Raw genomic sequence first — 72,089 nt, forward strand, 5'->3', positions numbered from 1 at the left:
GATATCAGGAGCCTGAGTAGGAGGTTGAGCATGACGTTGAGAGCCCACAGGGTGGTGAGGAGCACATCGATATACCTGGTGTGGCAGAGGAGTCTCCTTTATTAGAGACCTCTTTGATAGCCCCAGTTGACACCTTGGTGGAGAAGATAGAGCCTACACACATAGATCCATCTTTTGAGGAGGAGCCACCCATGGATGATATGCCAACAGTTGTTGAGGTATCTGAAGTTGTGACCGAGTTTATAGGCGATAGATACCCATGACAATTCCACCAGTTTCAGGCCGACCTTCTAGCATTAAAAAGGAAGGTCACATTAGTGTGTGAGGCTATTTTGCAGCAGAACAAGGAGATGGAGGACATGAGAGTAGTTTGTGCCAAGTCCATGACCAAATTGACTAACGTTGGGGGGCGGTTGGATTCCCTAATGGTGTAGCTAGAGTGCACGCTGGAGCATGAAATCAGCTCTCTTCAGGTATACATAGACATGGTTGGCAACACTGTTAGGTTACCTTGGCCCATTGGACAAAGAGAGACAGAGCTACCTAGTCAGATTTTATGTATTGACTAGGATAGCGAGATGAGACAACCTGAGTTGCATAGGGTGAAACACCCACATGCTAGGGTTGTTCTATGTGCAGGAGTTCGTAAATTCGATCCCTCTCTTGGGGTTGGGTGGCGAGAGATTCTGAGTTGGTACTCGGTGGAGTGGGCTATGGAGATGGTAGTGGACCCAGGTGGAGCTCAACAAGAGTTTCCAGGCACTAGGGATGCTAGAAGTCCCAATTGGCATTGGGATCTAGGAGGGACCACCTATCATTTCCCAAGTATACCAGTTGACTATGACCTAGAGGGTATAATTGACTTAGCAGCCGAGCGTGCACGTCCGCTAGGAGAGCTTCGGTCAGCACTAGTGGCCAACCAGTGTATGAAAAGGCTTGTTGGGTTGACTTGGTACAACATTTGTACACAGGATCATGGGGTGATAAACACACTCTGGTAGGAGTTTGTCGGAGGAGGTGGTATTGACAAGCTAGCAGATGGCGCCTTGTATGGAGTTGGGGATTCTTCACTTTTTTGTGGGGCACAGAGGACATAGAGGAGCAGTGCAGGAGTAACATCACTACTGACACATAGGGAGATTCACTTCTTGGATCCCTCAGGGAGGATTTGGAGTGAAGATCCATTCACTAGAGGGTATGATGATGCGACGATGAAGATGATGATACCAGTCAGGTGTGGGCCGGTGCATATGGACACAACTTTAGACCATCTCATTCGGGGATGGGTGGGAGCATCTAGCATGGACCATTGGTCTGCAGATGGGCATGGAGACGCATGGGGGAGTGCCTCATGTCATATTGAGTACATACGGGGAGTGACCAATGCAATGACATAGGACAGTACAAGATGGCATAGTTGTAGCCAGGGGTATCCAGTGGTGTACAAGGACAAGTAGTGGCATATAATGGCATGTTGAGGAATGCGGTGTTGCTTGGTGGTGTGCAGTGATGCATGGTGCGGCACAACAGGCTCTTGGAGCATTGCCTCCATGGAGGCATATGGGCAGGGTCATTAGGTGTATCGTTGGATGTAGCTCACCTAGGATCGATGAGGACATTGTTATCCGGAGACACCATGCTTAGCGGAGACAAGGCTTCGAGGGATTTATCAATAGATCTGAGGTGGAGAGAGTATCATCTGTAAGATCACTCTTAATCATACCTTTTGGGACATACTCGCCCATCATCCTCCATTGTTGCTTACAGTCATAGAGTGTTTGGTTATTTCCCCTTGACACTCTCCATTTAGACAACAGGGTATGGGAGGCTCATCTTAGACAGTTAGATGAGACACCGCTTTCCATTAGTCAAGAGGAGACTCTTTGGTTGAGACCCTTGGTAGGAGCATGAGCTGTCAGATACAGGCTTAGGGATGGCATGGTTGGTAGTCGAGGTAGCATATATTCCACCCCTAAGATCACACTTGAGGGATGGTGGATGGTAGAATTCGTCTATAGGAGGGCACCCAGACTCCGAGCAATGTTGAGGTGTATCATCGGGAGTTGGGATAGCGATATTTACGGCGTGGTCTGGCAGGAGAAGGGAAGGTTCACATGCATGAGACCTACTCCTTATACTTGGGTTCCATGCAGGGAATACATACAGGGATCGAAGATGAGGGCCAGATGGGTTATAGCTAGTAACGACGTTACACAATGACATCCTGCGAGGAGTGGGAGTTATGAGCTCCCCGTACATTTGGGGAATCTAGGGATCCAGTTGGTGGTCATATCACTCCACTTTGTGATGAGAAAGGTCATGGCAAAGGATGATCTAGTTCACTTTGGGTTTGAAACATGGGGGATTACTAAAACCTCCACTACATGGCAAGGCAGACTTGTCCTTTTATGGCTCAAACTTGAGATTGGTAGTGGTGATTAGAAAATGATCTAGGACTTCAACCGTAGTCTAGAACCAAGGTTAAAAACCTAAGGGTAAATGGTTAAGAGGTTACAAGGTTAAATTTGGCCTTAAGCGCTTAAAACTTTATTAACGCGCAAAAACCTTTGTTAAACACAAAAACCTTTTTATAAAATGATTTTTGATTAAAATCCGAATAAATCACGTGGGCAGTATTCGGCAAAGCACAGTCATTGGATCATTCGATCAGAGGATATCCACACATATCACTTTAAAACATGCAAGCAGGTTAACCTAAATGGACGCGATTTGGTTATTCAAAAGAAGTTTAACTTCTTTGAGTTTCGGCAGGGAAGCGATAAATGGTTTATCACGTTCCCTTAAGGCAGGAAGTGGTTTTAGAGCAGGAGCACCCGATTCCATTTATCAGTCGACATGTAGCACACCATAGGAGAGAGGAAACCGCTTTATCGGGCGAGTAATCCTCATGCAAGTGGCTCACCCGATATGGGTATTAACCGTTGGATCAGAGATAGTTGATTGAATGACGAAGATTTTCTAGGAAAGATGGCCATCAGATGACGCAACAACCGTTGGATGATGGGACAGATCGACGGTCTAGGATGAACCCGACCGCAAAAGCTCAATAGCTAAATGTCTCTAACTGTCGGGTTATATCGCACATATGTGCGTGTAGCAGTTGTGGTAAAGCTAAACGACTACTTCTGATGGTCAGCCTGGTGGAATGGCTAAAGTTTAGGAAAAATCAGGTGCGATAGCTAAATTTGGTTAAAGATATCAAATAAAAGCAGAGACAGAGTAGTTTATAGGGGATTCCAAATTCCAAAGGGAAACAGGGATTACAGAGGAGTTTTGCAAAGAGTCTAGAGAGATAGAAGCAAAACCTGAGAGTTAGTTTTAACTCAGAGAGAGTGAAACAAACCTTCTGAAGCTAACGGAATGATCCATAGAAGCTGAAGAAGACATCTTCATGGAAAATTCCATCCAAGAAGATTGATTCTGGAGTTCAGAAGCCACCAGAGGTTGGAGGAAATTGCAGGAGCTACCAGAACTCATTCTCAGGGATACAATAGTCAATTCTCACTGTAAAGGACTTTCTGAATCCATTGAGGGGATTTTTAGAAGCATCTGAAGACTTCTAAGGGCCAAGATTCTATAGTGAAGTTTCAGAACAACAAAAGATCAAATGATCAAGTTTGTTTCTGGTGTCTGATGTGTGCTGAAGACAAAAGAAGGAGTTCCAGAGATAGTTAGCAGAATTCTGAGGGAGTTAGTGCCATTCAAAAGCTCAAGATAGCTCAGAACACTGATTAAAGGAATCTAGTCCAAAGAAGCCTAGGTCTGTCTGCAGAGTAAGGACAACTGGGGATAAGATGGTATTCTAAGCCCATTGTTTTAGTTGTAAACCTTTGGAGTTGAGTGTGGAACTTGTAAAAGAAGCATTACCATAATCCCAAAGATCCTAGTCAAGTTGACAAGAGCTCAAGGAGATGTAGTCCATGATATTAGGGTGAACTCCTAGATTATATTGTTGTTATGTGTGGTTGTTTATTTGTTGCATTTACTATTATGTGTGTTTAATATAAGCATAAGAAAATAAGCACTTAAACAGTATAAAGAAGGACATACACCTATCTCAAGTAATTAATTCTGCAATTGTCAACATAAGCTAGATCAAATATTTGTTAAGCTTTGAAGTGGGAGGTTCTTGTAAGTATGACAAGAAGTTTAGACCCCCATTTCAGATCAGGTGGTATTAGAGCAAGATGCTTGATTAACAGAGCAATAGATTGCTTGTTTGACTTGAAATGTGTTCAAATAGTCAAATCCTACTGTTTAGTTGTTGTAAACTGACTATTGTTTGAGTTTGCAAAGGTGAAGGGAAAGCTACTGATAGCTAAGTCCAGGAGAGGACAAGAAGGAAGAAGAACTAAAGGCATTCTCCTTACCACACGGACCCCAAATTAATCCTTGAAGCACAAGAGGTTTGTTTGCAAAAGGCTGCTTGAATAAGAGTTTCTACAATCATTTAATTCTGAAAATTTTCAATAGATTTTGAATTTTGTTGAAGTTATTTTGTTCATTTTTATAATGACAACTTCTACAAGTGATTTTTCAAAAGCCTCCTCCGTCATAAGATTCTTTGATGAATACATGAAGAAAGACTTGTTCATAATGATGGATATGGTGAGAGAAATGAATGAGGATGGAAGGAAGAGCATCATACTTCGAGAGCAATTGATTTCCATGAAGGAAGAGAAGCAGTTGCTTTCTGAAAAATTGCAGGAAGTGGAAAGCCAACTTCATATTGAAAATATGAACCTAGAAAGGATGCATGAGTTGGAGACACAACCCCTTATTCCCAAAGAGACCTTAGTCAAGTATCAGCTTGCAAAAGAGGTAAATAATTATAGTTTCTCTTCAATTTCCTATAAAAATGATTATGTTGGTTCTTTTGAAAAACATACAAGAGGCATAGGGTCCAAGTTGATGCCACAAATGGGCTATGAAGGAAAAGGATTGGGCAAACATGCATAGGGCATTGTTGAGCCAATAATGGTTGAGGAAAGACCTAAGTATTTGGGTCTTAGCTATGGACAATCTTATGGAGAAAGTTCCAAAGTAGCCATGAAGGCAATTGAAATAGTTCCTAGAAGGAGTTTCATGTAAGGTATTCTACCTCAGGGGTGTAAAGATTGTACTCTTGGGGAATGAAATAGTTTGAAACATACTTTGCAGGACGAAGGTGTTCATAAGCAAGCACTTGAGCTAGAGAGTTGTGGAAACTATGAAAGAATTGAAGAGATTGATGGTGTTCCAAAGGGAGCTACTTCTTCATTCAATTCACCTCCTCGTGAAGGTAATAAAGGTGAAAGAGAAAGGTATAAATCTGATTTTAATCATATTCCTTTTGATAATGTAAAGCATGATAAATTTCCACATAAACATGGGACAAGAATTGCATGTTCCTTTCGTGCTTTAGATAATCATAGTGTTTCTAGATGTTGGAAGGGAATGGCCACATACAAGAAACTATTGAAGAAAAAGAACAAGAAGCCAAAGGTCCACTGGACAAGGAAAATCATGCTGTTGAGAAGATGCACATGCGTTGCACTTACTGCCATAAGCAAGGACACATTGTTGAAAAGTGTTGGACTCTGAATCCAACAATGCTTCCACGAAATTTGAAGTGGGTGGAAAGAGAGAATTGCAAGAATGGAAAGAAAGATTCCATAATTGATGTGCTACAGAATGATTCACATGTTGATGTTGATGTGTAGACAAAGGAAGCACCTTTGAAATGGATTGGTAAGAAATGGTTAGAGTTCTTATCCAATTAAGGTTGCATGTCTTTTGATTTGATGCATTTCTTTGCTAATGAGATGCAAGTTGCAGGGTTTTACCGATAAGGTGACTGGAAAGGTTGAGTATGTACACTCACTTTATTGCTACAAACATTATATTCATTTTAGCTTTGAAAGTACAGTGTGCTTAAGAGAAAGTTGAAGGATGGAGTACATGCATAAGCATGATATGCATGAACATAGGGATGTTGATGATTTCCTGATATTTTGAACATGTATATGTAATTAACTTGAAGGGTTGATTGCTTTGTTTTTAAACATGCATGTAATGTAATATTGACTTGGGAAAAGTTGATTTAGTCTTTAAGATTGTAAAAAAGGAGATATTGATGAAGTGTTTCATCCTTGAAAAAGAATCCTTAAGATATTTTGTACATGCTTGAATTGAAGGGTCAATTATTTGTAAAGACATGTTTTTATTGGCTTGTTATCTAGTCAATCATTTGTATACCAGATGTAAAGACATGAAGGTAATTCACAGGATGTGAAATCTGTTTCTTTTGATGAAGCAAGAGTTTAGGCTATCCAGTTGTTGTCTATATTTCTGTTTTTTTTGACAATATGTCAACAGAACATACTTGTAACATGTACAAATGTAAATTTTTGTGAAGAAGATGTAATTTCACATTTGTTTGAGCCACCTTGGATCAATGATCAAGGAAGAGAGGTTCAAACTACCTTCTCTAACCTTCTCAGTAGAAGTTTTGCATGAATTCAAGGAGGATAATTTTAACAGGAGGAAGACAGTTCTTCATAGGAGGACAAACACATTCAGGAAGGAAAGTGTTCAAAGTTTTTGGTTCAGAGGCACTAGCTATGTGAGGCAAGTGTATGGAGGCTGAAAGAAGAGGGTGTCATACTCTCATCTACTATTCAGATCAGTGTATCAGTCTTTTGGGGTCCAAAAGATTCTTAATGGGGAGGAGTGATCAGAAAATGATCCAGGACTTCAACCGCAGTCCAGAACCAAGGTTAAAAAACTTAGGGTAAAAGGTTAAGAGGTTAAAAGGTTAAATTTGGCCTTAAGTGCTTAAACCTTTATTAACGCGCAAAAACCTTTGTTAAACACAATTTTTTTTTTATAAAATGCTTTTTGATTAAAATCCGAATAAAGAATGTGGGAAATATTCAACAAAGCATAGTCGTTGGATCATCCGACCAAAGGAGATCGACGCATATTGCTTCAAAACATGCAAGCAGGTTAACCTAAACGGACATGATGTGGTTATTCAAAAGAAGTTTAACTTCTTTGAGTTCCGAGAGGGAAGCGGTAAATGGTTCATCGCGTGCCCTCAAGGCAGGAAGAGGTTTTAGACTAGGAGCACTCGATTCCATTTATCATTCGACACGTAGCACGTTGTAGGAGAGGGGAAATAGCTTTATCAGGTGGGTAATCCTTGTGCAAGTGGCTCACCCGATATGGTTATTAACCTCTGGATCGGAGATAGTTGATTGAACGACAGAGATTGTCCGGGCAAGTTGGCCATTGGATGATGTGACAACCATTGGATGATGGGATAGATCGATGGTCCAGGATGAACCCGACCGCAAAAGCTCAATTGTTGAATGTCCCTAACTGCTGGGGTTATATCGCACATATGTGCACCCAACAATTGCGGTAAAGCTAAACGACTACTTCTGATGGTTAGCCAGGTGGAATGGATAAAGTTTAGTGAATGTGCTAAGTTTATGAAAATTCAGGTGTGATAGCTAACTTTGCTTAATGATATCAAATAAAAGCAGAGACAGAGTAGTTTACAGGGTATTCAAAATTCCAAAGGAAACAAGGATTACAAAGGAGTTTTGTAGAGAGTCCAAAGAGACAGAAGCAGAACCCTAGAGTTCGTTTTAACTCAGAGAGAGTGAAACAAACCTTCTGAAGCTAATGGAATGATCCATAGAAGCTGAAGAAGACATCTTCATGGAAAATTCCATCCAAGAAGATTGATTATAAAGTTCAGAAGCCACCAGAGGTTGGAGGCAGTTGCAGGAGCTACCAGAGCTCATTCTCAGGGATCCAATAGTCAATTTTGATTGAAAAGGACCTTCTGAATCCATTGAGGGGATTTTCAGAAGCATATGAAGACTTCTAAGGGCCAAGATGCTACAGTGAAGTTTCATAACAATAAAATATCAAATGATCAAGTTTGTTGCTGGTGTCTGATGTGTGCTGAAGACAGAAGAAGGGGTTCCAGAGATAGTTAGCAAAATTATGAGGGAGTTAGTGCCATCCAAAAGCTCAAGATAGCTCAGAGCACTGATTGAAGGAATCTAGTCCAGAGAAGCCTAGATTTGTCTGCAGAGTAAGGACAATCGAGGATAAGATGGTATTCTAAGCCCATTGGTTCAGTTGTAAAACTTTGGAGTTGAGTGTGGAACTTGTAAAAGAAGCATTACCATAATCCCAAAGAGCCTAGTCAAGTTGACAAGAGCTCAAGGAGACGTAGCCCATGATATTAGGGTGAACTCCTAGATTATATTGATGTTATGTATGGTCATTTATTTTCTGCATTTACTGTTATGTGTGTTTAATATCAACATAAGCAAATAAGCAATTAAATAGTATAAAGAAGGACATACACCTATTTCAAGTAATTAATTCTGAAATTGTCAACATAAGCTAGATCAAATATTTGTTAAGCTTTGAAGTGGGAGGTTCTTGTAAGTATGAAAAGAAGTTTAGAGCCCCATTTCAGATCAAGTGGAGGGGTGGATATGGGCATCATGGAGATGCCCGGGCAGGATGAGCTTGACTCTCACAAAAGTTTCGCCACTAGGCCTCAAGAGGGGAGGATACTATCTACGCACGATGGGGATTATGTCATAGTCAGAGCAGCACAACGTCAGCATGGTGGCACCACTCTGGGATTATCAGGGAGCTGGGGCATAACAACTCTTCACAACTCAATAACCTTTTAGAATGTACTGGCTACTATAGGGAGATATCATACAAATCTTCCATTTGGATTTAGTGAGTCACCGATGGAGCAAGGGACTTCTAGTGCTTGCACCGGGAAAGATAATGAGTGGAGCGAGAGGAGCTTCATGTTGGATGGGATGGCCTCAGATCTTGGTATTGAAGGATTCTTTCATATTAGGACAGTGCAAAGGTCAGGCATGATCTAGTGGCACATATAGGATCCTGGCACATTTTGCAGTGATAGTGGGGAGCAACAGTTAGAGAGGATGCTTGCTTAGGCATTTCTTGAGGAAAAACAATTGTTTTTGGTGCCTTGGAGGAGCTTGCCAGATGAGGATGCTACTTGGGAGGGCAAGCACATACTTGAGCATCCAAAGTTGAAGTTGCTTGGGGACAAGCAACATTTGGGAAGGGAGGACTGTAATGTCCCTTCCTAAATTATTTTGGAACAAGATTAATTTCTATATTTTGGAGGTGATGGGTCCCATTCGATTTTTATTATGAGATTAGACTTAGGAGAAGTTATTTTGTTGTGTTTAAATTACACATAGGGGCCACCCACACTAGGGAAAGACACACTTCCTAGTTCGGTTTAAATGAAGGTGGCTAAGTTTTGCATGTAGTGTCACACGGAATCTGTCAAGGGTGCGGACACGACTGACCTTCCTAGAAGTCTAAGACATTCTAATGACAAACAAGACAAAATGGAGTGATCTTTCTCTAAATACACCTTTTACAACATGAAAACTACAAGTGTTTAGGCTTACCTTATTCCAAAACGCTGTTGTTGAAGTCCGTTCTTGACGATCCGGATGAGCTCCTCCTTCAAGTCAATTCCTGCAACCACAAACAATCAAACAATTACCAAGCACTTGCATTTCATATAATAAAACATATATTCAACATGCAGACCAAGGAACACATGAAATAACTCATTAACACAAGCTATTGAGAAAAATAAACCAGTTTGTATTAATAACGAAACAAAGAAACTCTTACAACCTGGCCTTGGTGTTGTGCAAGTTCCTCCCAGGGTCCATCAAGGGTTTTCCTCTACTTCGACAAAGCTCACCCTCTCCCAAGTAGAATCAAGTGAAGACAATTCTCCTCACAAAGGCTCTAATGGAAGACCTAAATCCTGCAGCATTTACCCAAAGAAAATGTATAGCTCCAACCTCCTCTCCTTCTGGCTCAATGCCTTCATTTATAGTGCTGTAAAGAGGTTATTCAGGTCCACTATCAATGGGATCATCCCCCTCTATGGGTGGGATAGCTCCCTTATTGATGGGATAAGTTCCCCCTTAATAGAGATACATGAACCAACTGGAGGCGCATCCATTTCATCAAACCGACCTCTAGAATGTTCTAGAAGTAACCACAAGTAACTTTTTTCAAGATAAAACTCGCGCATTTTGCCTTTTACAGAGGGACGCACCTGTCCCTTAACATACAGAGCGTCTATGGACGCAGATTTTGTGAACATGGTCAGCGTCCCCGCAGGTAAGGCTAGAGAGAACCTGCGACCCCAGAGATAAACATGATTTTTACAAGACTTTCTCTCTTCTTTGAGTTTGAGATGGATAACAGAGGCATGAGACTTGCCTAAGAGGGTAGCATGACTTGTTGATTTGAGCCATACTAACTGTAAGTAGTCAAGGTGACATTTTTTAGTGTAACAGATTGCCCCCTAAAGTGCGAAGCCTGGAATAGAATAGGGTTTTGTAATTCTAGGAAGGGTGAAGCGCTTTATCATTTCAAGGATTGCCTTGTGGATGGCCTGGTTGGAACCTGCAATTTTCAACACAAAATACATGGATAAGATTATATCATCACTGAGGTAGGCATTCCCATACTCAGATTCAAAACTTTAACTAATGGACTAACTATTCTGATACAGGAATGATCTTGCAGTACATTATTTTTATAGACTTTTGTAGACACAGTATGGACGCAGCCATCTGTTTATGATAAGTCTACATAGACAATGAATACAAAACTCCTCGCAGCCTGGATGGTAGAAACTAGATCCAGGGTCTTCACTTCTACTTCCCGAATTGGTACGATTCTAGTCATGTGATTAAATGATTCGATGTCGAACATGGTAGAAACCACTTGATTACCAGTCAATGATGTAAACTGTTAACAAGTGTGAGAGAAACCACCAGTAATGTCAATGGTTCTCAAAGTACCAAGCACAACCCGTGAAATGTGAATAGATGTTTTGATGTCGAACACTTCACGGAATCCTCTGATCGAAAGTCAATGATGTAAACTGACGTCAAAGGCGAGAAACCTGCCATTGATGCATGCAGACTTCAAGGTACTGTCGATTCCTAAGTCATCTTTCTAGATAATGTGTCGATGTCGATAGAAAGCGACCCGTTGCAGGCAAGCCCGCAACACGAAATCATTGTTCAAGTTGAAGAAATGTTGCTGTAAGGACTGACTCAGGGATGGTCAATGGATGACAAGTATTTTGCAGATGAAAGTTTTGCTTGCAGACCTCTTGAACACATAACGACACAACAGATGGTTTGGTGACGAATAACTCAAAGTTGATCCCTGAACCCGGTTAAAGATTTTCAAAGTGATTTAGTCAACTGTGAGGTAAAAGATTTCCCAACCCAGGTGAATGAAAAGTGTCGTGTTCAAGAGCGGTAATAAAGTTTCTTCTGAGGCAAAAGGTGACAAATAGGTTCATTCTTCTCTTTTTTCCCCCACCATTTCTGGCAAGTACCTCTTTATTTTTAACAAGCTTGAGGAGGATAACATATGCTTGATTATAAGCTCATCCTTCGGACGAGTCCAACCTAGTTTAAATGCGAACCCTAGGAAGGAGTGGTTCGTTCCTGTTTGTAATTGAACAGGTCCTTTACTGTAAAAGTTTAACGAGCCCAGTATAGGAGAAACTCGGCGTTTTTCAATTTTAGAGAGTCTGAAAAACTTAAGGAAACTCCACGTTGAACTTTTTCGTATATTTGTGTCCCTCAAGCCCGAAAAAGTATAAAATAATACCTGGGGGAACCGCTTGATCTTGCGACCAAGGAGTACTTTCATAATAGTATCGTTGACCTGAAAAGTAAAAAGCGATCAAAGACACGTCGTTTTATTTCCTTATCGAGTTTGAAACGACAAAAACCCGGCAATCTTTTCCTGATTTTGCGGTCAGAAAAGAGCTAAAAGGGGACCGTCTTTTAATTCCGTTTTAACGAGTGAAAAAGAAACACTCGGCGATCTTTTCATGTTTTAGGAGTCAGAAAAGGGCTTAAAAGATGACTCTGAAATTTTGTTTGTGAAAAATTACAATTTCCCTTGAAATCCCTTCGTCCTGCACAAAAGCGACACATTACTCATACCTGTTTAAAATAGGCAAAAATACATTTGAAAACATCTTTTCATGGTAAAAAATGAACTAATTCATCCAAAAAACCTATAAAAAGACCTTTTACCATGTCATTTTTACCGTTTCACTGTTGAGGTTGAAAAAGGAGCTTTTGACAAGAAACTTCCCGTGGTTGCTGCGGAAAATCTGACCGTCGGAATCGAACGCCGCTTCACCGAGGTATTTTACACATCCCACTCTTCATTTTTATCCGTTTAGTTTTTTGTTTTTTGTCTCTGTTTCATTTTTTGGGGGGGTTTTGGGTTCAAAATGCGCCCCTCGGCGGACGCAGGTGCCCTTCGGGTGAGCCGCGTCCCCCGACTTTTTCTCACACGGGAAAAAGGTCTGGGGACGCAGTCCGCCTTCAGGCGAGCTGCGTCCGGACGCCCTGTGCTAAAAAGCCGGGGTGCGTCTTCCGCAAAGGGCGCATTTCAAAACCCTAACTCTCTCAAAAAACCACCAAATTTTCTCAAATTAATTTCTAATTGACTCTTTTGATGTGCAGGGCCCAAAACATGTTAGACTGGAGAGAGAGAGAGCACGTAGAAGACGATGAAGCTGCGATTAACCACCAACCCTCTCTGGATGCCTTAAGAACATGTGGATTGTACAAATATTGGACCATACCGGGCATGAGGGGCCAGGTAAGATTTTTGGAATGGCTAGTTGAGCGATGGAACGTTCAAGATCAATGCTTTTACATTGGAGGGCACCAGCTCGAGATAGAGCCCTCGGATGTATACTTTCTCACTGGCTTGCCAAACAGAGGTGAGCAACTCAACCTTGCGGGGACCAGGCCGGGTGGCCAATCCCTTGATGATCTCCGCGAGGAGTGGTGCAGACCAGGGACTCGCCATAAAAAAGGCGTGGAGATAAAGCACATCGCTCTGGCGGAACTTAGAGTTATTGCATTTACGGTCACTAGGATTTGTGGCGCGGCCGCCTTGCACATTGCCTCCGGATCCCAAATGCGGATGGCAGTTGACTGTTACCAAGGCACCATCTTCAACTGGTGCGAAGCTGTGTCGGCTCATATGAAGAGCCAACTAACCAAGGCAAAGAACGGACGACTAAAGACTTTTGGATATGGGCCTCTAGTCGTGAGCTTTGCCTTGGAGAGAGTTCCTATGCTGATCCCTCAGCAACTCACTGTTGATGACTTGGGTCCTCGGGAGCCAAAGCTTGTTCGATGGGTTGCGGTGATGGCCCGGCATCCTGACGAGGGTGCTGCAGTGGTTCGATTCTCAGACAGTTACTTCGACTGGCTAGAGGGCCAGCTTTTTGTGATACAAGACTTTCCATATGCCGGAATGGATTTCAGAGGTGATCCGGACATGGTTCTTCCACAGGGAGAACAATGGGATGACAGAGGTACTTTCATTTTCACAAGTTTTCTAATTATGTATTTTTTATTTTTCATATATATCGTCTCAAAGTAACAGTAAAATTTTAAAAATGCAGATGTTGGACCACAGCGTCCAGCCAATCTCCGGCCTTACGACAGACGACATCCAGCTGCACCGGCACCGGCCTTACAGGATGCGACAGCAGAAGTACTAGCCGATTTGGAGCATGATCTAGAGCGTCTCACGGCAGATATACCTGAGACTACTATGGATGATATTCCAATGAGGCTTCAGCGCTTCGTGGTCGCAGTCCCTGGACCGTTTAGGAGATTTCTGCGCAAGATAGCCCGCGCAGTGGTGTCGTACAGAGAGCACCACCAGTGATTGACTAGTCACTTTTGTAGTCACATGTGACATTTTTGACTTTTTGCACTATCATTTTGCCGATCATAAGGTGTGTTAAACCTATGATCGAAGACGATGTATATATTTTTGGACACACTTCTATCTATATCTATATATCACTATTATCGGCTTATCTTGTTTAACATGTATGATGAAATGTCTTTAAATTTACTTGCATGATTATTATAAATGTCTGTCCAACACTTGAGAAGCAATTGCATCTGCTAATGTATTCAAAGACCTTGGAATATGTTGATATTCAATGTAATCAAATTCACGTTCCAAGAGACGCACTCTCAAAAACAACCTTAATAACACAGGATTTCTAATGGCATAAACTCTATTAAGCTGTAATACAACAAGTTCAGAATCTAACCTCACTATCAAACGTCGAATTCCAAATGAAATAGATTCGGATAATAATTCAACCACTGCACTGTATTCTGCAATGTTATTCGTTGTTTGACCGAGGCTTACCCCATGCATAGAAACTAACTCGTCAGAGGGCGAATAGATAACCCAAGCTGCGGAAGAGATATTCCGTGTACTACGACAAGCACCATCAGCAAATCCAATGTATGTTTGGAGAGGCGTCGACATCTACAATATCAAGAGTAAAACCAAGATGAGCCAAAATAATGACGAAAAACCACACTTGCTAAGCTAAGCACACTGACTAAACTAACACACTTGCTAGCTAGAAAGGAAATCTAACCTATCTAAAAATTTCTCCATCCATCATTTTAAGCATAATACCTCTTTAGGTAAAGTCCATTTCTGGGTTTGCCCAAAGAGTCCCCATCAAAATCAACTAACTCATAAGCCCCTTTTGCTAGCTTTCGCTTTACAATGTAGGGCCCATGCCACATGGGAACGAATTTTCCAGCACCTAGCTTATCGTTCGCTTGATCATATAATAGTACTAGGTCTCCTTCCGAAAAACTTCGAGGGGTTACATTTTTATCGTACTGAGCTTTCATTCGTTTCGCGTGAGTCTCGATAGCTAAAGTAGCGTCACGTCGAGTCTCATCTAATTTAGCTAAGTATAACAACCGTTTCTCCTCTTCGGAAGTAGCTGGAAGTAATTCGACAGCCATTTGAAGTGATGGGATTTCGCACTCAATAGGTAACACAGCTTCTAAGCCATAAACTAGCTGAAAAGGGGTGAAACCTGTTGAATTTTTCACTGAAGTTCGATATGCCCATAGTGCCGAAAATAACATGTTATGCCAATTCGTTCGATGGATACCAATGATCCGTCGAATCATGACGACTAGAACTTTGTTGATTGACTCAACCAAACCGTTGGCTTGCGGATAATAAGGTGTAGAGCTATCGTGGCGCAAACCAAGCTGGCTTGTAAGTTCAGTCATCATGACATTTCGAAAATGGCTTCCATGGTCCGTAATGATTGCTTGTGGGACACCAAACCTAGTTATGATATGATTGAATACGAAAAGTGCAGCTGTCTTGCCGCTTGCGTCGAATGTAGGCATCGCCTCGGCCCACTTAGTAAAATAATCAACCGCAAGGATGATATACGCATGCCCCCCGGCCGAGTGAGGGTTACAAGTAATAAAGTCAATGCCCCATTTGGCGAATGGACCAGCGGCAATTATAGGGTGGAGAGGAGCAGGTGGAGCGCGCATCTTGCGATCAAACACTTGACAGTTGTGGCATTTTCTGACGGCAAGGATACAATCTTTAAACATAGACGGCCAGAAATAGCCAGCGCGCAACACCTTCTGAGCTGTGGCATACCCAGACATATGACCGCCACATGCTCCAGAGTGACAATCATTCAAAACTCTCTCAGCCTCATCGTGAGTTAAACAACGTCGAAAAACTAAGTCTGCCCCCAGGCGATAAAGTGTATCTCCAATAATTCTGTATTGCTGGGATTGAAACCGAATTTTTCGACGGTTTTCCTTGGAAGTTTCAGGCCGAAAGGTTTGGGTTTGGAGATAGATGATTATATCCCCATACCACGGATCTACAGTGCTAATAAGAAACAAAGATTCGTCCGCAATGGACTCCTCTGCCACAGTCTCTGTGTCAGCACTCGGGAAATCACACATCAATTCCGCAAAGACTAAAGATTTCTTAGACTTGGACTTCTCAAACTCCAAGTCGAACTCTTGCAGGATGACGATCCATTTAGAGTACTTGCCCCCTAGCAGTTGTTTTGTCAAGATATAAATCATAGGGTTGCAATCCGAAATAACAGTAGTTTTGCGGAGAAGAATGTAGTGACGAAAACGCTGGACAGCTTGAACGGCTGCCAGGGCCAATTTCTCCACATGCGAATATTTTAACTCAGTTGGATTTAAGGTTCTGCTAAGGTAATATATCACATGCTCTGCCTTGAATTCATCTTCTTGAACTAACACCATTCCAATGGTGGAATGCGAAGCTGCGAGGTATAAGAAGTAGTCCTGGTTGTAGTTGGGAGGATGCAATAACGGTGCATGGGTCAACGCGTGTTTCAGTGCATCAAAAGATTGTTGAGCAATCTCGTCCCAAAAGAATTGTACGTTCTGTTTCAACAACCGTGTAAAACCTTTAGTGACCTCGGCGTAGTTAGGGATGAATCGGCGTAAAAAGTTTGCTTTCCCTTGCAAGCTTTGGAGTTGGCGCAAACTCGAAGGAGGAGGCAATTGGATGATAGCCTCGACTTTCGAGGGATCGACGCGAATGCCGGTTTTGGAAACAACAAATCCCAGCAATCGACCTGTTTCTATACAGAAAACACACTTGTGGGGATTCAACCGAATTCGATAATGCCTACACCTCATAAAGATTGCTCGTAAATGGACAAGGTGATCAGCTCGGTGTAAAGAATGAGCAGGCAAATCATCGAGATAGGGTTGCACAATGTGCTTGATGTCATGAAATGCATAAGACATGGCCCGTTGAAAAGTAGCACCGGCATTCTTAAGGCCAAAAGGTAATTTGCAATAAGCAAATGTCCCCCATGGACAAATGAATGCCGTTTTTGGTTGATCGGCAGGTAGAATATTGATTTGATTATACCCGGAGAAACCATCCATGAAGGAAAACATCTCACTTCCGGCACAATCATCAATAATTTGATCGATATAAGGCGTAGGATAGTTGTCTTTTGGACAAGCTCGATTGATATCCCTATAATCGATACAGATTCTTATTGTTCCTTGTTTTTTATTGACGGGAACAATATTCGATACCCAATCCGTTAACGGGATCGGATAAATGAAACCTGCTTTCAACAGCTTTTCGACTTCGGCTTTGATTGCAGCTGCTTTTCGAGGGTGAATCTGACGCAACCGTTGCCGAATGGGTTTAGCATCCGGGTAGGTTTTGATTTCATGAACAACAATGGCAGGATCGATTCCTGGCATTTCTTCGTAGGACCAGGCAAACACGTCGCGGAATTCTTGGAATAGGGCCTTGTAAGTTTCAATTTCTTCGTCAGTACATGCGGCACCTATATGAATGTTCTCCTTGATTCCGGGCTTCACTGAAATATCAATGGGAATAGTACGAGAAATATTCCCTAAATTCAGCTCTGAATCAGAATGTTTCGTTGGATCCTGAGCGTCTTTGACATATTCAGCGGTAAAGATAGATGAAAAATCATTTTCAAAGGCATCATCCTTAGGTAAAAACGAAGATCTGTGATGGAGATCGTCCCATGGTAGATCATCTACACTTAGGATTTCGCGAAGTTGTTCGTCAGATGACACTTCTTCGGGAAACGTTATCCGTTCTAAGGGTGAGGTGAAAAGTGACTCTTCACTGACCACATTCATTTGGTCGGTTGAATGAAAGTCGGTAAAAGACATAAGAGCTTCATAAGCAATCTCATACGGACTCAACGGCATAACATCACCGAGTGAGTCTAGCTCAGAGTCAGAGGGAACATACCAAGGATCATCATAAATAATGTTTTCTGACGTGATCATATGAATTGTTGCGAACGAAGGGTCTGCATTGAGTGGAGGGAGAGGAAAAGTTCCCAGTAAACCGGAATCCTTAACTAAACCTACACCAATGTCCCTATAAGGGATTGTCGTTTTACCAACATGCTGGATAGTTTCTAAAGAGGTTGGGTCGGATGAAAAGTATGTCAGCTGATCAATAGTCACGATCTTACCGTTATGTGGAAACTTAATGACTCTGAAGACCGATGAAACGACCGCTGTCATAGCATATGACCAACTTCGACCCAAAAGAAGGTTGTAGTCTAGAGGGGCATCAACCACTTCCACATCCAGACTAACGGTTTTACCTTCGACCCCTATAGGCAATTCTTGTAGAATACCAAACGGACGGAACCCACGGCCATCAAAGGCCTTAAGGATGGTGGGGGATTGGTTCAACGAAGGAGAACCAAGCGATCTCCAACATTGAATCGACATAATACACGTAGAAGCTCCCTCATCAATCACAGTCCGATGAATAGGCCTGTTTTTGACTATCACTGGAATTTGGAAAGCCATTTGATGGGGGAGACGCGGTGTACTACTTTCTAGATCAAAGATCATTAGGTTCGGGTCCTGAACATCGACAGCTCCAATAGCCGACAAAAGCAATTTTCGTTGCGCTGGACATGATTGCAGCACTTCGAGTGCCGACATTGCTGAAGGTGAAACAGCTAAGTCTTCAACAATGTTGTAATTCTGGGCTGCTCTCGCATGTGGATTGAAAGCAGACCTTCGAAGTACACCCTTGGCGGGCGGCTTAATCACTAAGTCTGGGTTAGGTTTTTCGATCTGTAGTGGATCGGAACCAGGAGCTGAGGTTGATGGGTTAGAGTTAGAAGATTCTGCTTCTTTACCATCAACAGGAGCCTTACTACCATAATCTTGCGATCGAGTCGCAATCCTGACATGAGACATCATCAAAATGGGTTCTTCACTGGCATTCGAAGAAGAACCTATCATCTTATTTTCCTGCTCGGGGAATGGATTCTTTAACACAGCAGGAGTCGGAGAACCTTTAACTATTTTCACTACCTCGGCCCGATGAGGGCAGTCTCTCGTAAAATGATCTTCTTCACAAATGAGACAAGGATAACGAGGTTTGCGCTTTTCGTCATTAGTTTCCGACTTTTCCGTTTTCTCCTTTGGAGCCTTGTCTGCTTTAGCCTTCTTCTTTCCTTTCTTCTTTCCACCGTTTTTGGATTTGGCCGTAGATGACTCTACAGCGTGAATGTCGGCGGTAAGTTCAGGAGGAGAAGACTCTCCTGTCGGAGAATCAGGCAAAGTGATAATTGGAGTATTGGAGGTCTTGGAAGACTTCTTCTTACTCTTCGTAGTCACGATACCGATCATACCATCAGCGGCATGAGATCCCGAAGGAGCAGCAGCGATTTGGTTTGACTTTGGAAGATCCGGAATTTTCTCGTGTAACGTACCCGACTGAGTGTAAACTAAGTCAAGGTATTGTGCCTGAGCAATGACTTGCTCCTCAGTAACTACGCCGGCCTTAGCTACATCTTCAGTAATTCTTGGTAATAATGATTTTACAAACCATTCAGCTAAAATTTGGTCCGGGATAAAAACTTTCACTAATCTCCTTCGACGTCTCCACTCATGGATGTGATCAGAAATGTACGTGGATGTCGATTGTTTTAGCGAAGTTAATAATTCCGTACCATTATCGTATCTGACTGGTAACTGAAAATGAGTTAAGAATGAAGTAGCTAACTGGCTAAAGTTGTAAAAAGAAGCCCGTGGCAACTCAATGTACCACTTGGCTGCGAGACCAATGAGTGTACGCTGGAAAAGACGTAAGCGGATAGAATCATCTGAGATGGAATTTGATGCACACCAGAGGTGGTAAGTCATCACGTGATTAGACGGATCCTCTCCAGACTTACCTTCGAACTTGGGTATATCGCTGGGCAACTTATTTGGCATTGGCGGCCAGAACGGAAGATATTGAATTGGATCGTTCGTTAGGCGCGTCAAGTCGGGTAAATCTAAAGTCGCAATAAATGGTAACTGCCGGTTAGGATCTCTAAAACTCTGAGTCACAATACCAGCCCCAGGAGGAGGATATCCAGGATAACTAGGAACAGGATTCGCATTGGGGATATTATATCCTCCTGGAAAACCAGGATTAACCGGACCGTACTGGGGTTGTTGAGGTGGTTGATAATTGTACCCAGGATACGGTTGATACTGGTAAACCGGTTGTTGGGCAGCTTGACCAGGTTGATACTGTCCCTGGTACGGAGGTTGAACAAATTGAGGTTGAGTAGTAACAACCGTACTTGTACCAGGTTGACCTGCAGGCATCTGGACTGTGGTTTGAACCGTGGGTCCAGACAACGGTACAGATGTCTGAGGAGCGGTTACAGGGACAGTAGAAACCGGAGCTGCCGATACTCCAGATGTAAGCATGGTAGATGAAGCGGTAGTTGCTGCAGCCGTGTGAGGTGGAGTACTCGGTGCAATTGGCGGCTGAGTAACTACAGAAGTTACAGGGGTCTGAACACTTGACTGGACAGGTTGCGGTTGCTGGGGTGGACCAGGAACTGCAGGTTGTCCTGCTTGAGGTACCGACTGTATACTTGGTTGCGACATCTGTTGACCCTGTGACGGATCCCATGTTAACATTCCAGGGTATTGACTCGTAACAGGTTGAGGATACTGAGATCCATAGCCGTATTGAGGATAGGGTTGATAACTGTAAGGTGTAGTCCCATATGATTGCCCTTGAGGTGGTTGATAACCTTGACCAGGGTATTGACCCGTAGGTTGATAACCTTGAGGTAAATACGAATACTGGGGTTGACCTTGACCTTGAGGTTGGTATCCTTGAGGTTGATACCCTTGGGGTTGATACCCTTGGGGTTGCCATCCTTGAGGTTGCCATCCTTGAGGTTGATACTGATACTGAGGTTGACTTTGGGGTACGTATTGAGGCTGGGGTTGATACCCTTGGGGTTGATACCCTTGAGGTTGCCCCCCAGTCACAAATGAAGTACCTTGAGGTTGCCCCCCAGGCATTAACGAAGGTTGCCCCCCAGGCGGTAATTGGCCACCTTGAGGTTGGTTAATGGGAGTTGAACCTGACATCATATAAACTTCACCTATACTCAATGGTACATTACCACTGTTTCCAACTAATAACCCATGATCAACAGGTTGAGGAGATGCTCCCGCAAAGGTACCAGAAAGTGACTGATACCCAGTAGGAACAGAAGGACCGCCATGTAAAAATGATTCAGGACTTTGTGAAAACACAGACGACTGACCAGACATATTTACAGGAGAATGAATTCCTCTAGGTGGAACCGGAGTACGAGGTGTAGAAAAACCTACTGAGTTGTCTAAAAAATTGGTTAATGCAAGGTACCAAGATTCACTTCTAGGAGGACTGTAAAAGATGGATTCACGCTCCCTTAGATCAAGGGTAATTAGATCTTCAGAATCAGAAACGCCTATTTCTTCCTCTGGAACAAGTTCTTCTATAGCAATTAATCCAACAGGAAGATTTTCGGTGATAATTCTTTCTATTCTTGGTGAATCAGGAACACTAGGAGTTGGAGTAACAGGTTCTGAAATTTCAGGTTCTTCGCCTGTTTCACTGGCAGATGAAAAACTACCAGCAAGCTCGGAAACTGTAACAGCTTCGGGATTGTAACCTGTTTCTAATCTTTGGTAATCTGGATGGACTACCAAAGAAGATTCTCCTTCTTCAGGTGAACCTACTCTACTGCCACTAGGAGGAGTTACAAGGACCTTTAAACCCTCTAAATAACTGGGGTCGTCTCGAGGAGGTGAACCCCTAAGTTCACGGGATCTTCTCAACAATTCGGCCACAGAAACAACTTCAGGAGACTGGCCCGCAATGCGACGGGACCTTCTCGGTAATTCCGCCACAATTAAAGATTTTAACTACAACACACGAAATCAAAGTAAAAAATTTCAAATCAAACCACCTAAAGTCTTCTAAAGAACCAATCAAATTTGAAGCACACGCCTAAATAATCTAGAGCGTCAAACCACACACAAACAGTAGTCTTCCGGACCAAAAGCGCTAGTTGGTGATTAGGCCCAACCTCGCAGGATTCAGTACAGAAATAGTGGGTGGAACAGTTACCCCGGCAACCTGCTTAATGAATAGACTGGACCAAGTTCCTCCACTTTAACCGTCTCGAAGTGAAGCGAACCCCCCAGAAAATCCAAGTGAGTATAACCGACGTCTGCTCCAGGTACAGTGGGACCTTCCCTCCACCGTCACCTTGGGTAGAATCCTAGATATTATGGCCACTAAGGTTACCAATCACAACAATTACACCTGGGGGAACAGTCTAAACTCCGACAGCACGCAAGGGCAGAGTAGCAAGCTCCAATCCCCTTACCGGCTCCTTGACAACAATCCAAGGTTTACCGATAAGTGACCCCTGGCTCCTCGACAATGGTTAATCCGAGGTTTACCGTTTGTAATACGTACTGCCTGGCGTCGTTCCCAACGAGGGAGGAATGATCCCCTCACTGGTTCGGACACGAGCTCGTGTTTCTCCTTTAAGAGGAGCTTTCCCAGAATGTAACTGAAACAATTGGATTTGTTCTACTCAAGATAGACTATCTGTTTGGTTTTGTAGTCTTGGAGAGTTAAGTACTCACCTACTCCAAGACCCTAGCCTAAGCTATGTTGGTGCTTCAGAGCCCTAGAAAAATAAAGATTACTAGATTGATTTTAATTTAAGCGTTACTTTTAAGGTTGTTTCTTAAGTCAAAAGGTGATGGAAGTGAAACTAGTGGTGTGTTGACTCGACTCGAAACCACTACAAAATGCACCTAAATGATTTATCCACTACTTTACTTTTTCGATGAATTGCTTAACTAAAAAGTTGAGAGAATGCAATCCTTATAAAAGCAACTTCTTAATTGAAGACAATCAAAGAAACAATTCGTTTTTCTTTTCCAAGCATAAAAACATAACTTCTCTTTACATGCACGAAAAAAAATCTTTTCTTCTTTTGAAAACAAAAAGCTACTTGAAACAAGACTTTTTAAGAAGATGTTTTTGTATTTTTCTTTTAATAAAGCAAATAAATCTAATATAACCAAAAAAACAACTAAAAACTCTTAAAATCTATGAAAATGCACTCATAAGCAAACTAAAGGCAAATTTACTCTAAGCAATCTTAACGAGGCCAAAACTAACAATGATTATTTCTAAGGTGTTTTACTTGATCACAATCAAATCAAGGACTAGCTTATTGCAGAACCAAAAACTAGTCAAAACAAAATTCTAATCTTTTTGTCCTTTTTGAAAATGGAAATCAATACTTTAAAAACAAGCAATTCGAAATTTGACCCAAAACAACTCAAATGACAAGTTGCTCAAACAAGGAGACTTTACGGCAGGCTCAACTTCTAAGAAGGTTGACTAACCAGAGATATCTAAGGCTGGACAACTTTCTAAGCTCAAAGTCACTACAAAGCCTTTCCAAAAATCAAACCCTAGGTCTAAACTTCGTTGAAAACCACTAAAACACTCAAAGCTCACAAAACGAGTTCAGGTGAGAATTCTTGACAGGGTACTAAAGGATCTGGGCAGAAAACACTAAGAAAAAACAAAATCTAAAAGTAATTTAAGGCAAAAATGGAATTTTCTTAACTTTTACAGGAAGACGCAGGCCAGCCGTTGTCACAGGTGCGGCCCCGCACTGTGCAGTCGACAACAGCGCGTCCAAGGACGCACTGTGCAGCACACAGAGACTGCGTCTTTCTGGAAAAAGGAAGAAAAACTAAAGCCAACTAAAGCTACAACTAAGCCACCCAAATACTAATTCTCACAGTCAAAAACCAGAAAATAAAAATGATTTTCTCAAAGCAAAGTTCATATAAAGGAAAAGACTCTCTCATTAATGGATTCCCCAGCGGAGTCGCCAATTTGTCACACGGAATCTGTCAAGGGTGCGGACACGACTGACCTTCCTAGAAGTCTAAGACATTCTAATGACAAACAAGACAAAATGGAGTGATCTTTCTCTAAATACACCTTTTACAACATGAAAACTACAAGTGTTTAGGCTTACCTTATTCCAAAACGCTGTTGTTGAAGTCCGTTCTTGACGATCCGGATGAGCTCCTCCTTCAAGTCAATTCCTGCAACCACAAACAATCAAACAATTACCAAGCACTTGCATTTCATATAATAAAACATATATTCAACATGCAGACCAAGGAACACATGAAATAACTCATTAACACAAGCTATTGAGAAAAATAAACCAGTTTGTATTAATAACGAAACAAAGAAACTCTTACAACCTGGCCTTGGTGTTGTGCAAGTTCCTCCCAGGGTCCATCAAGGGTTTTCCTCTACTTTGACAAAGCTCACCCTCTCCCAAGTAGAATCAAGTGAAGACAATCTCTCCTCACAAAGGCTCTAATGGAAGACCTAAATCCTGCAGCATTTACCCAAAGAAAATGTATAGCTCCAACCTCCTCTCCTTCTGGCTCAATGCCTTCATTTATAGTGCTGTAAAGAGGTTATTCAGGTCCACTATCAATGGGATCATCCCCCTCTATGGGTGGGATAGCTCCCTTATTGATGGGATAAGTTCCCCCTTAATAGAGATACATGAACCAACTGGAGGCGCATCCATTTCATCAAACCGACCTCTAGAATGTTCTAGAAGTAACCACAAGTAACTTTTTCAAGATAAAACTCGCGCATTTTGCCTTTTACAGAGGGACGCACCTGTCCCTTAACATACAGAGCGTCTATGGACGCAGATTTTGTGAACATGGTCAGCGTCCCCGCAGGTAAGGCTAGAGAGAACCTGCGACCCCAGAGATAAACATGATTTTTACAAGACTTTCTCTCTTCTTTGAGTTTGAGATGGATAACAGAGGCATGAGACTTGCCTAAGAGGGTAGCATGACTTGTTGATTTGAGCCATACTAACTGTAAGTAGTCAAGGTGACATTTTTTAGTGTAACATGTAGGTGGTTAAGTGAGGGCCCACGATGGAGGTAAAATTGGAGGGAAAAGTGCTCCATTAAATCTATATAACGAAGGTAGCTCTCCTCATTTCATTCCTCTTATTGGAGTATATCAATTTCTCTTTGGTTGCTCGAGTTGCTTAGCCGAGTCACTGGATGTTTAACATGAGTTCTTCAGGTGAAGAGCTCACCCTTTCTTTGGGGAACTTCTCGTGCCACCCTAGGAGGGTTTTCTTCATTTCTTTAAGATGAGGATCACATTTTGATTCCCAGCAATAACATTCCCTTCTAGGTTGTGTGTATTACTAGGGGACATAGTGGAGAGGAGGCCGAGTTCATTGGTGGTGCTTAGCAGTGGAGATTTGACGTGAGATTTTTTGGAGAGGAGGCTAGGGAGGATTTTCAGCATCTAGGAGAGTTTTGGAGCTGATTGAGCTTTTGGCTTGGTAGTGCGACTTTCATACTACCTGGGCTAGCACAAACATAGTGTGTGGGAGCTCATTTGGTGGGTAGAGTATCAGTCGTTGAGGATGAAATTTGTCGTGGAGGTTAGAGTAGATATTTGGAGTGGCATTTGCTTCCATTTCAAAGCTTGGAGGAGGGCTTTGTGGTCATTCCTTGCAGGCCGTATTTCTGGAGCTATTTGGAGGGTGTGGGCCATAGAAGAGGTCAAATTTGGGAGGTCAAAATCTAGCCAAACCATTTCTAGGTTTTTCCGAGTTTTTGACAAGGATCCTAGATATAATGTTTCATAATTTTCTAAGCATCGAAAGTGGGGTTTTCAGCTGTATCTTTGCAGTAGACAGTGTATAATTGTTGGGGATTGCACAGTCCCTTTGGGGGTTGATTTTGGGAGGTCAACATCGTGCCGAACCATTTCTGGGTTTTTGTGGGTTTTTCGCAAGGAGTTTATGTCTGAAGTTTCATTACATTCTGAGTAATGGATGTGGCGTATCTTGCAGCTCCTTTCCAAACAGCAGTTGTAGTTATTCGGAGACAATGCAGAGCATTAGAGGAGCAATGCTTTCCATCATTGAGATCACTGCTTGACACTTGAGTTCTATCAGATTTCCCTTGAGGTAAGCGCATGTGCATTTTCCGCACTATTGTACTTGCTCCACTCCATTAAGAAAATGGCTCAGCGAGTTCACATTTCTGTTGTGTATTGAGCATTTGTTGTTCGCTTAATTTTTCTGTGTATGAATTACATTTTCTTTTGTATATCGTTGTCTATTCCAAATTTTCTGCATTTGGGACATTACATTTTCTTTTATTTTTCTTTCTCTAACTTTATGATATTTTCATTTCAAATTATTATTTTGTCATTCTATTTTGGAGAGAGTGCCTCACTTAGTTATTTTTTTTAGACTATTAATTTTTTTTATGTTTACTTAATTTATTGAGATAATACATAGGTTTTTTTTTTTTAAAGTTGTTTGAACTTCGAAGAAAGTCCCTAGTTTATCTAAGTTTTTTCGAAAGTAACAAATATTTGATGTTTGTTTAGTCTTACAAAGAGAATGCATAATTTTTTTCTAATTTATTTTTTGTTATTGAACCATTTAAAAAAAATAAAAATTGTATCTCTCTTACAAATTTAGTAATGAAACAATCTATATATTTTAAGCCAAATTTCATGTGTGTGGGAGAAAGTTTGTATTCTTTGCTCTACACACACATTCCCTCCTCACACTCTTTTCCCTCACTTCCATTGTTCACTTTTTAGACACTTTTCTTTGTTTTTATACCTTCCTTTTATAAGAGTGAAAAACTTGAATATATAAAAATACACGGAGATATAAATTTGTATTTTAAAGAAAATATTATTATTGTTTGAAAAAAAACAATCCCTAAGTTTATCTCACTGTCAAATTTAATAAATATTAAAATAAATAAAAATATAATTATTATTACTTAAAAATATAAATTAAAATAGATGTATATAGATTTATTTTATTATAAAAATTTATAATTATCATTCTCATATATATAATATTATTATACATTAATATTTTTTAATTTTCAATTCTATTGATGTTAATGTTTGTTTATTTTGAACATCTACAGAGTTTCACATCTACAGAGGATAGATACAAATTCTCGCACATATATAATTGATATGAAAATAATATAATTTAATATACTTTTGGACTTCAAATCTTGTTGTAGTTTAGTTTTCTTTTAGAGTACCAAATATTTTATGTTTGCTTAATCTTATTGAGATAATGCATAGTTTCTTTTTGTTTTTGGTTCTTTTAGTTTTGGACTTTAAAGCTAGGTTTATCTAAGTTTTTTTCTAGAGTAGAAAATATTTGATTTTTTTTTAGTCTTATAGAAAGGATGCATAATTTGTTTGTTAGTGAACCATTTAAAATAAAATAAAACAATCCATCTCTTACAAATTTACCAGTAAAACAATCTATATATTTTGAGTCAAATTTCATGTGTGTGGATGCAAGTTTGTGTTCCTTTCTCGGCACAAACATTCTCTCTGCATACCTATTCCCCCACACTTCTTTGCTTCACTTTTTAGACACTTTTCTTAGTTTTTATCCTTTTTTTTTATGAGAGTGAAAAGCTTGAATACATATACATACACATAAATATACATTTTGTAATGAAAATATTATTATTATTTGAAAAAATAATCCAACTAAATTTATCTCTTATTGAACCCTTTAAAGGAAAATAAAGATCATCTCTCTTTTACAAATTTATGAGTGAAACAATCTATATATTCTGAGCCAAATTTCATGTGTGTGGACTCTGCACACCCATTCTCTTGTACTTCTCTGCTTCACTTTTTGGACACTTAATTTTTATTCCTTCTTTTTATGAGAGTGAAAAAAATATAAATTTATTCTTTTAATAAAAATAATATTATTATTTGAAAAAGACAATCCAACTTAAATTTATATCACCTTCAAATTTAATAAATATTAAAATATTAAAAACCCCACAAAACCATCTACATTCACCTCTGTAGTTGTTGTGTGTGTAAACATCAAACTCAAATTTTGTAGTATGCATATTACATATTAAATTAATGGTGAGCATCCATGAGTTGTAAGAATAATCATTAATATACAATAGAAACAAGGTAAATATAGTAAATTGATAAAATCATTCTTAGCTTTCATGAAAAATGACCTGCAACTTAATAATTTTTTCTTAGTTTTGTTTTTTCTATTTACAAAACGTAACAACTAGACTACTCCAAAAGATGTGTATGCAAGTATAAGAATTTTACAAATGGCCAATATTAAATATCAAACTCTATGAAGACAACTTGTCTATCTTTCAATTGTGGAAAAGGTAATGATGGTTGCTTTATCTATATGAAATTGTTCTAAAATGATGTATAATAACATGAAAGTAGCCCAACCAAATATACTAGAGAGGCTTCCATTCCCCCTCAAAATCTAATTGTACACAAAATCTATGGCCACATGGTGGTTTCTCTTTGCTATGGAGAGCCGGACTTGACTCAAGAAAGGGGTAGCGGATGACTAATCAATCCAATCCCAAATCAAGTTAAAGAACATGGAAGAAATTAAGTTTATATTTCTTGTATGTCGTGGTGTAGTTGATAGCTATGTCACGAATTTGTACATGGAAAAAATAATCACATGCATTTTTGGAATGCCTTTATTTGTAGAAAATACTAATAAACTATTTGAGTCTGTGAGAAATCAAGTGCAAGTGGATTTGAGTTTGTGATAGATCAAGCTCAAGTGGATTTAGAACCATATTTGGTAATTCTTAATACCTTGAGACCAAGTACCCTGTACTTGATGCAATCTCAAGAATATTTCCCTTCTTATATTAAAAATGTACATGGATGTGTAGATCAACATCCAAAACTTTACATGGAAGTTGTGTTGGGTCTGCATCTTGAGTTGCTACTAGATGATCCACATCATTTCTAACCACACCATCAACTGACACCATCACTAAACCCGCTAGATGATTTGCATAATTTCTAACCACACCATAAGCTAACATTATCATTGAACCTACTGGATGATCTGTATCATTTCAATGCCATGACTGAAGTAGCTCAAGCCTCTCCATTCTAATTGCCTTCAAGCAAAAATGCTTCTGTGGGGTTTGGAACCCATACTTCATGGGAGGAATGAATCAAATCAAAGCACTTGGCATGAAAAAGGTAAAATCCCCATATGAAAATTTCCTTAACAAGAGTTTGATATTTTGTAACTCCTATGTCAATTTCCATGAAATGAGTCTGACACTTTGGAATTCCAATGTCAATGCATGATTGTAGTTATTATTGTAGGTTTTAACCCATACAGAAATTACCTGCATATGAATTCTAAAAAACATAAAATAAAAAATGCGAGAGCATAACACATAAAACACATATACATAGAGATTTTCCCCTGGATCCCAAAACCGGGACTACCAGCTTGATTTTTCATTATGTTCCTTTCAATGTTACAATACATATTTATACATGCCGAAGCATCCAATATCATGGACCGAAAACCATCGCGTCCAATACCATGGACCGAAAACCATCGCATCCAATACCATGGACCGAAAACCATTGCGTCTAAAAAACATGTTCGAAAATCATGCACAAAACCATAGGTGGGTCCGCCCAACCTAACATAGGGTCCAAAACCAAAATTTTCCGGGGTGCTACCCCGGACCCCATGAAGTGGGGTTACGAGTGCCCTTCAAAACCCCTATTAACTATGTGGAAAGAATATAACACAACCCAACATTCTCCCACTTGTTGTTTTCTTTCCACAGGGGGCCACAAGAGAGCTTAGTCATTTTCCCAGTCCTGAAATGCCCATTGTCTCTCTACACCAAGAGAAATTCTCAGAGGTCATAGATTTTGTCAATGCATCTGTGTATTCTTCAAAGTGTCCACCTTTACCAGCAACACCTTTTTGTTTTCTATCATATCCCTCACAAAGTGATACTGAACATCAATGTGCTTTGTCTTTGAATGATATGCAGGGTTCTTTGCCAAGAAAATTGCACTTTGGCTGTCACAGTCTATCCTTATAGCTTCCTGTACTAATCCCGTACTTGAACACAATCTCTGCAACCAGACTGCTTCCTTGCTTGCATGAGTGGCTGCCATGTATTCTGCCTCTATAGTTGATAGTACCACTACAGATTATTTCTTACTCATCCAATTGACTGCTCCTCCAAATAGGTTAAACACATACCGACTTGTAGATCTTCTCTGATCCAAATCTCTAGCCGAGTCTTCATCAAGAAAGCCACGAATATCTAACACTCTGTCCAATCCTGGTCTTCCTTGGTATCATAAACCATAATCACTAGTCCCCCACAAATACCTAAAAACCCGCTTCACTGCTGTCCAATGCTCCTTTCCTGGTTTTGACATAAACATGCTCAATACTCCCACTGCATGTGCAATGTCTGGTCTAGTATAGACCATTTCATACATCAGGCTACCAACTGCACTTGCATATGGAACACGGGACATGTCCTCTTCCTCTTCTTATGTCTTGGGACATTGTTCAGCAGATAACCTCACACCTACAAGAATAGGAACCTTCACCGGTTTACTATCCTGCATATTAAATCTCTACAATATTGTCTCGACATACTTCCTCTGGTTTAAATAGAGCTTCCTCTTTGCCCGATCTCTTTTAATTTCCATTCCCAAAATATAGTTTGCAGCACCAAGATCTTTTATGTCGAATTTAGAGGACAATTGGGTCTTCAAATCCTGGATAATTTCTTTATCATTTCCAACCAGCAACATATCATCCACATACAAGACCAGATAAATAACATGGTCACTAATTAATTTAAGATACACACAATGATCTGCTTTACTTCTGATGAAGCCAATTCCCCGTATAAATGTATCAAATTTTTGATACGACATCCTTGCTGACTGTTTTAACCCATACAGAGACTTCTTTAACTTGCATACCAGTTCTTTCTTACCCTTCACCACAAAGCCTTTAGGTTGCTTCATTTAGATTTCCTCTTCTAGATCCCTGTGAAGAAATGTTGTCTTCACATCCATCTGTTCTACCTCAAAATAAAAAGCAGCAACAACAGATAAAAGTAATCTAATAGAAGTTACCTTGGCAACAGGAGAAAAAATATCACCAAAATTCAATTCTCGGCACCTGGAATAACCTTTTGCTACCAACCAAGCTTTGTATTTCTCCACTTTTCCTTCTGCATTTGTCTTCTTTTTGAACACCCATTTGCTGCCAATGGGTTTCCTTCCAGCCAGCAACTCCACCAGATCCCAAGCTTCATTTTTGTGCAAAGATGCCATTTCATCAACCATGGCCTCTTTCCAGAGTTTTCCATCCTCTGAATCCACTGCTTCCTTCACAGTTCTGGGATCATCATCAGTAATAGACAAAGAAAAATTTGAACAGAAAGCAGATGGACTATACCTTTCTGGCTGCCTTCTTTCTCAAACTGATCTTCTCACAACGGGAGTTTGTGGCTCTTCATCTTCTGATTCCTCCGCTGTTGTAGAGTCTGATTCTTCCTCCTTTAGCTCAAACTCTATCTTCTCAAGTTCCTTTGGTTGGAATTCATGTTTAATAACATCTTTCACCTCTCTAAACAACACATCTCGACTGTACACAACCTTCCTTGTTACTGGGTTCCAAAGCCTATAACCCTTTAAACCATCCTTATACCCAATAAAGATTCAATTTTCAGATTTACTATCCAACTTCGTTCGTTTCTCCTTTGGAACATGTACATATGCAGCACATCCAAATACCCTCAGATGTGAAAGAGAGGGTTTCTTACCAGTCCATACCTCTTGAGGAGTCTTATCCTCCAACGCTGATGAAGGTGACCTGTTGACTAGGTAACATGCAGTATCCACTACCTCTACCCAAAATTCTTATCCTAACCCAGCACCACTAGGCATGCTTCTTGCCCTTTCCATCAACGTCTTATTCATTATTTCTGCAACTCCATTTTGCTAAGGTGTATATGGAGTAGTCTTCTGCCGTGCTATACCACACTTCTTATAGAATTCTTCAAATTCCTTACTGCAAAACTCTCCACCGTTATCTGTCCTCAGCACCTTTATCTTCTTCTCTATCTGGTTTTCCACCAGAGCCTTAAATTCTTTAAACCTGTCAAAGACTTCATATTTCTTCTTAAGGAAATATATCCATGTATTCCTTGAGAAGTCATCTATAAATGATACATAGTACACAGACTTACCCAGTGATGGAACCTTCACAGGTCCAAACACATCACTGTGCACAAGTTCTAATATCTATTTCGCCCTCTTACTACTAGAGGGGAAACTCACCCGATTCTACTTCCAATATAAACAATTTTCATAGAAATAAAAATTCAGAGAGATATTACTCATACCTTCTACCATACCTTTACCATGAAGTATCCGAAGGCCCTTTTCTCCAATATGTCCAAGCCTTTGATGCCATAGCATGGTCTTCTCTCCATAGACCACTAGATTTCCTGCTCCACTTTCAGGAACCACAGAACTATTGCACCCATCAATAATAGTGCTACCTTGTAGCTTGTACAGAGTTGCAATCCGAACTCCCCACATCAATACCAGTGCTCCCCGAACCATCTTGCAGGTATCCTTCTCCAACACTGTTTTTACACCCGCATCATCCAGCTTGCTAACAGAAATTAGATTTCTGGCTAATGCAAGAATATGTAGAACACCTAAAAGCATTCTAACCCTTCCACCTTGCAACTTCAACTTTACTTTTCTACGACCAATGACTCTAGCCTTCCTGTCATCCCCCAAGAAGACATCACCACCATCATATTTATCATACTCGTAGAACCACTCTCTATGGGGAGTGAAGTGAAAGGATGCACCTGAGTCAATCAACCATGCCTCATGATCTACATGTGTACTTGAAGAAGCCAAGTACACATCCCCACCTTCATCTGAGGTGGTTTTCGCCTTTGTAGAAGGAGCCTCATCAGATCCCTTTCTTTTGTCAGGAGCTTTAGATTTACAGTCCCTTTTGTAGTACCCTTCCTTTCCACATTTACAGCACACCACCTTTACAGGTTTTCTTGGAGATTTAGATCTCCCACTCGATGACTTATTTTTGTTTCTATTCTGGGTCTGCCCTCGTATAGACAAGGCATCACCATTTTGGCTCTCCATATTTTTCCATCTCATCTCCTCTGTTAGCAAGGATGAGACTACTTCATCAAAATGCAAGGTAGTTGCATTGCTACCTATTGCAATAACCAGACTATCCCATGAATCTGGTAGAGAACACAACAAACTGATGCACTTATCTTCATATGAAATTTTAATATCAACAGATGCTAACTGACTTACCATAGTATTAAATGCATTCAGATGCTTTGTCACTGAGTCTCCATCTTTCATCCTTAGGTTATACAGCTTTTTCTGCAGGAACAGTTTATTCACTAGAGACTTAGATTGGTACAAAGTCCCTAACTTGTCCCACAAAGCCTTCACTGTAGCTTCCCCTGATACATTCAATAATATTGAATCTGAGACACACAATCGTATTGTGCTCCTTGCCTTCCGATCCAACTTCTTCCATTCTTCATTGGACACTCCCGTTGGTTTAGTACCTGGATCTACCACGATCCACTGGTCTTTATCCACCAACAGATCCTCCATCTTGAGTTTCCACAACTTAGAATTCTGACCATTAAATTTCTTGATCTCTATCTTTCCACTTCTTGCCATCTTTCACCACTAGAATTGATCTTGCAGATCTCCCACTGAACAGGGTCTACCATAGGCCCAAGTGAAACCCCTCAGCAACAAAGGCGTCCCCTTGAAGCCAAAGCTGCTCCGATACCAAATGTAGGTTTTAACCCCGTACAGAAATTACCTGCATACGAATTCTAAAACACAGAAAATAAACAAGGTGAGAGCATAACACATAAAACACATATACACAGAGATTTTTCCCTGGATCCCAAAACCGGGACTACCAACTTGATTTTTCATTATGTTCCTTTCAATGTTACAATACATACTTATACATGCCAAAGCATCCAATACCATGGATCGAAAAGCATCGCATCCAATACCATGGACCGAAAACCATCACGTCCAAAAAACATGTGCGAAAATCATGCACAAAACCATAGGTGGGTCCGCCCAACCTAACATAAGGTCCAAAACCAAATTTTTCTGGGGCGCTGCCCCACACCCCATAAAGTGGGGTTATAGGTGCCCTTCAAAACCCCTATTAACTACGTGGAAAGAATATAACACAACCCAACAATTATTATATATATCATTAAGATATGTATTCTCTTAAAATTTTATTTCATTCCATTATCGTTTTGTTATAAAATTTTATTATGGTTAGTTAAATTAGCTTGGTTGATTTTATAATACTTGGAAGTTATGCATATCTTTTTGTTAAACTTTACCCAAATTTAACCATCATCCAAACAATAAACTAATAGTTTCAAAGATTAAGAGTCTCAATAATATTTATATAATGTACAAGCAAAGCACACTCTAAGTTGCATTCCTATAGATAATACTCTTTGTTTCCTTGAATTTGTACCATAAAATTTGATTTTCCATATTTCCTTAACTCATAATTACTTTTAAATATTCTTAAACCAATTCATCTTATAACACATTCATTATTAAGTAATTATACAAGAAAATCATAAATAGTAAAAGAATAATAATAGTAGAGACAACAAAATACAAGAGATATAAATTTATCTTGGGAAAACCCCAAACAAGGGGAAAATACCAACAACCTTTTATTAGAGAAATTTTTCCAATTCAACAATAGATACATTCTGTTTTCCTACTGAAAATAAATTCAAACTGACTAGTAACCATACCCATGTCAAACCTAGTAAAACTATCTTCTTATCAAGTCAATATGTTGCTCAAGCAAATTGACCATGTTTGATCTACTTAGGCCAAAATTTGACCTCCTTCTACGCCGAGAAAAACTTGGTGTTTCCGAGAAGTCTTCCTAGAAATTTATCCCTGTGTCCACATGTGCGAGGTCATAAGATGAGAGAAACTTCACAAATGCAATGTCAAACGGGAGAGACAAAGAACTTAGTTAGCTACTAATTGTGACCTTATCGTCTTTGTCTCCTTCACATGGTTGAGTAGAAAGGAACTTTTTTATTTGATGATGAATATTTTGTCTTGTGGAGGATGATGAGTGATGTATATATAGTGTTTTGGGAGGTCAAATGGATGCCTCTACAAGCTGGGGCGACTTGACTTGATGGAGGGTTGACTTGATCATCTTGGAGCCAAATATTTAAACTTAAAAATTCATTATCCTTTTGAAATTGAAGTGAAGAACATGTATTGTATTTATTATTACTTATATATTTGAAGGGCCAAAATTATTGATTATGAATACCAAGGATAGCTACAAAATTCAACATTCCCTTTTAACTAGGGAGGTATTCATAATGACTTTCACAAATGTTCTCTTGTTGAATAAAAAATTATCTATCCCAAGAAAAGGTTTAATGAGCTCAGCTATGCTAATGAATCCATCCACTTCATGTTCAACACCATAAGCATGACAAAAGCATCCTCACATCAACATCAAAGAAGGAACTAGTCACCTACTAGTCCTAGGGTCACAAAATCAACAAGTCGTCATTTAGAGACATGTCAGGAACCCCACCTAACCATGGTGAAACCTAGGGCCCATTTAACATTGCCACAAGTATTCACTTGTCATGAATTGTAAATAATTTCCCGATGCTATGAGGCACAAGCTCAACCCACTAGCCAAACCCCATGAAAATATGGTCAAAATTCCATGGTTGGGGAGCAATCTAGACCTTGATGCTTACTAGGCTAATCTCCCTACCTAAACTCCATGGCTTCAAGGTCAAACTCGATGACCAAGGGATCCATCCAGGATTTTATGTTCACAGAGCCAATCTCCCCATCCAATATCGATGACTTCCAGGTCGAACCCCATAACTAAGGGAGAAATCCAAGCCCATAAATTCTACAACATCAACACTCCCTTTAACCAAGGGAAACATTCTCAATCACTCCAAACTTGTCCCATAAGTACACAAATTTCATCTAGGGATAGTGAAAATGTCAGTAACCAGCTCAACCATAAAAACATATAGGAGCCTCATTTTTCTTTTTGTACCATGTGTTATGAATTATGATCATGCTCATTTCCGTTACTTGATGAAACAATCCTGAAGCTACACTACTTCACAACTTTCCAAACAAACTACAATATATATTCAATTTGAATCTATTATATCTCTAAATTGTAGTTTATCATATGAAACGTATCTGAATCATCAGTACCATACTCATACCTCAACACATGTTGTGCCACATGCCTTCGCTCAACCATAAACAAACAAAATGAAGTCTATCACCACAACTGATTTCCAGTCAGTCTAATGCTAAAACAAATCTTGCTGAGACAATCTAGGCTACTCCCTTTTCCACTTAGCTTCATCAAATTAGATACCATGGGAATGACCATGGAATTACTTTCTATCATCCAAATCTCTTAAGGATTGTAACAATATACTTCGTTTTTACGAAGGAATATCTCATCCTACTTCTACCACACATCTAGTCCCAAGAAGTAATGTATCCAACCAAGCTCGTTTATCTTGAACTTAGAATTTAGTTCTCTCTGTCTTGACTACTACCTCTATCATGGTGGAAAATATTTCTTCCACTCTTTCTCCTTTTGACACATGAGTCCCTTTACTATTCATCATAATCAATTTATGAGATAACAAGATCAACCATGACTCATCAAATATACATCACTTTGAGAATGTCAAGCTCGAAGTCCATACAAATCTCTTCTTTAACTTTCATACTTGAGATCTCATGTACCTCAAAGTCCCGAGGTACTCTATGTACACTTATTTTTTATTCTTCAATTTCTCCATTAAGGAAAGAAGTCTACATATCCACCTAATATAATTTCCAATTTATAATAGAAGTAATAGAAATAATCATTTTAATAGAAGTGTACCTGACAACTATAGCAAATGTTTCCTCATAGTTCTCTCCCTCTTCTTGGGAGAATCCTTTCTTTGTAATTCTCTATTCTACCATTTACTAAATTATTGATCTTGTAAATCCAATTTGAAGTCATAGTTGATTTTCCACAAATAATGACACAATGAAATCCTTCAAACATATTGGCCCACCTTCTTCCTATAAACTAGCATCCCTTTTGGCATGATTTGTGATATTAAGACAATTTCTTCCTCTTCAACACAAATCACTCTACGGAGAATATTCTTGTCACATAATTTACTTCATTCTTCCAATACTTCCATCTATTGTTGGAGCCTTGAAATCCTTCATAATGTACCTGTAATCCTCACTATTAGGCCATGGAAGGATGATTACAACCCAACAAAAGAGACAAAGAAAAGAGGCTAACTAATAGTAAAATAATTACAATAATAATCAAGGAATAAAGATATAAGGTAATTATATTGTGAGGACTGAGGGTAATTTGTCAGCTCCCTCTTGATCCTTGCCATCTTGAAGAAATCCTCCATATAAAAAATTATTCATCCTTGTCTTCATCATCTGTTACTTTCCTTCTGTCCTTACATGAGCTAGATTTTCTTCTTTATGCGGAAACATTAGTTTAGATCCAACTCTAGGGTTTTATTCCCAAACCCTAGGGATTTAACTTCTAAGATTTCAATTATTTTGCAACAAACCTTGTCATATACAAATTTTATTTCCATTCCCAAAAATATAGAGTTTTCATGCCTTTCCATATATGATGAAATTTGTCATGTCATCAACCAATCAAGCATGATCCATCTTAATATCAGTCCAAGAAAATATATCAAGATTACCATTCCATTTAGCATTCATTTAACATTGTAAATAAACAACATCCTACAACTATCAATAGATGACAGGTAAAGGAGGTAAAATTATAGAGCCAAATCTTGAAGGAGGTTATGGCATTCTAGTGTCCTCTATAGCATATTACAAAAGGACTTGGTCCACCAACCAACTCTCAATAAGTAAAAAATATTCAAATTGTCGAAACTTTCTTCATGGAAGAGGCATCAAATTTTTTTTGTCCTCTAAGTAGTATAACTAGATGATTACCCGTGGTCCTTCCAAACCAAGTAACTCGGTCTCCTCAAAACCATTGTGGCAGTAGCAGTAAAATACAACTCTAGTTCGAAAGGTGACTTGATCTTTTCAAGAGAAATTTTGGTCTTCAAAAAATGATGAGAAAAACTTATAAATTTCCTTTGAACTTAGCTCCTGTGTATGATCATCATGTTACATCAAAAAATATTTTCTTTTAAACCATCAGAATGCCTAGATAGTTCATGGTACATAAAACAAGTGTATCCAAAATTGCATTCTATGCCAACAAGGGACCTCAAAAATTCTGATTCAGATTTAGCATTGTTTATAGCCAAGATTTTCTTTTTTCCAACAAATGTTGAATACATTTTTTAGAGAACATCTTGTCCTCTTGGTTCAGGACACCCTATACTTTTGAAAATGAAAATACTAATTGCACATGTTCATTCCAATGTCCTTCTTAACTCCCTCTTGCTTAGAGAGGAACTTCGTTTTCGGTTCAATCAAATTTACCATATTCTAAAAACCTTGGCATATAAGTAATGACACCATAATACAATCATAATCACAATAGTGTAATGCAATACAGATTATCGACAAGAACCCTTATTCAATTATACAATATATTTTCATTGTATTACAAGGTATATGGAAATAGAGGTTTGCAACTTCAAGACAACATTCTATTGAACACATACCAACGAACATGTCCTACACAGGACACTGATATCAACCCACATAATACTCCAAGAAGCAAAATATTCTTGGTATACTTGGTCCATCTCCCTTAGCCATCTTTATCTTAGCATAATCCAAATTCAAGGATTATGATGATGGCATTGCTTCTTCCAATACCAAGGTGGCTCACATGCTATAGAGACCTGATAACATATTCATACGTGTACCATAAAAAATAAACCATAGAGTCTCCACTGTTCATTTCATTTTTGACTGTCTACATCTTCAATAATTAGACTCCACCATCTAGGGCTCAGTATTGTAATCAAGCATATTTATAGGTGTGTGTGGATTGATAACATGATATGCTAAAAATTCCTTAGGATACATTGTTGAATGTATTAATATTCACACTTGTGGTGAAAGGGCTTAGAATTTGCTTACCAATTAGTGAATCTCAATCTAAGAAGCATGCTTTCCTTTTTGTAAGAAAGTCATCAACAACTTCTGTTTAATCTCCTGAGGAATATCATCCTTCATTGAAACATCAATAGAAATAGGAATAATTGTTTCCAAGAAGAGTTCTTTCCATAACATGATCTCAAAATAAATATTATCAAACTTCCTTAAAAAAAAATATTTCTTCAAAAATTTCATCTTTAGCATAAGTTAGAAAAGACAGTATTTTCCACCATCAATCATGGAGAATTGGGCGTATGATCTAGTTGAATAAATGGCTCGGTACTTATTTGATCACACTCTTCAATCTAAAACTAGGTTTGAAGCCCTGTTATAGAGGCTACAACACCCTCCAAAATTTTGTGTTGCATCCAAATTTCGTAGCATTCCTTAGTTTTTCCTTTGATTGTTGCAAACACTCAAGCTCACCCCATGAGCTCTTGTGAAGTCTTTCACCCTTTCTTCTTTTTTGACCAATGGTCATCTCATGGCATATTGATTGCTTTGTCATGCTTGTGATCTTGTTTTGGTGAGTTTGAATGTTTTTCTTTGTGTGTTTGGGTTGTCTTCGCTATGTAAACATCCATCATACACACACATGAAGTTGTAATCACTGTCGTGCAAGTGTCGTCACGGTCAACCAAAGGTCTATCTAAAGTGTCGTCACAGTCGTCCAAAGGTCTATCTCAAGTGTCATGCTTGTCGCTCTTAGCTTTAAGACAGTCTCATTGAGGGCATGTTTTGTCTTGTTGTATTGGTGGTTTTTGTTGTCCCATCGTCGAAGTATGCTAAGTGTGTGATCACAATGTCAAGACAACACAAGTTCACTTGCTTTCAACACTTCATCATTTCCCTAAAAATTTGTCCGACCAGACAGCCATCTTCCACTAAACCCCGAATGAGCTGCACTGTGTAGTCTCAGCCCTTAGTGACCCTGCTCCATTGCCTGGAACTGCGTAGTGCTTGAGGTTGTCCCCCAGGTCAGCTACACTACACAATCCCATAGGTGAGCAACCTATCTTCCTCCTCAAACAGTTTAGAAAACTGCCTCCATGTCCAAACTGAACTACACATTTCTCAAGCACAGTCATCAAGCCTCCTTCTTGTATGTCAAAATCCCACACTACTCTAAGACCCGGGTCTTCACTGTTCTCCAAATCCGCGAAGACATGCCCAACTAACCCTCTACTTCCTACCCTGCACTACTCTCAAACATTGCGCAGAACTTCCCAACACACCCCCTGCAGCCCTGTCTTGTCTTCCCTATAGGAACTATGCAGAAGTTCCCCCCTCAGGGTCCCACCTTGCAGCTACCACTGGTGTCCTTCATTGTGCAATTCTATATCCTAGTGGTCATTGCACAATTTTTCTCGACAGTGAAGGCTTTCCTATCGGAGTTCCTCATTCCAGCATGAGCTATGCTCTACGTTGTCTTAGTGAGTTGTCCTCCCTCCTTTTCACCCTGAACACGAGAAAAATGAACTATGCTTGACTAGGAGGTTTTGGATTTGATGTTGTCCCATCATGAGTGAATTGCAGGAACACGTACACTGATAGATAAGGGAGAGATGCCAAACGGGATGAAGAAGGAGTGCACATGCTAGAAGAATTGCTTGTAGCTAGATAGACGTACCAAGCATATCAAGAAACAAGTGAAAAGAACACATGCATTGAACCATCAAGCAAGACCAAGACCATTGAAGACCCCACTATTAGAAAATTATATATTACAGGGCAATGGAACACATAAAATACATTTCAGAAATATAAACACAGAAAATGCATAAAACAAGAGAGACACAGATATACGTGGTTCACCCAATTTGGGCTACGCTCATAGAGAAACAACCAGTCCTTCCTTTTATGTTATCCAACAAAATTAAGAGATACAACCTACAACAGATCCACTGTAATTCCCTCTTCGCTCTCAATCTCCTCTCCCTTCTCCTCTCAGAATACATATATACATAACCGCAATGCTATTCTCTCATATATAGTGAGGGGTTTCCTTCTAGGGAAAAAGATCCTAAATTAAACATAACTTCTGCTGTCAGATTTCCGCCTAATGAACGGCCTAGATTGACTACGAAATTAAAAATTTTACTAGGAAATTTTACATCTATTTTTAGCTTCGGGGGCATTGGCCCTGATCCCCCCTAGACCCCCCTGGCAGCGCACATTTATGGGCAGTGTTGCCACCCCATTACGAACTGGGGTCCAATGCAACGATACCTCTGAATAAAGAAGATAATGAGGCTCCACACCCAACACCCACAAGACTATGTCATGCGGAGGAGAAGACAAAGCACACCAAGAGTACATCCATCACTCAGTAGCACAACATCTTGACATGGACACCACAGTTAGCCAGTAAATGTCGGCAGTGTCATGTGAAGTTGTGTCATGAGCTGTCTTGGCCACATCACCACTATGGGCCATATATGTTGTAACTGAATGTAATGTAAAGTGAAGTCCAATGGAGCACACACAAATTTGAAGTGTCATGTCAGTTGAAAATCATGGGAAGTTCAAATGTCACGAGGGTAGTCCAATAGTCACAAGGGTTAAGTGCCACCCTTGGCTATATATACCCCTCCCATTGTATGAGAAAGGAATTTTCACCTTAGCTCCTCCCACATAGCCTTGAGAGTCTGTAGTCTATTTTTTGAGGAGTGAGGAGTGGCTCCAATGTCCCACCACTGGGACTAGTGATGTATGGTGAACAAATGTGTCTTGGGACTTTTTCTTAATTTAGAAGCATATTGAGGCCAACACATTTTCATGCATGTTTGTAGATGTTTATAAGACTACTCATTAAACATTTGTAATGCATGTTTCCTTAACCTGTACTAAGATAGTTAAACTACTTTGGTTATTTTAGTACTTACATTGTTGAATATGTGTTGTATTGTTTACCACCGTTGTCTCGTCCTTATGGATTGCTCCGTAGGACATTAATCATACCATTCTTGTTACTAGTTATAACGCCTACACCTCCATGTGGACTACTCTATAGGATGGTGTACATGTTTTCTCTTGTAATTCACTTTTAACGACTGTTGCATCCGCTGTGGACTACTCCGTTGGATGTTGGACAGACCCTTGTTGGTTCGCGTGTGTCTTTCCCTGGGTGGTACTATTACCTCTCATCTAGAGGCTCAGTTTTCTCTCTCCCTTACAGTAAGAGAACTCAGCAACAAGTTACATTACACAATCACCAAGCATACTCACCTCGGTTTTTGAAGATACAAGCAAAACACTCTCATGTGTTGAACCAAAAGAGCTAAGGAAAATCTCTATGATAATAGCAACCGTGCCATCATACCAGATGGGACTCCTACACCAAAGGGCATGAGGTCTAGTTGGGACTTCAAACTGGTGAGATCCCCCGAATGTTGGCGGGTCCAACACTGTCAACATTTTTAGTGCTATAAGGAGGGTCATTAGTAATTTATGGCTGAATGTCCTACCAACCCCACCCATCTCTCATCTGGTCAGGGTAGTAACACACACTCCCTCTCCCCTACACACAAATACGAAGTTGGTTATTACTCACCTCCTAGAATCGAACAATAAATCTCGTATTAGCATATCTGCGTTGTTCGTCCCATCACCTGTCAATTTGCTAAAGTTTTTGGACTGATTCCAGGAATGCACACTCTTCCCTATTTGCAGAAGAAGAAAATGACTACTCCCACAGGAGTGGTAGTCTCATATATGGAAGAAGCAATCTTCGCCACTCTTGAAGAGTTGGCAGAAGTTATTGAAAGCGAAGAGGAACCTCCAGTCTTCTGAGAGGGAGAAGAAGACAACCTCTTACTCTTGGGCTCAGGTTTCGGTGGAGGAGTTAGAGGGGAAGGCAATGGAGGAGGCAAAGGCAGAGACAAACCAACAGATTCAGAGGTAGAACCATTAGATTCAGAAGAAGAGGAGGAGGATGAAGAAGAGGACAACATGGCTGACCAAAATCTGGAATGGATGACCCAGGGCCCATTGGCACTCCCGGGTGTCTTGCACAAGATGCCAAGACATGCAGAGAAGTTGTTAACAAAGTATGACCCTGACAAGACAATGAAGGTGGAAGATCACTTAGACACGTTCTACCTACATCTACAAACACTCGAGGTTCATTATGACGACATTACTCTTTTTGTGTACCTTGGATGGCAGAGAAGTTGTATGGTACCACAACCTTCCTGTGAAGTCCATTCAGAACTGGGGGGTGTTCAAGAGAATTTTCTTTGAGAAGTTTGCTGAAGACAAAACCTCTGCCATGTTGCTAAAAGAGTTGGGCAGTCTCAAGATGGAGCAGAAAGAAAAATTCAAAGCTTTCAACCAGAGGTTTAACCATATCTTGAACAAGTTCATAGCAAACACCAAACCTCATGACTCCATCACTATTGAATACTACACGTCTGCGCTACTGACCAACATTGTGCAGTTCGTCAAGTGAGCCATGAAACAAACACTATTGAAAAATCACCAAGAGGAAATTGTCGTGGAGAAAGAATTGCACGCTATCAGAGCCATTATACATGTTGAATTAGCTAAGTACTCCAAAGACAAGGGTAGGAGATCTCAAACTAATGTGAGTAAGGCAAAGGAAAAGAAAGCAAGTGAAATTGAGAGCCTTACTTGTCTCATAAAATCATTGAGAACTAAAGTTTTTGAACTCAAACAACAGACGAGCAAGACAACCATAAGCATTAGGCCTCCCAAGTTCACGTAGAGGAATAATATGACTTCAGGCATCAACAGTAGCTACGCGAACAAATCTACGCAGAGCTCTGGCCTTGTGCTCAACCTGGATCAAATCACGATAAATAATTACTGCAAGTTCCATGACGAAAGACATTCAAAAAATACTTGCCCAGTATGGAACCAAGGAATGAGTGCCCTGGATACACAGTTGGTTGACTAATTTGTGGCTAGTGAGCAGGCTCAGCCTGAGGATGAAGGCAAAGAAGAAGATGTTGCATCTGATGAAGCTCCGAGTGTTGTGTATGTAATCAACATGTATCAATGCGCTCACACTAACCAGAAGACAACAACTGTGAAGGAGCCTCCGAGTGACCACCCAACCCCAATGAAAAACAATCGATAAAACTTGAGAAGCCAAGGGGTCCCCACTGTGTTTGAGATTCTAAAAGAAAAAGTAAGACAACATCTGCTCAAAGCCATTGATTCGCTAGTCAACTCAACACAGAAAAATCAAACCAAGTCTAAGAAGACAGGTACAACAAAAGGTACATCCGTCAGTAGCAAAGACAAGATAATCCCACCAGATAACATGAACACAAGTCTACCCCTAGACATCTCGGTGAGTCTTCCCACTCTGGACTACAACACTGTTGAAGACATGAAAAAGACCTATGCAAACATATCTCTGTATGAGTTAACCAAGATCGCAGGTCAGCGGGATATTCTTTTGTGCGCACTAGGGAAAACCTCCACAGATAGTGTTACCTCTTCAGGCAAGGGACCAAGTAATTCTCCCAACTCACTCACATCCATGCTTAACTCACTCCCAGTATGGAGGAAGAAAACTCACTCTTCCCACAATTTTTGTTGTCATTCAAAATATTCAACTTCAATGTTCACAACTATTTTGTTGACTTTGGTGCATCAGTCAATGTCATGCCACTATCCATTGCTAAGAGGATCAATGCTCAATGGAGTGGCACAACTGCACAAATCATCCATCTTGATAGAACATGTGTACAAGCCATTGGTGAACTCCGAGATGTGATCATACGGTTATCGTCCAACGGATGAGTTCACCAATGCATTAACGTTGTGATTGTGGACATCCTTGAAGCACATGGCATACTTCTTAGCAGAGACTGGTCTATAAAGTTGCAAGGATACTTTGCTAGGGATTGGTCACACTTATGGCTTCCGCACAAGGGAAGAAATAACTAGATCTGGGAGTTGTCGGAAAGATACATGAAACACAATGTTACTCCCTTGAATGGTGAAAATGAACCATTGGCTTTTGAAGAACTCATGTTCAACAACTACCTTCTAGAAACATAGTTGGGTTGTTATCTTGCACAACTAGCCCTCACCCCACCAGTCACAAAGTTGGGTCCCCTTCCTTGCACAAGTGGCAAAAATGAAACCTGTACAATAGATTGTAATAGTAATAGTAGTAATGCTAGTAGTATTAGTGTGGCAAGAGGTCCTTTTACAAATAACATGTGGACCTTATACTTTGACAAATCCAAGACGCAGCAGGGCTCTAGAGCCAATTGTGTCTTAATAGATCCATTGCCAAGGAAACACTTAGTCTCTAGCCTCTTGGAGTTTGATTGCATGAACAACACCACTGAGTATGAAGCACTCGTCTTGGGATTATAGAAAGCCATCAGCCTCAACATTGTTTTGCTAAAAGTGGTATGTGACTCAAAGATTGTGGTGCATCAGATACTGCATTTCATGGCTATCATTGACATCTTCAAGGATGCAGCAATAGAAGAATATGAAAACGAGTAATCTCTGTGGGATGAAGCTGATTATGGGAAAGGCAATCTCATCCCCAAGGGTGTGGTATCACTTGAGAAGCCGTATGACCTACAGAACCACTTTCAGGGGCCTGTGAATTCCAAAACCCATAATTCCACAATTTTGTACAAATATATCAATCTCAGAATAGACAAAGATCTGAAGTTTGTGAATCTCAGTACATGTTGCACACCACATGAGCAACAAGCTTTTTCCTGCCTAATTAGACAGTACCGTGATGTGTTCAAATGGATATACGATGACTTGAAAACATATGGCATGTGAATAATCTAGCACATCATTCCAATCAAGGAAGGGGCCAATCCTTTTCACCAGAAGCTAAAGAAAATACATCCATCACTTGAGCCCCTCATACAGAAAGAATTGACTAAGTTTTTGGATGCTCAAATCATCTACAAGGTTTGTCATTCCATGTGGGTTTCAAATCTAGTCCCTATTAGAAAGAAGCCCCGGGAGATCCACATGTGCGTTGATTTATGAAATCCTAACCATGCCTCGGACAAAGATAACTACCCAGTGTCGTCAGTGGAACACGTATTGTAGAGAGTATCTGGAGAAAATGTTTTTTCTTTACTAGACGGTTTCTCAGAATACAATCAGTTTCTAGAAGCAGAGCTTGACAAACTTAAGACAAAATTTCGTACCAAGTGGTGTATGTTCGATTACCATAGAATGCCATTTGGGTTGGTAAACACAGGAGATACATTTCAACACGCAATGGACATTGCTTTCTGTAGGCTCATTAGATAGAGCATAGTGGTCTACCTCGATGATATGACATTCTTCTCTAGACAGTGGTCAAACCACCTACGCCATCTTAATAAAATATTTGTGTGATGTCAGAAGTACGAGATATCCTTGAATCCCAAGAAGAGTGTCTTCACAGTGTCTCAGGGTAACCTCCTTGGACACATCATTGCTAAGAGTGGGATCAAGGTAGATCCAGACAGAGTTCGGACCATCATGTAGATTCCTTACCCCTTGAACAAGAAATCTATGCATTCCTTCTTGGGGAAGATTAACTTCCTCATGAAGTTCATCTTTGATTATGCATAGATTATCAAACCCATTCGAGAGATGACCAAGAAGGACGTAGTGTAAAATTGGGGGAAAAGGGAAAAGGAAGTGTTCGCTCGTATCAAGCAATCTATAGTAGAGGCACCTGCACTATACAACCCAAACTTCAACACGAATTTGTTACTCTACATGTTTTATTCCGACACTTCACTCGCTGTTGTGCTCACTCATAAAAATGAGCTGTAAATTAATGACCTATATCTTTCATGAGTGCGAGCTTGCAATGACCTGAAATAAACTATCCTGCAGTGGAAAAACAAGCATACAAGGTATACAAGGTGATAAAACACTTCATACCCTACCTATTGAAAAATCATTTCATTGTCTTTGTATTGCACCCAGCAGTCAAATCATTGCTTTTTCAGTAAGAGCTGGGTGAAAGAAGGGTGAATAGGATGACAATACTGCAAGAATATGATCTTGACATCAAGCTAGTTACAACATCAAGGGTCATGGTCTTTGTAGACTAGCAACGTAAGTAGTACATGGGCAAGAGGAAGAAGAAGAGGTAGTCGACTAGGAGCAATAAATTGAAATGTATAATGTTGCGTGAGCCCCCCCCACTTCGCACGGAAACCCTTGGTATGCAAATGTCCGCCAGTACCTTGAGCATGGCACCACACCCTCTCACTTCTCTATGCAACAAAAGAAGGCACTTCAAGTCAAAGCTCTATCTTACTAGTTGGTGCTTGGAGTGCTTTAAAGAAAACATCACAACGACGTTTTTCTTAGGTGCCTAGAGGCACAGGATTTGGAAAGGGTGTTACGTGATCTCCATTATGGACCAGTCGGGGGTCACATTGTGGGTAACACAACAATGCACAAGGTCATGCATGCTAGTTTCTACTAGCCTACATTATTCAAAGATGTCCATGCTTATGCGTGAAATTTTATGGTCTATCAAAGATGTGTTGACAAAAAATGAAGGTCATCAGCCCTGGTGCAACCTGTTGTAGTGGACAGGCCATTCCAACAGTGGGCTTGGACATCATTGGGGAGATTTTCCCACATTCGTCAAAGCAACACCGCTACATATTAACTTCTACAAACTACTTTACGTAGTGGAAAGAAGTAGCTCCGCTGAAACAAGTGAAAGATTAGGAAGACATCAACTTCCTAAAGCATAACATCATCTCTAGGTTTGGCATTCCTATATCACTTTTTTTTGACAATGAAACATACTTTTCCTCATTAAAACTTTATGAATTTTCATTACGAAATGGTATTGTGTTAAATAATTCTGCTAATGACTATCCATAGGGAAATGGTCTTGTTGAGTCCAAGAACAAGAACCTTATCCGCATCATAAAAAAGACCATTTAATTTGAATAACGAACATACACTCTGCTCTAGTGAATGCTCTATGGGCTGACCAAGTAAAACCTAACCCTCTCTGAATACCTCCCCCTACTTCCCAGTATACGGAAAAGAAGCCATCCTCTCGGCAAACATCTACTTTCCTTCTCTCCAGTTGTCCCAAGAATCCCAAGGCAAGCCATGTCTATTAGTTCAACGTAGATGGACACATCGTACCAGTTACAAGAAGAAAGGGTGAAAGAAAAATAAAAGTTTACGCTTCACCAGAACTGTATCAAGAGATGGTTCGATAGAAAGTCTACAAGGAGTACCGGCTTCATTGTGGGTGACTTAGTCTTGAAATCGGATAAACCCCACAAAGACAAAGGTAAACACACAAACTTTTAGTGCCTATGGATTGGCCCATTCACTGTTCACGAGAAGCTTTGCCAACACACATATCGTCTACAATCACTTGATTGGAAGATTGATACTCTCCCTGTCAATAACCAAGACTTAAAAGATTATTTTCAATGATATGGGGTCGCACCCCGCACTATGTACATAGTCATTTCATTGTTGTTTTGTTCTTTGCTTTTTTGTTTTGCTTTACTTTTTTGTTATGTTGTTGTGTTTTGTAAATTAGTGTTGTCCCACACTACATTCTGGCTTTTGAATTTCTATGTGGTTGAGGTTCAAAGAGTCTTGTGACACTGCAACGCTTGGCCAGTCCTGTGTTCATATTCTTTGTGCTTGGTTGTAACTTTTGATTGATGAAGTCTTGACAGAAAATATGATCCATCTATAAGGAAAGTTTTGGTCAAACCATGAACTCATGTCCAGTCTAGGAAAACTCATGCCTATACTCAATTTTCTGCTTTGTGTGTTCAAGCTTATCCAATTAGTATAAATAGAGAAGGGGAAAATCACAATGAGAAAGCCATATTCAAAGGTATGTACATGCTTCTCTGAAGGAACAACCTCTTCTTCTCTCAATGAGTCGGGATCCCTCATCCACCCCAAAAATAAATAAGTTCCTATGCATAGTCCTCTTTCAAAAATAACAAAGGCGAAAGAAGAGAAATGCTTCCTGTGCAGAGAGGTGAAGCAAGCAACTCCACCAGGTTCCTGTCTAGGATTGCTGATAGTGGAGCAATGTTTGTGTTCCTACGTGACTCTACCAAGGTATTGTCCAATCCTACTGGTAGTGGAGCAACACCAGAGATGAAAAACTAAACTCTGAAAATCTTAAGCTTGCGAGCCAAATTACCCTTCCTGATTTCAAACACTGTGATCTGGCTGAATCTTTTGTTGTGTTCAAATGAGTTGGTACAAGGTGTACCATGTCTCTCCATGGGGCAAGTGGGGAATCCAAATTTATCTGCATAAAGAATCAATACTCCCCAAAAGGCCAAGGCCTTGCACTGAAAATGAACCAAAACATAGAAGCCGGTATTGTTGAATCCCAATTTTTCTCATTGCTGATGGTTTTTCTGAGGTATTAACCCTTTTATTTTGAACCTTTCTTAATCCTTGAACACCCTCTTTTACCATCTTTTGTGTATTTTGACCAAGAAGGTGTTGTGAACTTGAAGGTATGCAAATTATTTTTAAAATGTATCATTTCACTTTAATTCCTAAGTATTTTTGAAGTTAAAACGTTATCTAATCGAATCACCTACAATATCAAAGAATTTGACCACATCTTGTGCAGATCAACCATTTTCTGAAGCAGTTTCAGGAGTCCTGCAACTACTCCATGATTCCTTGTAACTGCCCTAATTTCCTGAAGATGCAGAGATTTCCTGTAACTGCCCTGATTTCCTATAGATGCGAAGGTTCCCTGTAACCACCTTGATTTCCTACAGCGATGTTCATGGTTGAGCATGTTCCGGTCAACCTCAAAGAGAATGAAGACATGGGTTTCGTTGAGGAAGTCACCAATATAGATGCTATCTTATTGGTCCCCTCAAAACTACCATTGAAACAACCCAGATCCTCATTCCTTTCCCCGATGGTCATATTTAAAGACAGTTCCAACAGTTTCACGAAGTCTGTTCAATCCATGTTTTTAGTCATGGATCGAACTCATCATGCTAATTCTTATTTAGCTATTATTAGCTAGTTGTTGTAGGGTGTTAGATTTTCTAATTTGAGGTAGTTATGCCCATTTGTCTATATATAAGACCTTCATGTTTATTACAATGGGGATATTATTGAACATTTTCTAGATTAATACAATACTTTATGTTCTGCTAAATCTCATTGAGTAACTCTTGTCTTAGTTGAAGGGGTTGTGAGTAAGGGAGGACCCCCTTTACTCACAACTCCTGTAGTTGTAGAATTGTTTTATTGCCATTTATTTTTGTTATGCATTAATAGAATTAGCACACAGTCTACATTTCTCTTTTCTAATTCGTAACAACTTGTGAATAATGGTTAAATGTGAGCTTGTTTGATGAATGGTTTGGAGTTGTTGAATAGGCTTTCATTTTATGCAATGAGTGAATTGAGTTAATTGTTGTTCATTGGTCTAAGTATCTTTTCTGATCAACATCAACAATAGTAGGTGTTGTAGAGGAAGGATTAAGTCCACTCCCTAGCCTTTGCTACCAAGTGTTGAGGAGGAAAAGAGTTCTTGAAGCTATGTGTGTGTGATTTTATCTAAACAAACACTTACAATATTAGCTTGCATATATTTTTTGCAACATCTCATAAGCTTACCTATCCCTGGTCGATAATTTATGTCTATCAAATTATAAGTCTATATTTCCCAAACATTTTGGCGTCGTTTCCAAGTAGGTGCTAAGGGATGATACTGGAAGTGTTTTAGTATGATTTCTTTTGTTTGAACTTTTCAGGGCTTGGGGATTCAAAGTGGTAAGACGTGGGGTAAGGTCCACACACCTGTGAAGATCAGAATTCGCCAAAGCCACATATTGATTGTTTGGTAAGTAGAAATTTTTTAAATTTATATATGAATAGGGTCCAAAAATTTCAAATAGTTTTAGTGGTGGTGTGAGAACTACTTCATTCACTAATAAACTGGTAAGGGAGAGGAAGTTTGTAAAAGAACAAGGCAAAGGAGACAAAGGAATCCAACAAGGGGTTACAACTCTGAGCAGGGTTTGATAGTTGATCCTAAGCGGACTAATACTCCCACAACAACTTCTTCTGCCAGAAAATCCTCTGTTGTTGCTCATTCAAAAGTTGAAATGGCACCTCAAAGGCCATGGAAAACACGTCTTATAAGTATGTTACAGGAACATTCCAATGCCTTGGCATCCCTGGCCTCGGCAAGGAAATTTCCCTTACCATGCTGAACCAAATTATTCCCTTCAGAACTTTCATTTACGACAAATGGTACAACAACAACTTCCTGCCCAGCTAATATTCAACAATAAAGCCATATGATCTACTCACAATATTGGAATGGCCATTTGTCCCACTTATATTACCTATTGCACTACACCTCAGCCTCTATGGGAAATTTTTGTACCTTTGTTGCAGGAGTTTCCTGCATCTCTGCAGGAAATTGAACTAAGGTTAGGAAAAGTAGTGACCCAACCAGAAACGATTGAAGAGATTATAAAGGATGAAACCCATAATACACCTGAAACAGAAAATGCATAAGAAACATCAGAACAAAATATTCTAAGATCACAAGAACCGTCTACAATTTTTTTTGGTGCCTTGGAGGAGCTTGCTGGATGTGGATGCTACTTAGGAGGGTGAGCACATGAGCATCATACACTAAAGTTGCTTGGGCACAAGCAACATTTGAGAGGGGAGGACTGTAATGTCCCTTCCTAAATTATTTTGGAACAAGATTAATTTCTATATTTTGGAGGTGATGGGGCCCATTCGATTTTTCTTAGGAGATTAGACTTAGGAGAAGTTATTTTGTTGTGTTTAAATTACACATGGGGGCCACCCACACTAGGGAAAGATGCACTTCCTAGTTCGGTTTACATGAAGGTGGTTAAGTTTTTCATGTAGGTAGTTAAGTGAGGGCCCATGATGGAGGTAAAATTGGAGGGAAAATTGCTCCACTAAATCTATATATGGAAGGTAGATCTCCTTATTTCATTCCTCTTATTGGAGTATATCGATTTCTCTTTGGTTGCTCGAGCTGCTTAACTGAGTCACTAGTTGTTTAGAACGAGTTCTTTAGGCGAAGAGATTACCCTTTCTTCGGGGCAGTTCGAGTGCCACCCTGGGAAGTTTTTCTTCATTTCTTCAAGAGGAGGATCACATTATGATTCCCAGCAATAACATTCCCTTATAGGTTGCACGTATTACTAGGGGACGCAGTGGAGAGGAGGCCTAGTTCATTAGTGGTGCTTAGCAGTGGAGATTTGACATGAGATTTTTTGGAGAGGAGGCTAGGGATGATTGTCAGCATCTAGGAAAGTTTTGGGGCTGATTGAGCTTTTGGCTTGGTAGTGTGACTTTCACACTACCTGGGCTAGTGCAGAGGCAGTGTGTGGGAACTCATTTGGTGGGTAGAGTATTAGTCCTTGAGGCTGAAATTTTCTGTGGAGGTTATAGGAGATATTTGGAGTGGTGTTTGCTTCCATTTCAAAGCTTGGAGGAGGACTTTGTGGTCATTCCTTGCAGGCCATATTTTTGGAGCTGTTTAGAGGGCATGGGCCATAAAAGAGGTCGAATTTGGGAGTTCAAATTCGGGCCAAACCATTTCTAGGTTTTCTTGGGTTTTTGACAAGGATCCCAGATATAATGTTTTAGAATTTTCTAAGCACCGAAAGTGGGGTTTTTAGCCGTATCTTTGCAGAAAATAGTGTAGAATTGTTTGGGATTGCACAGTGCCTTTGGGGGTTGATTTTGGGAGGTCAAAATTGGGCCAAACAATTTCTAGTTTTTGTGGGTTTTTGGCAAGGAGTTTGTGTATGAAGTTTCATCACGTTCTGAGCACCGGAGGTGGGGTTTCTTGCAACTCCTTTCCAAAGAGCAGTTGTAGTTACTTGGAGATAACGCAGAGCATTAGAGGAGCAGTTCTTTCCATCATTGAGATTACTGTTTGACAGTTGAGTTCTGTCAAGATTTCTTTTGAGGTAAGCCCATGTGCATTTTCCGCACTATTGTACTTGCTCCACTCCATTAATAAAATGGCTAAGTTGGTTCAAATTTTGTTGTGTATTGAGCATTTGTTGTTCGCTTAATTTTTTTATGTATGAATCACATTTTTCTTTTGTATATCATTGTCAGTTCCAAATTTTCTACATTTGGGACATTACATTTTCTTTCATTTTTCTTTCTCTAATTTTTTTATATTTTCATTTCAAATTATTATTTTTTCATTCTATTTTGGAGAAAGTGCCTGACTTAGTTATTTTTTTTAGACTATTAATTTTTTTATGTTTACTTAATTTATTGAGATAATACATAGTTTATTTCTGATTTGTTTTTGGTTTTTTTTTTTCTTTCTAAATTTTAAAGGTTGTGTGAACTTCAAAAGAAAGTCCCTGGTTTATCTAAGTTTTTTTTCTAAATTAACAAATATTTGATGTTTTTTTAGTCTTACAAAGAGAATGCATAATTTTTTTCTAATTTATTTTTTGTTATTGAACCATTTAAAGAAAATAAAAATTGTACCTCTCTTACAAATTTACTAGTGAAAGAATCTATATATTTTAAGCCAAATTTCATGTGTGTGGAAGAATGTTTGTATTCTTTGCTCTGCGCACACATTCCCTCCTCACACTCTTTTCCCTCACTTCCCTTGTTCACTTTTTAGACACTTTTCTTTGTTTTATTCCTTCCTTTTATAAGAGTGAAAAACTTGAATATATAAAAATACATGGAGATATAAATTTGTATTTTAAAGAAAATGTTATTATTATTTGAAAAAAAATCCCTAAGTTTATCTCACTTTCAAATTTAATAAATTTAAAATAAATAAAAATATAATTATTATTACTTAAAAATATAAATTAAAATAAATGTATATAGATTTATTTTATTATAAAAATTTATAATTATCATTCTCATATACATAATATTATTATACATTAATATTTTTTAATTGTCAATTCTATTGACGTTAATGTTTGTTTATTTTGAACATCTACGAACTTGTACATCTACAGAGGATAGATACAAATTCTCACACATATATAATTGATATTAATATAATATAATTTAATATACTTTTGGACTTCAAATCTTGTTGTAGTTTAGTTTTCTTTTAGAGTACAAAATATTCTATGTTTTCTTAATCTTATTGAGATAATGCATAGTTTCTTTTTGTTTTTGGACTTTAAAGTCACGTTTATCTAAGGGTTTTTCTAGAGTAGAAAATATTTGATTTTTTTTTAGTCTTACAGAGGGGATGCAGAATTTGTTTGTTTGTTTGTTTGTTTTACAAATTTACCAGTAAAGTAATCTATATATTTTGAGCCAAATTTCACGTGTGTGGATGAACGTTTGTGTTCCTTTCTCGGCACACACATTCTCTCTACACACCTATTCTCTCACACTTTTTTGCTTCACTTTTTAGACACTTTTCTTAGTTTTTATCCTTTCTTTTTATGAGAGTGAAAAGCTTGAATATATATACATACACATAAATATAAATTTTTGTAATGAAAATATTATTATTATTTAAAAAAATAATCCAACTTAAATTCCCTTTAAAAGAAAATAAAAATCATCTCTCTTTAAAGGAAACGGAACGGAGGGAGGGCTCTGCAAATTCGAGGGTTTCATCAAAACCTGCGGCAAGGAGCTTCAATGGCGACGGCATGTATTGTCAAAGTTTTTTCACCTCACGATTTCGTCAGGGCTTACGCCGCCCATCTTAAGGTTTTGGGAAAGATTGAGCTTCCCCACTGGACCGATCTTGCTCAATATGATTCTGAATGGCATCATGACAGCGTAGCTTCTATGGCACGTAAGATTTACCTGAGAAATGGAATCGGGTTTGGTCCTTTCCGCAAGATCTATGGTGGCAGCCAGAGAAATGGGTCTCGTCCACCACATTTCTGTAAGAGCAGTGGTTCTACATGCCATACATTGCAGCAATTGGAGAAAATAAACATTACTAAGAGGGATCCCAATGGAGCACAGGTCAGATCTCGCAGGAGGCTCTGCGGCTCTATGAGCAGCGCTACTAGGATTCTCGGGCACAACAGGATCTTTGCAAAGGACTGCGTGCGTAGATATTCTTTTGTGCAGAGGACTTCTGGCATGACGAGATCGAAAACCGTTGGCGGCCAAACGGGGCCCAAATTTCTCAGATCCGAGGGTTTTATTCTCAGATCCGACCTGGATCTACACGATCAGGCCAACATTCGAGAACAATCAGAACCCAGGAAGCAGATCAGCGGCAATAAGCAAAGATCGGGCAGAGGGTTGGTGGATCCAGCCATGCATAAGGAAAAACGACCCGATACGAGGCCAGATCCAGAAGATGGTTTACAGATGGAACAGGTAATAACAACTCCTTTTCAGATTTTTATTAAAACCCCTGTGGGGAAAACCTGCTTAGTGTGGGCACATGCAGAAAGTACTATCTTGCCGCTGAAAAAACAAATATGGGCAGTAACGGGATACCTGGCTCAGATCCAACATTTGGTCAGTGGTAGGTGGTCCCTCCAGGATAGTAGATCGCTGAAAAGCTATGAGATAAGTCCAGGATCAATCATTGCTTTAAACCTCAGGCTGAGAGGAGGGGCTACGCCTCAGGGAAAGCCAAGCTCCTTAGGAGGAGACAAGGGGAAAAAGACGGCACCTCAGCATCAACCCAAGGAAGGTTCCTCATATAAAAATATTTTACAGGGCAATAAAGAATTAGCGGCCTCTCCAGATCAAGGTGGATATACACCTCGGTCATATATAGTAGATCAGCTAGGGCAAACTCCAACCCTAAACTTTGATTCTATAGGCCTTGATGATTTCGTTAAGTCCTATGAAACGCAGGCCCTAATCTGCCGTTTTAACAGTTTCTGGCCAAAACCAATGGACCTATTCCACTGGATCTTCACCAAATGGACCATGGAATGTGATATACATCTATGCTCCAAGGGGTTTTTTATAGTAAGATTTGCATCCAAGGAAGTTAGAGATACAATCATCAGTGCTGGGCCTTGGTTTTGGGGAACATCGAGGTTGTTTATGACCCCATGGTTCCCAGATTTCGATCCAAACAAAATGACGGTATCCAAAGTGCCGGTCTGGGTCCGCCTATACAACCTTCCCCTTCACTTTTGGAGTGAACGAGTACTGGAAGGCATCGGGAACAGTATAGGGAAATATCTCAAAACAGATCTGGAAAGGATTGATGAAAGGGTCTATACTTTCGCACGTATTTGTGTGGAAGTAGATCTAAGTAAAGGGTTGCCAGACAACATCAGGCTGATCTACAAACAACAAAATTGGTTGCAAACACTAGACTACAAAAACACTGCATTCAGATGTAGGCTCTGTAGGCAGACAGGACATTTGCAAAGCACATGTCCAGAAGCAAAGAAAGTAAACAGCAAAAAGAAGCAGAAAGGGAAGCAGAGGAAGGGATGGAAATTTCCACCCCCCGTCTCAGAGGATGAAGAATCAGAAGCAGAAGAGGAAGATACCCCCACAGAGAATGCAGAGGTCTCTCAAGGAATGGAGACCCAGAAGGGAACCACATCAGATAACAAGGCCTCACAGTTCCACACAAATCAGGGAGAGAAGGCAAATGAGGATCTGAATATGGGAGGGACCAAAAGGCATCATCACTCAGACACTTCAGATTCAGACAAGGAAACAACTACACAGAAAGTAGAAACACAGTTAGTCATAGCTTCGATCGAGCCAACTCAAGGTGAGTGGCGCAAGGTCGAAAAGAAAAAGGGGAGAAAAACTTGAAGGGTGAGTCCATTACTCACTACCGGTTTTCAGTTTTTCTGCCCTCCCCCCTTATTCTCTCTTTCTCTTTTTCTTCTTCTAGTGCACGTTAATTTTTTAACGTTGCATGGGGTGCGAAAGCACTTGAGCCCTATGGGCATAATACAGAAATGCTTAATGCATCTGCAAGTGTAACTTTTCATTTTTTAAATAAAAGGTTACCGATTTTTTCCTTGGAAAAAAAAAATCATCTCTCTTTTACAAATTTATGAGTGAAACAAACTATATATTTTGAGTCAAATTTCATGTGTGTGGACTCGCACACCCATTCTCTCGTACTTCTCTGCTTCAATTTTTGGACACTTAATTTTTATTCCTTCTTTTTATGAGAGTGAAAAAAATATAAATTTATTCTTTTAATAAAATAATATTATTATTTGAAAAAAAATCCAACTTAAATTTATATCACCTTCAAATTTAATAAATATTAAAATATTAAAAAACCCATAAAACCATCTACATTCACCCCTGTAGTTGTTGTGTGTGCAAACATCAAACTCAAATTTTGTAGCATGCATATTACATATTAAATATTACATATGAGTTGTAAGAATAATAATTAATATAAAATAGAAACTAGCTAAAGATAGTACATTGATAAAATTATTCTTCGCTGTCATGAAAATGACCTGCAACTCAATAATTTTTTCTTAGTTTTGTTCTTTCTATTTACAAAATGTAACAAATAGACTACTCCAAAACATGTGTATGCAAGTATAAGAATTTTACAAATGGCCAATATTAAATATCAAATTCTATGAAGACAACTTATCTATCTTTCAATTGTAGAATGGTAATGATGGTTGCTTTATATATATGAAATTGTTCTAAAATGTTGTATAATAACCTGAAACTAGCCCAACCAAATATACTAGAGAGGCTTCCATGCCCCCTCAAATTAAATCTAAGTGTACACAAAATCTAGGGCCACATGGTGGTTTCTCTTTGCTATGGAGAGTCAGACTTGACTCAAGAAAGGGGTAGCAGCTGACTGATCAATCCAAACCCAAATCAAGTTAAAAACATGGAAGAAATTAAGTTTATATTTCTTGTACTTTCTGGTGTAGTTGATAGCTATGTCATGAATTTGAACATGGAAAAAATAATCACATGCATTTTTGGAATTGCTTTATTTGCATAAAATACTAATAAACTATTTGAGTTTGTGAGAAATCAAGTGCAAGTGGATTTGAGTTTGTGATAATTCAAGCTGAAGTGGATTTAGAACCAAATTTGGTAATTCTTAATACCATGAGACTGAGTACCCTGTACTTGATGCAATCTCAAGAATATTTCCCCTCTTGTATTAAAAATGTACAGGGATGTGTAGATCAACATCCAAAACTTTACATGGAAGTTATGTTGGGTCTGCATCTTGAGTTGCTACTAGATGATTTGAATAATTTCTAACCACACTAGCAACTGGTGCCATCACTGAACCTGCTAGATGATTTACGTCATTTCTAACCACACCATAAGCTAACACTATCATCGAACCTACTGGATGATTTGCATCATTTCAATGCCATGACTGAAGTAGCTCAAGCCTCTCCATTGTAACTGCCTTCAAGCAAAACTGCTTCCTTGGAGTTTGGAACCCATACTTCGTGGGAGGAATGAATCAAAGCAAAGCACTTGGCATGCAAAGGGTGAAATCCCCATATGGAAATTTCCTTAACAAGAGTTTGATATTTTGTAACTCCTATGTCAATTTCCATGAAATGAGTCTGACACTTTGGAATTCCAATGTCAATGCATGATTGTAGTTATTATTATATATATCATTAAGATATGTATTCTATTAAAATTTTATTTAATTCCATTATCTCTTTGTTATAAAATTTTATTATGGTTAGCTAAATTAGCTTGGTTGATTTTATAATACTTGGAAGTTATGAATATCTTTTTGTTAAACTTGACCAAAATTTAATCATCATCCAAACAATAAACTAACAGTTTCAAAGACTACGAGTCTCAATAATATTTATATAATGTACAAGCAAAGTACACTCTAAGTTGCATTCCTGCAAATAATACTCTTTGTTTTCTTGAATTTGTACCATAAAAGTTGATTTTCCATATTTCCTTAACTCATAATTACTTTTAAACATTCTTAAACCAATTCATCTTATACCACATTCATTATTAAGTAATTAGACAAGAAAACCATAAATAGTAAAATAATAATAATAGTAGAGACAACAAAATACAAGAGATATAAATTTAACTTGGGAAAACCCCAAACAAGGGGAAAATCCCAACAACCTTTTATTAGACAAGTTTCTCCAATTCAACAACAGATACATTCGGTTTTCCTAGTGAAAATAAATTCAAACTGACTAGTAACCATACCCATGTCAAACCTAGTGAAAATATCTTCTTATCAAGTCAATCTGCCGCTTAAGTAACTCGACCTTGTTTGATCTACTTAGGCGAAAATTTGACCTCCTTCTATGCCCAAGAAAACTTGGTCTTTCCAAGAAGTCTCCCTAGAAATTTATCCCTGTCTCCACACGTGCGAGGTCATAAGATGAGAGAAACTTCACAGATGCAATGTCAAATGGGAGAGACAAAGAACTTAGTTAGCTACTAATTGTGACCTTATTATCTTTGTCTCCTTCACATGGTTGAGTAGAAGACACTTTTTTATTTGATGATGAATATTCTGTCTTGTGGAGGATGATGAGTGATGTATATATAGCGTTTTGGGAGGCCAAATGGGTGCCTCTACAAGTTGGGGCAAACTTGACTTGATGGAGGGTTGACTTGATCATCTTGGAGCCAAATATTTAAACTTAAAAATTAATTATCCTTTTGAAATTGACATGAAGAACATGTATTGTATTTATTATTACATATATACTTGAAGGGCCAAAATTATTGATTATGAAGACCAACTATAGCTACAAAATTCAACACTCCCTTTTAACTAGGGAGGTGTTCATAATGACTTTCACAAATGTTCTCTTTTTGAATAAAAAATTATCCATCCCAACAAAAGGTTTAATGAGCTTGGCTATGCTGATGAATCCATCCACTTCATGTTCAACACCATAACCATGAGGAAAGCATCCTCACATCAAAATCAAAGAAGGAACTAGTCACCTACTAGTCCTAGGGTCACAAAATCAACAAGTTGTCATTTAGAGACATGTCAGGAACCCCACCTGACCATGGTGAAATCCAGGGCCCATTTACCATTGCCATAAGTATTCACATGTCATGAATCATAAATAATTTCCCGATGCTATGAGGCACAAGCTCAACCCACTAGCCAAACCCCATGAAAATATGGTCAAAATTCCATGATTGGGGGAGAAATCTAGACCTTGATGCTTATTGGGCTAGTCTCCCCAGCCAAACTCCATGGCTTCAAGGTCAAACTCAATGACCAAGGGTTCCATCCAGGATTTTATGCTCACAGAGCAAATCTCCCCATCCAAAATCGATGACTTCCAGGTCAAAACCCATAACTAAGGGAGAAATCTAGGCCCATAAATTCTACAACATCAACACTCCCTTTAACCAAGGGAAACATTCTCAATCACTCCAAACTTGTCCCATAAGTACACTAATTTCATCTAGGAATAGTGAAAATGTCAGTAACCAGCTCAACCAAAGAAATACATAGGAGCCTCATTTCTCTTTTTGTACCATGTGCTATGACTTGTGATCATGCTCATTTCCCTTACTTGATGAAACAATCTTGAAGATACACTGCTTCACAACTTCAAACAAACTGCAATATATATTCAATTTAAATCTATTATTTCTATAAACTGTAGTTTATAATATGAAACATATCTCAATCATCAGTACCATACTTGTACCTCAACACATGTTGTGCCACATGAATTCACTCAACCATAAACAAACCAAATGAAGTCTATCACCACAACTGATTTCAATTTAGTCTAATGCTAAAAAAAATCTTTTTGAGACAATCTAGGCTACTCCCTCTACCACTTAGCTTCATCAAATTAGATACCATGGGAATGACCATGGAATTACTTACTATCATCCAAATCTCTTAAGAATTGTAACAATATACTTCATTTTTATGAAGGAATATCTCATCCGACTTCTACCCCACTTCTAGTACTAAGAAGTAATGTATCCAACCAAGCTCATTTATCTTGAACTTAGAATTCATTTCTCTCTGTCTTGACTACTACCTCTATCATGGTGGAAATTATTTCTTCCACTGTTGCTCCTTTTGACACATGAGTCCCTTTACTATTCATCATAATCAATTCATGAGATAACAAGATCAACCATGACTCATCAAATATCCATCACATTGAGAATGTCAAGCTTGAGGTCCATACAAATCTCTTCTTCAATTTGCATACTTGGGATCTCATGTACCTCAAAGTCCCGAGGTAGCTCTATGTACACTTATTTTTTATTCCTCAATTTCTCCATTAAGGAAAGAAGTCTACATATCCACTTGATGTAATTTCCAATCCATAATAGAAGTAATAGAAATAGTCATTTTCATAGAAGTATACCTAACAACTATAGCAAATGTTTCCTCATAGTTCTCTCCCTCTTATTGGGAGAATCCTTGCTTTGTAATTCTCTATGCTACCATTTACCAAATTATTGATCTTGTAAATACACTTTGAAGTCATAGTTTATTTTCCATAGATAATGACATAATGAAATCCTTCAAACCTATTGGCCCACCTTCTTCCTATAAACTAGGATCCCTTTTGGCATGATTTGTGATATTAAGAGAATTTCTTCCTCTTCAACACGAACCACTCCAGGGAGAATATTCTTGTCACATCCTTTGCTTCATTATTCCAATACTTCCATTTATTATTTGAGCCTTGAAATCCTTCATAATGTACCTATAATCATCATTATTAGGCCATGGAAGAATGATTACAACCCAACAAAAGAGACAACGACAAGAGGCTAACTAATAGTAAAATAATTACAATAATAATCAAGGAAGAAAGATATAAGGTACTTATCTTGTGAGGATTGAGGGGAATTTGTCAGTGCCCTCTTGATCCTTTCCATCTTGAAGAAATCCTCCATACACAAAACTATGCATCCTTGTCTTCATCATCTGTTACTTTCCTTCCTTCCTTACATGAGCCATATTTTCTTCTTTATGCGGAAGCATCAGTTTAGATCCAACTCCAGGATTTTATTCCCAAACCCTAGGGATTTAACTTCTATTGTTTCAAGTCTTTTGCAACAAACCTTGTCATATACAAATTTTCTTTCCATTCCCAAAAAAATAGAATTTTCATTCCCTTGCATATGTGATGAAATTTGTCATGTCATCAACCAATCAAGGATGATCCATATTAATATTAGTCCAAGAAAGTATATCAAGATTACCATTCCATTTAGCATTCATTTAACATTGTAAATAAACAACATCCTCCAACTATCAATAGAGGACAAGTATAGGAGGTACAATTATAGAGCCAAATCTCGATGGAGGTTATGGCATTCTAGTGTCCTCTATAGCATATTCCAATAGAACTTGCTCCACCGACCAACTCTCAATAAGTAAACAATATTCAAATTGTCAAAACTTCCTTCATGGAAGAGGCATCGGAAAATTTTATCCTCTAAGTAGTATAATTGGATGATTACCATTGGTCCTTCCAAACCAAGTAACTTAGTCTCCTCAAAACCATTGTGGTAGTAGCAGTAAAATACAACAGTAATCTTAAAGGTGACTTGATATTTTCAAGAGAAATTTTGGTCTTCAAAAACTGATGAGAAAAACTTATAAATTTACTTTGAACTCAGCCCCCATGTATGATCACCATGGCACATCAAAAAATCTTTTCTTTTAAACCATCAAAATTCCTAGACAGTTCATGGTACATAAAACAAGTGCATCCAAAATTGCATTCTGCATCAACAAGGGACCTCAAAATGCCTGATTCAGATTTAGCATTGTTTATAGCCAATATTCTCCTTTTTCGAACAAATGTTGAATACATTTTTCAAAGAACAACTTGTCCTCTTGGTTCAGGAAACCCTATACTTTTGAAAATGACAACACTGCTTGCACATGTTCATTCCAATGTCCTTCTTAACTCCTTGTTGCTTAGAGAGGAACTTTGTTTTTGGATCAATCAAATTTACCATATTTCTAAAAACCTTGGCATATAAGTAATGACACCATAATACAATCATAATCACAATAGTGTAATGCAAGACATATTATCGATAAGAACCCTTATTCAATTATGCAATAGATTTTCATTGTATTACAAGGTATATGGAAACAGAGGTTTGCAACTTCAAACAACATTCTATTGAACACATACCAACAAACATGTCCTACACAGGACACTGATATCAACCCACATAATACTCCAAGAACAAAATATTCTTGGTATACTTGGTCCATCTCCCTTAGCCATCTTTATCTTAACATAATCCAAATTCAAGGATTATGATGATGCCATTGCTTCTTCCAATACCAAGGTGGATCACATGCTATAGAGACCTTATAACATCTTCCTACATGTACCATAAAAAATAAACCGTAGAGTCCCCACTGTTTATTTCATTTTTGATTGCCTTGATCTACAATAATTAGACTCCACCATCTAGGGCTCAATATTGTAATCAAGCATATTTACAGTGTACATGGATTGATAACATGATATGCTACACAGTCCTTATGATACATTGTTGAATGTATTAATATTCACACTTGTGATGAAAGGACTTAGAATTTTCTTACCAATTAGTGAATCTCAATCTAAGAAGCATGCTTTCCTTTTTGTAAGAAAGTCATCAACAACTTCTGTTTAATCTCCTAAGGAATATCAACCTTCATTGAAACATCAATAGAAATAGGAATAATTCTTTCCAAGAAGAGTTCTTTCGATAACATGATCTCAAAATAAATATTATCGAACTTCCATAAAAAATAATATTTCTTCAACAATTTCATCTTTAGCATAATTTAGAAAAGACAAGTATTTTCCACCTTCAATCATGGAGAATTGGGCATATGATCTAGTTGAATAAATTGCTCGGTACTTATTTGATCACACTCTTCAATCTAAAAGTAGGTTTGAAGCCCTGTTATAGCGGCTGCAACATGCTCCAAAATTTTGTCTTGCATCCAAATATTTTATCCTTCCTTAGTTTTTCCTTTAATGGTTGCAAACATTCAAGCTCACCCCATGAGCTATTGTGAAGTCTTTCACCCCTTTTTCTTATTTTACCAACAGTCATCTCGTGGCATATTGATTTCTTTTTCATGCCTGCGATCTTGTCTTGGTGGGTTTGAAGGTTTTTCTTTGTGTGTTTGAGTTGTCTTCGCTATGTAAACATCCATCATACACACACACATGAAGTTGTAATCACTGTCGTGCAAGTGTTGTCACGGTCATCCAAAGGTCTATCTCAAGTGTCATCACATTTGTCCAAAGGTCTATCTCAAGTGTCATGCTTGTCGCTCTTAGCTCAAAGACACTCTCATTGAGGGCATGTTTTATCTTGTTGTATTGGTGGCTTATGTTGTCCTGTCGTCGAAGTATGCTAAGTGTGTGATCACAATGTCAAGACAACACAAGTTCACTTGCTTTCAACACTTCACCATTTCCCTAAAAATTTATCCGACCAGACAACCATCTTCCACTGGACCCTGAATGAGCTGCACTGTGCAGTCTCAGCCCTTAGTGACCCTTCTCCGCTGCCCGGAACTGCGTAGTTCTTGAGGTTGTCCCTCAGGTTAGCTGCATTGCACAATCCCATAGGTGAGCAACCTATATTCCTCCTAGAACAATTTAGAAAACTGCCTCCATGTCCAAATTGAACTACATATTTCTCAAGCACAGTCATCAAGCCTCCTTCTTGTATGTCGAAAGCCCGCATTGCTCTAAGACTTGGGTCAAGTTCATTGTTCTCTAAAACTACGTATACATGCCCAACTGACCCTCTACTTCCTACCCTACACTACTCTCAAAAATTTCACAAAACTGGCTAGCACACCCCCTGTAGCCCTGTCTTGTCTTCCCTATAGGAACTTTGCAGAAGTTCCCCCCTCAGGGTCCCACCTTGCAGCTGCCACTGGTGTCCTTCATTGTGTAATTCTATCTCCCAGTGGTCATTGTGCAGTTTTGACCAACAGTGCAGGCTTTCCTCCCAAAGTTCCTCATTCCAGCCAGAGCTACAGTCTGTGCTGTCTCAGTGAGTTGTCCTCCCTCCTTGTCACCCAGAACATGAGAAAAATGCACCATGCTAGACTATGACATTTTGGATTTTATGTTGTCGTGTGATGAGTGAATTGTAGGAACACGTACATTGATAGATCATGGAGAGATGATGAACAGGATGAATAAGGAGTGCACATGCTAGAAGAATGGCTTGTAGCTAGACAGACATACCAAGCATATCAAGAAACAAGCGAAAAGAACACATGCATTGAACGATCAAGAAAGACCAAGACCATCGAAGACCCCGTTGTTAGAAAATTATATATTATAGGGCAATGGAACACATAAAATATATTGCAGAAATATAAACACAGAAAATGCATAAAACAAGAGAGACACAGATATATGTGGTTCACCCAATTTGGGCTACGTCCATAGAGAAACAACCAAACCTTCCTTTTATATTATCTAGCAAAATTAAGAGATACAACCTACAGCAGAATTGTTGTAATTCCCTCTTCGCTGTCAATCTCCTCTCTCTTCTCCTCTCAAAATACATATATACATAGCTGTAATACAATTCCCTCATATATAGTGAGGGGTTTCCTTCTAGGGAAAAAAATCCTAAATTAAACATAACTTCTACCATCATATTTCCACCAAATGAACATACCAAATTGACTACAAAATTACATCATTTTACGAGGAAATTTTACATCTATTTTTAGGTTCGGGGGCGCTGGCCCCAATCACCCCTAGACCCCCCTGGCAGCGCACATTTACGGGCAGCATTGTCACCACATTACAAACTAGGGTACAATGTGGAGATACCTCTGAATAAAGAAGATAATGAGGCTCCACACCCAACACCCACAAGACTATGCCATGTGGAGGAGAAGACAAAGCACACCAAGAGTACATCCATCACTCAGTAGCGCAACATCTTGATATGGATGCCACAGTCACCCAGTAAATGTTATTAGTGTCATGTCAAGTTGTGTCATGAGTTTTCTTGGACACATCACCACTATGGGCCATATCCATTGTAACTGAATGTAATGTAAAGTGAAGTCCAATGGAGCACACACAAAGTCGAAGTGCCATGTCAGTTGAAAAATCATGGGAAGTTGAACTGTCATGAGGGTAGTCCAAGAGTCACAAGGGTTAAGCGTCACCCTTAGCTATATATACCCCTCCCATTTTATGAGAAAGGAATTTTCACCTTGGTTCCTCCCACATAGCCTTGAGAGTCTGTAGTATATTCTTTGAGGAGCGAGGATTAGCTCTAATGTCCCACTACTGGGACTAGTGATGTATGGTGTACAAATGTGTCTTGGGACTTTTTCTTAATTCAGAAGCCTATTAAGGTCAACACATTTTCACACATGTTTGTAGATGTTTGTAATACTACTCTTTAAACATTTGTAATGCATGTTTCCTTAACCTATACTAAGATAGTTAAACTACTTATGTTATTTTAGTACTTATGTTGTTGAAGATGTGTTGTATTGTTTACCACTGTTGTCTCATCCTTATGGACTGCTCCATAGGACATTAGTTAGACCATTCTTGTTACTAGTTATAACGCGTGTCACCTCCATGTGGACTACTCTATTGGATGTTGTACGTGTTTTCTCTTGCAATTCACTTTTAACGAATGTCGCACCCACTGTGGACTACTTCGTTGGATGTTCGACAAACCCTTACTGGTTCGCGTGTGTCTTTCCCTGGGTGGTACTATTACCTATCATCTAGAGGCTCACTTTACTCTCTCCCTTATAGTAAGAGAACTCAAACACAAGTTACCTTACACACTCACCAGGCATACTCACCTCACTTTTTGAAGATACAAGCATAACACTCTCATGTGCTTAACAACAAGAGCTAAGGAAAATCTCTCAGATAATGGAAATCATGCCATCGTACTAGATGGGACTCCTACACCAAAGGCATGAGGTCTAGTTGGGACTTCATACTGGTGAGATCCCCTGAATGTTAGTGGGTCTAGCACCGTCAACATTTTTATCGCATAAGGAGGGTCGTCGGTAATTTATGGCTGAATGTCCTACCAACCCCACCCATCAATCATCTGTTCAGGGAAGTAACATGCACTCCCTCTCCCCTACACACAAATACGAATTTGGTTATTCCTCACCTCCTAGACTCAAACAATAAATATCATATCAACATGTCTGCATTTTCCGTCCCATCACCCGTCAATTTGCTAAAGCTATTGGACCGATTCCAGGAGTGCATGCTCTTCCCTATTCGCAGAAGAAGAAAAAGACTACTCCCATAGGAGTGGTAGTCTCATATGTGAAAGAAGCAATCTTCGCCACTCTTGAAGAGCTGGCAGAAGTTGTTGAAAGTGAAAAGGAACCTCCAGTCTTCTGAGAGGGAGAATAAGACAGCCTCTTACTCTTAGGCTTAGGTTTCGGTGGAGGAGTCAGAGGGGAAGGCAGTGGAGAAGGTGGAGGCAGAGACGAACCAACAGATTCAGAGGTAGAAACATCATATTTAGAAGAAGAGGAGGAGGATGAAGAAGAAGACAACATGGGTGACCAAAATCTGGAATGGATGACTAGGGCCCAATTTCACTCGCGGGTGTCTTGCACAATATGCGAAGACATGCAGAGAAGTCGTTAACAAAGTATGACCCTGACAAGACAGTGAAGGTGGAAGATCACTTAGACACATTCTATCTACATCTGAAAACACTCGAGGTTCATTATGACGATGTTTCTGTTTCTGTGTACCTTAGATGGAAAAGCAGTTGTATGGTACCACAACCTTACTACGAAGTCCATTCAGAACTGGGGGGTGTTCAAGAGAATTTTCCTTTAGCAGTTTTCTAAAGACAAAATCTCTGCCATGCTGCTAAAATAGTTGGGTATTCTCAAGATGGAGCAAAAAGAAAAAGTCAAGGATTTCAACTAGAGGTTTAACCGTATCTTGAACAAGCTCACAACAAACACCAAACCTCATGACTCCATCACTATTGACTACTACACATCTACGCTGCTTACCAACATTGCGTAGTTCGTTAAGTGAGCCATGAAACAAACACTATTGAAAAATGGCCAAGAGGGAATTTATGTGGAGAAAGACTTGCACGCTATCAGAGTCATTGTAGATGTCAAATTAGCTAAGGACTCCAAAAACAAGGGTAGGATATCTCAGCCTATGTGAGTAAGGAAAATGAAAAGGAAGCAAGTGAAATTGAGAGCCTTGTCTCATCAAATCATTGAGAACTGAAGTTTCTGAACACAAACAATAGATGAGCAAGACAACCGTGAGTAGTAGGCCTCCCAAGTTCATGCAGAAGAATAATATGAATTCAAGCAATAACAGTAGCTACCCAGACAAATCTATGCAGAGCTCTGGCTTTGTTCTCAACCTAGATTAGATCACGATAAATCATTACTGCAAGTTCCATGATGAAAGACATTAAAAAAAGGTTTGCCCAATATGAAACCAAGGAATGAGTGCCCCGGATACACAGTTGGTCGACCAATTTGCGTCTAGTGAGCAAGCTCGGCCTGAGGATGAAGACGAAGAGGAAGATGCTACGTCTAATGAAGCTCCAAGTGTTGTGGATGTAATCAACATGTATCAATGCGCTCACACTACTCAGTAGACAACAATTGAGAAGGAGCCTCCGAGTGACCACCCAGCCCCAAAGAGAAACAATCGATACAACTTGAGAAGCCAAGGGGTCCCCACTGTGTTTGAGATACCGAAAGAAAAATTAAGACAACATCTACTCAGATCCGTTGATCTGCTACTCAACTCAACATAGAAAACTCAAAGCAAGTTTAGGAAGACAGCTACAGCAAAAGGTACATCCGTGAGTAGCAAAGACAAGAGAAGCCCATCGAACAACATGAACACAAGTCTACCCGTAGACATCTTGGTCAGTCTTCCCACTCTAGACTACAACATTGTTGAAGACATGAGAAAGACTCGTGCAAACATATCTTTGTATGAGTTAACCAAGATTTTAGGTCAACGGGATATTCTTTTGCGTGCACTGGGGAAAACCTCCATAGAGAGTGTTACCTCTTCTAGCAAGGGACCAAGTAATTCTTCCGACTCACTCGCATCCATTCTCAACAAGCTCCTAGTATGGAGGAAGCAAACTCACAATTGTTTCGTTGACTTTGGTGCATCAGTCAATGTCATGCCACTCTCCATTGCTAAGAGGATCAATGCTCAATGGAGTGGCACAACTGCATAGATCATCCAACTTGACAAAAAATGTGTGCCAGCCATTGGTGAAGTCCGAGATGTGATCATACGGTTATCTTCCAACAGAACAGTTCACCAGTGCATTAACATTGTGATTGTGGACATCCCGGAAGCATATGGCTTACTGCTTAACAGAGATTGGCCTAGAAAGTTGCAAGGATACTTTACTAGGGACTTGTCACACTTATGGCTTCCGCATAAGGGAAGAAATAACTAGATCTGGGAGTTGTTAGAAAGATACATGAAACACAATGTTACTCCCTTGAATGGTGAAAATGAATCGTTGGCTTTCGCAGAACTCATGTTCGACAATTACCTTCTGGAAACACAGCTGGGGTGTTATCTTGCACAACTAGCCCCCACCCCACAAATCACAAAGTTGGGTCCCCTTCCTTGCACAACTGGTGAAAATGAAACCTGTATAATAGATTGTAACAGTAATAGCAGTAGTGATAGTAGTACTAGTGCGGAAAGAGGTTCTTTACAAATAACATGTGGACCTTATACTTTGATGGATCCAAGATGCAAAAGGGCTCTAGAGCCGATTGTGTCTTAACAAACCTGTTGCCAAGGAAACACTTAGTATCTAGCCACTTGGAGTTCGAGTGCTCAAACAACACCACTGAGTATCAAGCACTCGTCTTGGGATTACAGAAAGCCATTAGCCTCAACTTTGTTTTGCTAAAAGTGGTATGTGACTCAAAGGTTGTGGTGTGTCAGATATTGCATTTCATGGCTATCGTTGACATCTTCAAGGATGCAGTGATAGAATAATATGAGAACAAGCAATCTCTATAGGATGCATCTGATGATGGCAAAGGAAATCTCATCCCCAAGGGTGTGGTATCACTTGAGAAGCTGTATGACCTACAGAACCACTTTTTAGGGGCCCGTGAATGCCAAAACCCACAATTCCACAATTTTTTACGAACATATCAATTTGGAAATAGACAAAGATCTGAAGTTTGTGAATCTTAGTACATGTTGCACACCACAAGAGAAACAAACTTTTGTCTGCCTAATTAGATAGTACCGTGATGTGTTCGAATGGACATACGATGACTTGAAAACATATGACATGTGAATAATCTAGCACGTCATTCCAACCAAGGAAGGGGCCAAACATTTTCAAAGAAAATGCTTCCATCACTTGATCCCCTCATACAGAAATAATTTACTAAGTTTTTGGATGCTCAAATCATCTACAAGGTTCGTCATTCCACTTGAGTTCCAAATCTAGTCCCTATTAGAAATAAGCCCCAGGATATTCGCATGTGCGTTGATTTATGAAATCCTAACCATGCCTTGGACAAAGATAACTACCCAGTGCCATCAATGGAACACATATTATAGAGAGTATCTGGAGAAAAGATGTTTTCTTTGCTAGACGATTTCTCAAAATACAATCAGGTTCTGGTAGAAGAGCTTGAAAAACTTAAGACAACATTCCGTACCACGTGGGGTATGTTCGATTACCATAGAATGCCATTTGGGTTGGTAAATATAGGAGATATATTTCAACATGCAATGGACATTGCTTTCTGTGGTTTCATCAGATAGAGCGTAGTGGTCTACCTCGATGATGTGAAATTCTTCTCTAGACAGTGGTCAAACCACCTGTGCCATCTTAATAAAATATTTGTGTGATGTCAGAAGTACGGGATATATTTGAATCCCAAGAAGAGCATCTTCGCAGTGTCTCAAGGTAACCTCCTTGGACACATCATTGCTACGAGTGGGATCAAGGTAGATCTAGACAGAGTTTAGACCATCATGTAGATTCCTTACCCCTTGAACAAGAAATTTGTGCATTCCTTCCTGGGGAAGATTAACTTCCTCAGAAAGTTCATCTCTTATTATGCGTAGATTATCAAACCCATTCAAGAGATGACCAAGAAGGATGTAGTGTACAGTAGGGGGAAAGGGAAAAGGAAGTGTTTGCTCGGATCAAGCAAGCTATAGTAGAGATGCTGCACTGTACAATCCAAACTTCAACATCAATTTCTTGCTCTACATGTTTGCTTCCGACATTCCACTCGTTGTTGTGCTCACTCAGAAAGATGAACTGAACAATTAACGACGTATATCTTTCATGAATACGAGCTTGCAAGGACCTGAAATTAACTATCCCGAAGTGGTAAAAGAAGCATATAAGGTATACAAGGCGGTTAAACAGTTTAGACCCCACCTCTTGAAAAATCATTTCATTATCTTTGTACTGCACCTAGCAGTCAGATCATTGCTTGTTCAATAAGAGCTGGGTGAAAGAAGGGTGAACAAAATGTCAGGACTGCAAGAATATGATCTTGACATCAAGCTAGTTCACACCATCAAGGGTCACGGTCTTTGTAGACTAGCAGCGGAAGCAGTACATGCGCAAGAGGAAGAAAAAGAGGTAGCCAACTGGGAACAAGATATTGAAATGTATTATGTTGAGTGAGCCCCCCCACTTCGCAGGGAAACTCTTGGTATGAAAATGTGCACCAATACCTTAAGCATGGCACCACGCCCTCTCACTTCTCTATGCAACAAAAGAAGCCACTCCGAATCAAAGCTCTATCTTACCAGTTGGTGTATGGAGTGCTTTAAAGAAAACATCACAACGATGTTTTTCTCAAGTGCATGGAGGCACAGGATTTGGAAAGGGTCTTACGTGATCTCCATGACGGACCAATCGGGGGTCACTTTGTGGGTAACACAACAACGCACAAGGTCATGCATGCCAGTTTCTATTGGCCTACATTATTCAAAGATGCACATGCTTATGCCTGAAAGTGTATGGATTATTAAAGATGTGCTGACAGAAAATGAAGGTCAACAGCCCTGGTGCAGCCT

This window comes from Pinus tabuliformis, chromosome X (assembly GCF_031772625.1).
Source record: "Pinus tabuliformis cultivar Carrire ecotype Pingquan chromosome X, CPIR1, whole genome shotgun sequence".
Taxonomy (NCBI): domain Eukaryota; kingdom Viridiplantae; phylum Streptophyta; class Pinopsida; order Pinales; family Pinaceae; genus Pinus; species Pinus tabuliformis.